The sequence below is a fragment of the Anguilla anguilla genome, chromosome 5, assembly GCF_013347855.1.
Source record: "Anguilla anguilla isolate fAngAng1 chromosome 5, fAngAng1.pri, whole genome shotgun sequence".
NCBI classification, from domain to species: domain Eukaryota; kingdom Metazoa; phylum Chordata; class Actinopteri; order Anguilliformes; family Anguillidae; genus Anguilla; species Anguilla anguilla.
In genome coordinates this window covers 4,350,418-4,408,491 of record NC_049205.1, presented here as the reverse complement: position 1 = coordinate 4,408,491, position 58,074 = coordinate 4,350,418, and the positions used below count along the sequence as shown (strand labels likewise).

At 42.3% G+C, this 58,074-nt stretch overlaps 4 protein-coding genes and 4 long non-coding RNA genes across 8 annotated transcripts; all 8 read left to right on the top strand.

The window, feature by feature from the left end:
* The first annotated feature begins 7,839 nt into the window (after nt 1–7,839).
* On the top strand, nt 7,840–11,460 carry LOC118227473. Its single transcript, XM_035417973.1, has 13 exons — nt 7,840–7,956; nt 8,279–8,400; nt 8,556–8,617; nt 8,790–8,890; nt 9,072–9,153; nt 9,273–9,427; nt 9,750–9,871; nt 10,027–10,088; nt 10,261–10,361; nt 10,543–10,624; nt 10,746–10,750; nt 11,223–11,344; nt 11,455–11,460. Exons 3-13 carry the CDS (start codon nt 8,556–8,558, stop codon nt 11,458–11,460), a joined length of 900 nt encoding a protein of 299 aa, XP_035273864.1. The 5' UTR covers nt 7,840–7,956; nt 8,279–8,400.
* LOC118227236 lies at nt 10,781–15,483 on the top strand. Its single transcript, XM_035417451.1, has 11 exons — nt 10,781–10,900; nt 11,223–11,344; nt 11,500–11,561; nt 11,734–11,834; nt 12,207–12,342; nt 12,464–12,621; nt 12,905–13,026; nt 13,436–13,497; nt 13,669–13,769; nt 14,242–14,393; nt 14,636–15,483. The coding sequence occupies exons 3-11, from the start codon at nt 11,500–11,502 to the stop codon at nt 14,756–14,758; spliced, it is 1,017 nt and encodes a 338-aa protein (XP_035273342.1). The 5' UTR covers nt 10,781–10,900; nt 11,223–11,344; the 3' UTR covers nt 14,759–15,483.
* Nucleotides 15,484–38,437: 22,954 nt separating this feature from the next.
* On the top strand, nt 38,438–39,020 carry LOC118227230. Its single transcript, XR_004765212.1, has 3 exons — nt 38,438–38,534; nt 38,690–38,751; nt 38,924–39,020. It is a non-coding gene; the product is annotated as an uncharacterized LOC118227230 (long non-coding RNA).
* A 3,838-nt stretch (nt 39,021–42,858) lies between these two features.
* Nucleotides 42,859–43,449, top strand: LOC118228420. Its single transcript, XR_004765485.1, has 3 exons — nt 42,859–42,974; nt 43,130–43,191; nt 43,363–43,449. It is a non-coding gene; the product is annotated as an uncharacterized LOC118228420 (long non-coding RNA).
* Nucleotides 43,450–43,675: 226 nt separating this feature from the next.
* Nucleotides 43,676–44,394, top strand: LOC118228421. The gene is made up of 3 exons (XR_004765486.1): nt 43,676–43,755; nt 43,871–44,025; nt 44,335–44,394. It is a non-coding gene; the product is annotated as an uncharacterized LOC118228421 (long non-coding RNA).
* A 1,441-nt stretch (nt 44,395–45,835) lies between these two features.
* Nucleotides 45,836–46,413, top strand: LOC118226968. The gene is made up of 3 exons (XR_004765131.1): nt 45,836–45,927; nt 46,083–46,144; nt 46,317–46,413. It is a non-coding gene; the product is annotated as an uncharacterized LOC118226968 (long non-coding RNA).
* A 67-nt stretch (nt 46,414–46,480) lies between these two features.
* On the top strand, nt 46,481–48,674 carry LOC118227471. The gene is made up of 8 exons (XM_035417969.1): nt 46,481–46,514; nt 46,632–46,710; nt 46,826–46,980; nt 47,292–47,413; nt 47,569–47,630; nt 47,802–47,902; nt 48,084–48,286; nt 48,621–48,674. The coding sequence occupies exons 1-8, from the start codon at nt 46,481–46,483 to the stop codon at nt 48,672–48,674; spliced, it is 810 nt and encodes a 269-aa protein (XP_035273860.1).
* A 99-nt stretch (nt 48,675–48,773) lies between these two features.
* On the top strand, nt 48,774–55,554 carry LOC118226861. The gene is made up of 10 exons (XM_035416828.1): nt 48,774–48,884; nt 49,040–49,101; nt 49,274–49,374; nt 52,691–52,826; nt 52,948–53,105; nt 53,395–53,516; nt 53,918–53,979; nt 54,151–54,251; nt 54,724–54,875; nt 55,106–55,554. The coding sequence occupies exons 2-10, from the start codon at nt 49,040–49,042 to the stop codon at nt 55,196–55,198; spliced, it is 987 nt and encodes a 328-aa protein (XP_035272719.1). The 5' UTR covers nt 48,774–48,884; the 3' UTR covers nt 55,199–55,554.
* Nucleotides 55,555–58,074: the final 2,520 nt, after the last annotated feature.

Genomic DNA, 58,074 nt, shown 5'->3' with positions numbered 1-58,074 from the left:
TCCAACAACAACTGCATTCCCTACCACAACAAGCCCACCAACAACAACTATGGCCCCAACTACAACAAGTGCTCCAACAACAACTGCAGCCCTTACCACAACAAACCCACCAACAACAACTATGGTCCCAACTACAACAAGTGCTCCAACAACAACTGCAGCCCGTACCACAACAAGCCCACCAACAACAACTATGGCCCCAACTACAACAAGTGCTCTAACAACAACTGCAGCCCCTACCACAACAAGCCCACCAACAACAACTATGGCCCCAACTACAACAAGTGCTCCAACAACAACAGCAGCCCCTACCACAACAAGCCCACCAACAACAACTATTGCCCCAACTACAACAGGTGCTCCAACAACTACTGAAGCCCCTACGACAACAGGCCCACCAACAACAACAACTATGGCCCCAACAACAACAAGTGCTCCAACAACAACTAAGTCCCCTACCACAAAAACCCACCAACAACAACTATGGCCCCAACTACAACAAGTGCTCCAACAACAACTGCAGCCCCTACCACAACAAACCAACCAACAACAACTATGGCCCCAACTACAACAAGTGCTCTAACAACAACTGCAGCCCCTACCACAACAAGCCCACCAACAACAACTATGGCCCCAACTACAACAAGTGCTCCAACAACAACTGCAGCCCCTACCACAACAAACCCACTAACAACAACTATGGCCCCAACTACAACAAGTGCTCCAACAACAACTGCAGCCCCTACCACAACAAGCCTACCAACAACAACTATGGCCTCAACTACAACAAGTGCTCCAACAACAACAGCAGCCCCTACCACAACAAGCCCACCAACAACAACTATTGCCCCAACTACAACAGGTGCTCCAACAACAACTGCAGCCCCTACCACAACAAGCCCTCCAACAACAACTATGGCCTCAACTACAACAAGTGCTCCAACAACAACAGCAGCCCCTACCACAACAAGCCCACCAACAACAACTATTGCCCCAACTACAACAGGTGCTCCAACAACAACTGCAGCCCCTACCACAACAAGCCCACCAACAACAACTATGGCCCCAACTACAACAAGTTCTCCAACAACAACTGCAGCCCCTACCACAACAAGCCCACTAACAACAACTATGGCCCCAACTACAACAAGTGCTCCAACAACAACTGCAGCCCCTACCACAACAAGCCCACCAAGAACAACTATGGCCCCAACTACAACAAGTGTTCCAACAACAACTGCAGCCGCTACCACAACAAGCCCACCAACAACAACTATGGCCCCAACTACAACAAGTGCTCCAACAACAACTGCATTCCCTACCACAACAAACCAACCAACAACAACTATAGCCCCAACAACAACAAGTGCTCCAACAACAACTGCAGCGCCTACCACAACAAGCCCACTAACAACAACAATGGCCCCAACTACAACAAGTGCTCCAACAACAACTGCAGCCCCTACCACAACAAACTTTGCAATCATAACTATTGCCCCAACTACAACAAATGCCCCGACAACAACTGCAGCCCCTACCACAACAAGCCCACCAACAACAACTATGGCCCCAACTACAACAAGTGCTCCAACAACAACTGCAGTCCCTACTACAACAAGCCCACCAACAACAACTATGGCCCCAACTACAACAAGTGCTCCAACAACAACTGCAGCCCCTACCACAACAAGCCCACCAACAACAAATATGGCCCCAACTACAACAAGTGCTCCAACAACAACTGCAGCGCCTACCACAACAAGCCCACTAACAACAACAATGGCCCCAACTACAACAAGTGCTCCAACAACAACTACAGCCCCTACTACAACAAGCCCACCAACAACAACTATGGCCCCAACTACAACAAGTGCTCCAGCAACAACTGCAGCCCCTACCACAACAAGCCCACTAACAACAACTATGACCCCAACTACAACAAGTGCTCCAACAACAACTGCAGCCCCAACCACAACAAGCCCACCAACAACAACAATGGCCCCAACTACAACAAGTGCTCCAACAACAAGTGCTCCAACAACAACTGCAGCGCCTACCACAACAAGCCCACTAACAACAACTATAGCCCCAACTACAACAAGTGCTCCAACAACAACTGCATTCCCTACCACAACAAACCAACTAACAACAACTATAGCCGCAACAACAACAAGTGCTCCAACAACAACTGCAGCCCCTACCACAACAAGCCCACCAACAACAACTATGGCCCCAACTACAAGTGCTCCAACAACAACTGAAGCCCCTACCACAACAAACTTTGCAATCACAACTATTGCCCCAACTACAACAAATGCTCTGACAACAACTGCAGCCCCTACCACAACAAGCCCACCAACAACAACTATGGCCCCAACTACAACAAATGCTCCAACAACACCTGCAGCCTCCATTACAAGTGCTTCAACAACATCTGAAGCCCTGTCTATAACAATGCATCCAACATCAATCAATGCCCTGAGTACAAGCGCTCCAACAACAACTGACTTACAACCTGCTACAAGTGTTCCAACAACTACTAATGCCCAGACCACAGTTGCTCCAACCTCACCCGAAGCTACTCTTGCAAGCACTTCATCAACAACTGAAGGTCCAAGTACTACACGTAATACTACAATAATTGTGGCCCCGATTGGTACAAGTGCTACAACAGCTACAAATGTGCCTGCCACCACAACAAGCAATCCATCAGCTACAACTGTATCTGCTTCAACAAACACTCTCAAAACAACTGAAGCTCGAAGTACGACAAGTGCTTCCACAATTACTGACACCCCTACAACAAACGCTGCAACAGCTACAAACACACCTCCCAGCACAGAAGGAAAGCCAACAAGTACAACAGAAGCTCCTATAATAAGTGCTCCAGCAACAAGTGTAGCTCCTACAACAAGCACTCAGGCATCTACAATAAATTCTCCTGCATCTTCAACAAAAGCAGCTACTGACATTCCAGTTGTAACAAATTCAACAACAGCTGCTGCCTCTGTCACTGCTGGAACAATTTTGCCAGCATCCTCTACAACTGTTCTTACAACAATTTCTCAACCAATTGTTCTACCCCCAATCTTTCCAACATTTTCTGGAACAGTGACCACGACAACAGCTACCTCTGTCACTGTTGGAACAAATACTTCAATATCTTCAACAACTTCATCTGTTGCTACAGCGACATCTCAACCAGCCACAGGAAGTGCTGCTCCAATGTCAGAAGCAGCAACATTCACTGGAACAGTGACCACCACAGCAGCTCCTAGTACAGTGTATGTTTCCATTATTATTTTTGATTTTAGAGTTGGGGTCCTCCCAGTGAAACAATTTCTCTGTCCAACCTGTAGTTTGAACGAATTCTAATCCTAATGTTATCTCCATGTGTTTCTGCAGTGTGGGTCCAGTGTTTATCTTTGTCCGACTTGTGTTCCACACCAACAACACCGTCCCCAGTGAGAGTGATGTTCTCACGCAGGGCAGTCCTTTCTTGAATGGTGATGAAATCCGGTTGAATGATACCGTGCGGGTGCAGAATCTCACATATGAGCGTACGTAACACATCCACACACCCCGTCTTTGCAAGTGTCCCTTGGCATCTTTCAGCCATCTTTAATCTCATGCCTTTTCATAGGACCTTTTTAAAAAGTGGAGCAAGAATATTATTCAATGCCATGTTATCTTTTTATAATTTTATATAATATGACTCAGTGAAAAACATATTTAATGATGTTGAGAATTCTCCATAAAGAGACAGCGTTACACATGATGGCAAATAATATTTGAACCTCAGTGACAAAAACTCAGATGCTTTGAAGAGTTTCAATGAATCTCCTTCCAATCATTTCTTTTTCAGGACTAACAGATAATTCCTTCGCTTTGAGACTGGCCTACAAGATCAATGACGTGACCTTTCCAGAGAATGTTACACTCAGGACGGAGACGCAAGCGCGCATTCAGGACTCGGTCAACAAGCTGGTAAGCCTAGCCTGTCCGCACGCAGCACAGTAAAGTAGCAACAAACAGACTTTAATCGTAGACCAGAACATTCTCTACAGAGACCCTGACAGTACTAAAATAGTGTCCAGCTGTAACATTTTCACTCACCTCTTTATTTCTGCTTCAACCTCCAGATGAACGGATTGCTGATCCAACCTAATGCAAGTCCTTTCACCTTCCCGCAAGCAAATTTCACGTAAGTTTCAAACCTGGGACTTCTGGCATGATTTTGTAGATCACAATATGAATTTAACATGTCTTATTGGAGAAAAGTTGCATGTTAATACTTGAGGTAAAATCTACAAAAGTTGCATTTGATTAGCACGGGGCAAACCTCCTAAATTTTGTCTTTTCACGTCTTCCTGCAGCCACCTGCCCAATGAGATTGGTGCGAATGAGGAGTATGTCTATCAGGAAGGTGACATCAACCAACCAAGCAACTTCCTGGCTGCGATACTGGCAGTTAGTGGTAAGTGTCCCCTGGCACCCATCATCTCATACTGAAAATCATGCTGTTCTTACATCATAAAACATGACTTTCTGTAGTTCAATTCATGATATTGTATTTGATAGAGTGACCTTCTCATTTTGTGAGAACTGACCACTCTTGCTTGGTTCATTTCAGTGTCTCATTGTTTCTGTACTTTAAGGTCCTACAACCACTACAGCTTCCCCTGTGATTGCCACAACGAATTCTCCAGCAGTGACCACCACAGCAGCTCCACGTACAGTGTATGTTTCCATCTTTATGTTTCGTTTTAGTGTTGGGGTCTTCCTTGTGAAATCATTTCTGTCAAATCTGTGGTTTGCTGGACTTCTAATCCTAATGTCATCTCCATGCGTTTCTGCAGTGTGGGTCCAGTGTTTATCTTTGTCCGACTTGTGTTCCACACCAACAACACCGTCCCCAGTGAGAGTGATGTTCTGGCAAAGGGCAGTCCTTTCTTGAATGGTGATGAAATCCGGCTGAATGATACCGTGAGGGTGCAGAATCTCACATATGAGCGTACGTCACACATCCACACACCCCGTCTTTGCAAGTGTTCCTCTGCATTTTTCAGCCATCTTTAATTCAGTACTTTCATTGGACCTTATTTAAAAAGTGCAGCAAGAATATTATTCAATGTTATATTATCTTTTTATCATTTTATAGAATGTGACTCTGTCAAAAGATTATTTATTGAAGTTGAGAATTCTTCATACAGAGACATCGTTACAGATGATGGTGTTACCTCAGTGATACAAACTGAATGCTTTGACGTGTTACAATAAAAAGTCAAACCCAAATTTGTTTTTGAAGAATATCCTTCCAATCATTTCTTTTTCAGGGTTATCAGATAATTCCTTCGCTTTGAGCCTGGCCTACAAGATCAATGACGTGACCTTTCCAGAGAATGTTACACTCAGGACGGAGACGCAAGCGCGCATTCAGGACTCGGTCAACAAGCTGGTAAGCCTAGCCTGTCCGCACGCAGCACAGTAAAGTAGCAACAAACAGACTTTAATCGTAGACCAGAACATTCTCTACAGAGACCCTGACAGTACTAAATTAGTGTCCAGCTGTAACATTTTCACTCACCTCTTTATTTCTGCTTCAACCTCCAGATGAACGGATTGCTGATCCAACCTAATGCAAGTCCTTTCACCTTCCCACAAGCAAATTTCACGTAAGTTTCTAACCTGGGACTTCTGGTATGATTTTGTAAATCACAATATGAATTTAACATGTCTTATTGGAGAAAAGTTGCATGTTAATACTTGAGGTAAAATCTACAAAAGTTGCATTTTATTAGCACGGGGCAAACCTCCTAAATTTTGTCTTTTCACGTCTTCCTGCAGCCACCTGCCCAATGAGATTGGTGCGAATGAGGAGTATGTCTATCAGGAAGGTGACATCAACCAACCAAGCAACTTCCTGGCTGCGATACTGGCAGTTAGTGGTAAGTGTCCCCTGGCACCCATCATCTCATACTGAAAATCATGCTGTTCTTACATCATAAAACATGACTTTCTGTAGTTCAATTCATGATATTGTATTTGATAGAGTGACCTTCTCATTTTGTGAGAACTGACCACTCTTGCTTGGTTCATTTCAGTGTCTCATTGTTTCTGTACTTTAAGGTCCTACAACCACTACAGCTTCCCCTGTGATTGCCACAACGAATTCTCCAGCAGTGACCACCACAGCAGCTCCACGTACAGTGTATGTTTCCATCTTTATGTTTCGTTTTAGTGTTGGGGTCTTCCTTGTGAAATCATTTCTGTCAAATCTGTGGTTTGCTGGACTTCTAATCCTAATGTCATCTCCATGCGTTTCTGCAGTGTGGGTCCAGTGTTTATCTTTGTCCGACTTGTGTTCCACACCAACAACACCGTCCCCAGTGAGAGTGATGTTCTGGCAAAGGGCAGTCCTTTCTTGAATGGTGATGAAATCCGGCTGAATGATACCGTGAGGGTGCAGAATCTCACATATGAGCGTACGTCACACATCCACACACCCCGTCTTTGCAAGTGTTCCTCTGCATTTTTCAGCCATCTTTAATTCAGTACTTTCATTGGACCTTATTTAAAAAGTGCAGCAAGAATATTATTCAATGTTATATTATCTTTTTATCATTTTATAGAATGTGACTCTGTCAAAAGATTATTTATTGAAGTTGAGAATTCTTCATACAGAGACATCGTTACAGATGATGGTGTTACCTCAGTGATACAAACTGAATGCTTTGACGTGTTACAATAAAAAGTCAAACCCAAATTTGTTTTTGAAGAATATCCTTCCAATCATTTCTTTTTCAGGGATATCAGATAATTCCTTCGCTTTGAGCCTGGCCTACAAGATCAATGACGTGACCTTTCCAGAGAATGTTACACTCAGGACGGAGACGCAAGCGCGCATTCAGGACTCGGTCAACAAGCTGGTAAGCCTAGCCTGTCCGCACGCAGCACAGTAAAGTAGCAACAAACAGACTTTAATCGTAGACCAGAACATTCTCTACAGAGACCCTGACAGTACTAAATTAGTGTCCAGCTGTAACATTTTCACTCACCTCTTTATTTCTGCTTCAACCTCCAGATGAACGGATTGCTGATCCAACCTAATGCAAGTCCTTTCACCTTCCCACAAGCAAATTTCACGTAAGTTTCTAACCTGGGACTTCTGGTATGATTTTGTAAATCACAATATGAATTTAACATGTCTTATTGGAGAAAAGTTGCATGTTAATACTTGAGGTAAAATCTACAAAAGTTGCATTTTATTAGCACGGGGCAAACCTCCTAAATTTTGTCTTTTCACGTCTTCCTGCAGCCACCTGCCCAATGAGATTGGTGCGAATGAGGAGTATGTCTATCAGGAAGGTGACATCAACCAACCAAGCAACTTCCTGGCTGCGATACTGGCAGTTAGTGGTAAGTGTCCCCTGGCACCCATCATCTCATACTGAAAATCATGCTGTTCTTACATCATAAAACATGACTTTCTGTAGTTCAATTCATGATATTGTATTTGATAGAGTGACCTTCTCATTTTGTGAGAACTGACCACTCTTGCTTGGTTCATTTCAGTGTCTCATTGTTTCTGTACTTTAAGGTCCTACAACCACTACAGCTTCCCCTGTGATTGCCACAACGAATTCTCCAGCAGTGACCACCACAGCAGCTCCACGTACAGTGTATGTTTCCATCTTTATGTTTCGTTTTAGTGTTGGGGTCTTCCTTGTGAAATCATTTCTGTCAAATCTGTGGTTTGCTGGACTTCTAATCCTAATGTCATCTCCATGCGTTTCTGCAGTGTGGGTCCAGTGTTTATCTTTGTCCGACTTGTGTTCCACACCAACAACACCGTCCCCAGTGAGAGTGATGTTCTGGCAAAGGGCAGTCCTTTCTTGAATGGTGATGAAATCCGGCTGAATGATACCGTGAGGGTGCAGAATCTCACATATGAGCGTACGTCACACATCCACACACCCCGTCTTTGCAAGTGTTCCTCTGCATTTTTCAGCCATCTTTAATTCAGTACTTTCATTGGACCTTATTTAAAAAGTGCAGCAAGAATATTATTCAATGTTATATTATCTTTTTATCATTTTATAGAATGTGACTCTGTCAAAAGATTATTTATTGAAGTTGAGAATTCTTCATACAGAGACATCGTTACAGATGATGGTGTTACCTCAGTGATACAAACTGAATGCTTTGACGTGTTACAATAAAAAGTCAAACCCAAATTTGTTTTTGAAGAATATCCTTCCAATCATTTCTTTTTCAGGGATATCAGATAATTCCTTCGCTTTGAGCCTGGCCTACAAGATCAATGACGTGACCTTTCCAGAGAATGTTACACTCAGGACGGAGACGCAAGCGCGCATTCAGGACTCGGTCAACAAGCTGGTAAGCCTAGCCTGTCCGCACGCAGCACAGTAAAGTAGCAACAAACAGACTTTAATCGTAGACCAGAACATTCTCTACAGAGACCCTGACAGTACTAAATTAGTGTCCAGCTGTAACATTTTCACTCACCTCTTTATTTCTGCTTCAACCTCCAGATGAACGGATTGCTGATCCAACCTAATGCAAGTCCTTTCACCTTCCCACAAGCAAATTTCACGTAAGTTTCTAACCTGGGACTTCTGGTATGATTTTGTAAATCACAATATGAATTTAACATGTCTTATTGGAGAAAAGTTGCATGTTAATACTTGAGGTAAAATCTACAAAAGTTGCATTTTATTAGCACGGGGCAAACCTCCTAAATTTTGTCTTTTCACGTCTTCCTGCAGCCACCTGCCCAATGAGATTGGTGCGAATGAGGAGTATGTCTATCAGGAAGGTGACATCAACCAACCAAGCAACTTCCTGGCTGCGATACTGGCAGTTAGTGGTAAGTGTCCCCTGGCACCCATCATCTCATACTGAAAATCATGCTGTTCTTACATCATAAAACATGACTTTCTGTAGTTCAATTCATGATATTGTATTTGATAGAGTGACCTTCTCATTTTGTGAGAACTGACCACTCTTGCTTGGTTCATTTCAGTGTCTCATTGTTTCTGTACTTTAAGGTCCTACAACCACTACAGCTTCCCCTGTGATTGCCACAACGAATTCTCCAGCAGTGACCACCACAGCAGCTCCACGTACAGTGTATGTTTCCATCTTTATGTTTCGTTTTAGTGTTGGGGTCTTCCTTGTGAAATCATTTCTGTCAAATCTGTGGTTTGCTGGACTTCTAATCCTAATGTCATCTCCATGCGTTTCTGCAGTGTGGGTCCAGTGTTTATCTTTGTCCGACTTGTGTTCCACACCAACAACACCGTCCCCAGTGAGAGTGATGTTCTGGCAAAGGGCAGTCCTTTCCTGAATGTTGATGAAATCCGGCTGAATGATACCGTGAGGGTGCAGAATCTCACATATGAGCGTACGTCACACATCCACACACCCCGTCTTTGCAAGTGTTCCTCTGCATTTTTCAGCCATCTTTAATTCAGTACTTTCATTGGACCTTATTTAAAAAGTGCAGCAAGAATATTATTCAATGTTATATTATCTTTTTATCATTTTATAGAATGTGACTCTGTCAAAAGATTATTTATTGAAGTTGAGAATTCTTCATACAGAGACATCGTTACAGATGATGGTGTTACCTCAGTGATACAAACTGAATGCTTTGACGTGTTACAATAAAAAGTCAAACCCAAATTTGTTTTTGAAGAATATCCTTCCAATCATTTCTTTTTCAGGGATATCAGATAATTCCTTCGCTTTGAGCCTGGCCTACAAGATCAATGACGTGACCTTTCCAGAGAATGTTACACTCAGGACGGAGACGCAAGCGCGCATTCAGGACTCGGTCAACAAGCTGGTAAGCCTAGCCTGTCCGCACGCAGCACAGTAAAGTAGCAACAAACAGACTTTAATCGTAGACCAGAACATTCTCTACAGAGACCCTGACAGTACTAAATTAGTGTCCAGCTGTAACATTTTCACTCACCTCTTTATTTCTGCTTCAACCTCCAGATGAACGGATTGCTGATCCAACCTAATGCAAGTCCTTTCACCTTCCCACAAGCAAATTTCACGTAAGTTTCAAACCTGGGACTTCTGGCATGATTTTGTAGATCACAATATGAATTTAACATGTCTTATTGGAGAAAAGTTGCATGTTAATACTTGAGGTAAAATCTACAAAAGTTGCATTTGATTAGCACGGGGCAAACCTCCTAAATTTTGTCTTTTCACGTCTTCCTGCAGCCACCTGCCCAATGAGATTGGTGCGAATGAGGAGTATGTCTATCAGGAAGGTGACATCAACCAACCAAGCAACTTCCTGGCTGCGATACTGGCAGTTAGTGGTAAGTGTCCCCTGGCACCCATCATCTCATACTGAAAATCATGCTGTTCTTACATCATAAAACATGACTTTCTGTAGTTCAACTCATGATATTGTATTTGATAGAGTGACCTTCTCATTTTGTGAGAACTGACCACTCTTGCTTGGTTCATTTCAGTGTCTCATTGTTTCTGTACTTTAAGGTCCTACAACCACTACAGCTTCCCCTGTGATTGCCACAACGAATTCTCCAGCAGTGACCACCACAGCAGCTCCACGTACAGTGTATGTTTCCATCTTTATGTTTCGTTTTAGTGTTGGGGTCTTCCTTGTGAAATCATTTCTTTGTCAAATCTGTGGTTTGCTGGACTTCTAATCCTAATGTCATCTCCATGTGTTTCTGCAGTGTGGGTCCAGTTTTTATCTATGTCCGACTTGTGTTCCACACCAACAACACCGTCCCCAGTGAGAGTGATGTTCTGGCAAAGGGCAGTCCTTTCTTGAATGGTGATGAAATCCGGCTGAATGATACCGTGAGGGTGCAGAATCTCACATATGAGCGTACGTAACACATCCACACACCCCGTCTTTGCAAGTGTTCCTCTGCATTTTTCAGCCATCTTTAATTCAGTACTTTCATTGGACCTTATTTAAAAAGTGCAGCAAGAATATTATTCAATGTTATATTATCTTTTTATCATTTTATAGAGTGTGACTCTGTCAAAAGATTATTTATTGAAGTTGAGAATTCTTCATACAGCGACATCGTTACAGATGATGGTGTTACCTCAGTGATACAAACTGAATGCTTTGACGTGTTACAATAAAAAGTCAAACCCAAATTTGTTTTTGAAGAATATCCTTCCAATCATTTCTTTTTCAGGGTTATCAGATAATTCCTTCGCTTTGAGCCTGGCCTACAAGATCAATGACGTGACCTTTCCAGAGAATGTTAATCTCAGGACGGAGACGCAAGCGCGCATTCAGGACTCGGTCAACAAGCTGGTAAGCCTAGCCTGTCCGCACGCAGCACAGTAAAGTAGCAACAAACAGACTTTAATCGTAGACCAGAACATTCTCTGCAGAGACCCTGACAGTACTAAACTGGTGTCCAGCTGTAACATTTTCACTCACCTCTTTATTTCTGCTTCAACCTCCAGATGAACGGATTGCTGATCCAACCTAATGCAAGTCCTTTCACCTTCCCACAAGCAAATTTCACGTAAGTTTCAAACCTGGGACTTCTGGCATGATTTTGTAGATCACAATATGAATTTAACATGTCTTATTGGAGAAAAGTTGCATGTTAATACTTGAGGTAAAATCTACAAAAGTTGCATTTGATTAGCACGGGGCAAACCTCCTAAATTTTGTCTTTTCACGTCTTCCTGCAGCCACCTGCCCAATGAGATTCGTGCGAATGAGGAGTATGTCTATCAGGAAGGTAACATCAACCAACCAAGCAACTTCCTGGCTGCGATACTGGCAGTTAGTGGTAAGTGTCCCCTGGCACCCATCATCTCATGCTGAAAATCAGGCTGTTCTTGGTACAATAAAACATGATTTGATTTACTTCAACTCATGATATTGTATTTCATATAGTGACCTTTTTGTTTTTTTGGCACTGACAACTCAGTAATTTACAGCTGCCAAGATTACTGTTTAGTTTCTGTTCAGATTATATGTGTTGTTAGGAAGATTATGAATTCCCTGAAGTGTGTGTTACATTGGAAAGAACAGCTGTGTGTTTTTTTTAATTTTTATAAATTCACCTGTTAGTGCTTGAACATCACTGAAAATCAACCTTTTTGCTGGATAAATTTCTTGTGTGAGTCATTTCAGCATCACATTGTTTCTGCACTTTCAGGTCCTGCCCCCACTACAGCTTCCCCTGTCATTCCTACGACACCTTCAGCTGTTGCTCCGACGACTTCTCGCCCAGCCACTCATATTGTTCCACCCATTCCAGTAGCACCAACGTCCATCACAGCAGCACCTACAGTGTATGCTTCCACTTTAATCTTTGGTTTCAGAGTTGGGGTAACATGAATCTCATAAGCTATCTGTTCAATTTATCCTCTCATGGAGCACTAATCCAAATTTTACTTCCCTCTGTTTCTACAGTCGTGGCATGGTTTTCATCTTTCTCCGATTTGTGTTCCACACCCTCAAACCCGTCCCCACTGAGAGTCAGGTTCTCTCCCAGGTCAGCGCTTTGCTGAAATTTCGTCAAACAAGGGCGCTGGATAATCCAGTGAGGATTCAGGATCTCACGTATGAAAGTAAGTCTCACTTCCACACATTTCTGCTACTGTCCATTGTCACCTTTACAAAATTTTTATTTATCAACTTTTCTAGGACTCTTTTTCATGTTATACAAAAATATTATTCAATAACACATTATCCTTTTATAAACTGTCACTCAGTCCATAACATCTTCAAAAATATTCAGAATTTTGCATGGAAATACTGAAATGACACTATTTCAAATCTATTGAGATGTGACAATGCATAACCAAAAAGAAATTTATAAAAAAAAATCTCCCTCCTGTCCTTTTCCCTCAGAAATATCAGATCATATCTTCGCTTTGAAACTGAACTATCAGATACTCAACGTGACCTTTCCAGAGAAATTTGATCTCAGGAACGAAACGCAAAAACTCATTCAGGACTCCGCAAACAAGTTGGTAAGCCTAGCCTGTCAGCATGCAGCACAGTAATGTGGGAACAAACAACTTTAATTGTAGATCAGAACATTCTTTATAGGGCCCAACATAACTGAAACTACTGTCCTACTGTAACTTGCGGTCTTCTGCCTTCCTACTCCTACTTGCACTATATCAGTTGCCATCCTCCTGTAGATGGATGGGTAACTACCATCATGAACCTACAGGTTGTAGGTTCTGCTATTCTTTGTTTAAACTTCATTCGTTCATGGTTTATCTGAGGTAATCAGGCTTGGATGACTCCTCATTGGATATATTATGTGTCTATAAACTTCTGTAAAAATTATTCTTATTTCTATGGCTGAAGGATGAAGCTGCACATAGCAGTGAGGATGATCTTTTAATTCATTGATTTTTGTTCAACCTCCAGCTGAACACATTGCTGAACAGCCCTAATGCAAATCCTTTCACCTTCCCAGAAGGAAATTATACGTAAGTCACAAACCTGGGGTTTCTGGTATGACTTTGTTCATTGCAATATTGACATATCTTCATTGAGAAAAGTTGCGAACTCACGCTTGTGGTAAATATAAAAATCTAAAAGTGCATTTGATAAGCACGGGGCAAACTTCTTAAATTCTGCCTTTTCACGTCTTCCTGCAGCAACGGGCTCAATGTGATTAATGCCAGTGTGGAGTATATCTTTCGGGAAGGTGACATCAACCTACCAAGCAACTTCCTGGCTGCGATACTGGCAATTAGTGGTAAGTTTCTCCTGGCACTCATCAACTCATGCTGAAAATCATGCTGTCCTTGCATCATGAAACATGATTTGCTGTAGTTTAATAAAATTGTATTTGATAGAGTGACCTTCTCATTGTGTCATCTCTGACCACTCACAGATGTACAGCTGCGCACATTACTTTTTACTCCCTGTTCAGATTATACGTGTTGTAAGCAAGATTTTGAATTCCATGAAGGGCGTGTTAGAGTGGAAAAGACAGCTGTGGTGTTTTCCTAGAAATTCACCTGTTACTGCTCCAACATCACTGAAAATCGTTCTGTCCAGACTACATATGTTGTTTGCAGGTTGATTATTTCACTGAGGTGCATGTCACGGTAAAAATTACTTGTGCGTTTCCAGGAAATCCACCTTCTGGAGCTGAAAAGCAGGCTTTTAGCTGGGTGCAATTCCTGCCCGCTAGTTTTAATCACTCATTGCGCCTGCACTTTCAGGTCTGGCCACCACCGCAGCCCCCACCACCACAAGCAGCCCTGTCCTCCTGCTGATCACAAGTACTGCAGGCAGGTTCCCTGGATGGGCCCTGGCCATCATCATCCCCTGCGGTATCGCCATCATCCTCCTCCCCTTCTGGATCCTCCTTTGTGTAAGTACTGCGGTGTGTGTGTGTGTGTGTGTGTGTCGGAACTGTTAGCATTGTCTATGACTTTCTTCTTCTGTCTCAGTGAGCCACTCCCCTGTATTTGAGGTAGTGCTCCCTCTCTTGCTCTGACTTTCACTTTGTGTTGCGGTGTGTGTTCTCTCTCTCTCTCTCTCTCTCTTTCTCTCTCTCTCTCTCTCACTCCCTGTATCTCTCTCTCTCTGACGTTCTCTGCCTCTGTGTTGCAGTGCCTGCTGTGTGGTTGCTGTGCGGCCATTAAGAGACGTTGGCGCAGGAGGCACGCCTACCACATACAGCAGTATGCGGTGCATCCAAGTATGATGCGCCCCAATATTACACATCCCATCTGAGAATCTTACCTGCCACGTCCCCTCTGAGAGGGTGGAGCTTGGATGTTCAGCTGGAATCTGAAAACCAAGTTTTATTATGATTGATGTCTTATTATAATGTTCTTACACATATGATACATAGCAACTGCATGGCTGGATGGTGTAAGATATTTATCTTTATTTATTAATATGGGTTAAATATGAGAATTATCCTAAATTCTCAGCTACGTTATACCCAGGTATTCAAATGTAAATCTGCATATATTTATCTTTCTATGAAGCATTATTTTTATTTAATTAAAGGTTAACTATGTATTGCATGTTGCAAAGTCAATGCAATATTGATGCAATTTGTTAGATTTAATCAATTATCATTTGACTTGTAATTTAAAGTTTACAAATGAAAATGATTTAAATCCTTATGTTTATTTTACTATATGCATCTCTCCAACTGTATTTAAAATGAAGATGTACTGAATATGTGCAGGAGTTACAAAACTATTCCAGGCTGTAATCGTACATACAGGAATAAATAATATTGTTTATTATTACAAGTATTTTAAATCAAAATGTTGATATTAGATCAATTAACTTATTGTATGTTTATTTGAATAAATAATTCACAGCCAGTAAACTGCACACATTTTTCAAAATAATAAAAAGATTATATTTTGTTATTCTGTTTATAATGGTATGTAGTAATCATCTGTATTGTGGGTTCTAAATAAAGATTAGTTTATTTTTTTACAACCTTGTTTACATGGTTTTTTATTTGACATTAGCATGGGAACATTCAACAGAACATCAGAATTTACATGCCAGGATGAGGGAAATCTCACAAGAAGACTTTTTCCACTATCACTAAGAAAAGGAATACAAACTAACATCTGTACTTTTCATCCATCCATCCATTATCCATACCCGCGTATCCTGGTCAGGGTCGCAGGAGGTGCTGGAGCCTGTCCCAGCATGCATTGGGTGAGAGGCAGGAATACACAGGGCTCAATAAGTCACACACACACACACACCCAGGGCAATTTTGACTTTCCAATTAACCAATTATGTCTCTGGGAGGAAACCAGACTACAGGGAGGAAACCCACACATACATGGGGGAGAACATGCAAACTCCACTCAGAAAGGTTCTGGCCGAGATTCAAATCAAGGACCTTCTTGCTGTGAGGCAACAGTGCTACCCACTGCACCACCGCCCTCCGTACCTTTCCGAGCACATTCTGACACCAAAGTATGAGACAAATAAGTTTAGCAGTGTTAATTGCTTAACAATTGTACCATCATCCTCTCCTGGTGTGAGCTTGGAATACTTTTATAAATATAAGACTAAAGGAGTTGTGTCAATCATACAAATCCATATCTATCTTCAAAATGTGGAAAGCTGATTACGGTTCCATTTTGGTTCAAGAAAAAATCTGGGACACTTGAAGCCTAATTCTCATACAGCCAGACACACAGAACTTATAATCAAATGCCTATAATCAGACATTTCATTTAAACACTTTCTCAGCGTGTTACTTTGCTTCATAAATCTCTAAAAGGACTTTTTTTTTACAAACATATAATGAATTAATAAATTTATAATAATAATAATAATAATAATAATAACAACAATAATAATAATAATAGTTATAATTATAACAATAATAATAATAATAGTTATAATAATAATAATAATATGTTTGTAAAAATCCTTTTAGAGTTTTATGAAGCAAAGCAACCCATTTACCTTTTAGAGAGTGTATAATTCTAAGGGAAGACACAGAGTCATAGACAGTACCCAAAACCATTGAGCAATGGGTGGGTCCATAATGGGTGGGTGATTGCACTAGCAAATATATATATATATATATATATGCAAATTGCTCTACAGCTGTGCAATATTAACTCATTATAGACGTGACTATAAAAACTAATGCGTGAGCAAGGGACCGAGCACTGTTGTCAGACTTTGCAAAAGTAATGATACACATCGAGAACATTCTTGCTCTTCAGGATGAGTCAATACCTTTTACCCAGAGCTCTGTCGCAGCTTGCCAATACAGATATTTTGTTTTTCAGGACACAGTACTGCCGATGGAACCAAACAATAGGTGTGTGCTTGCCTGCACCTTCGTCACCAGCCTTTTAATTCAGATAATTCTTTTTACTCTCTGCCATTTTTTTTTTTTACTTCTGCCATCATGTTTCTTTGTTTTTTACTACAATAATAATTACATAACTTAGCAGCATTTTACTGCCATCTCCAAGTGATTTAAATAGCAAAATGAGATTAGTGACCATATAAGCTGAATTGATGGGACTTCCCTGGGTGGGGTCCTAAAGTGCATTCATGTACGCGTGCTTTTAGGGATATTTGTGACCTAAAAATGCAACATGCGTATGTGGGATTTACGAAACTTTTTCATTCGTATGCATATTTTATGAACCATGCTTATGCACAGATGAGTAACTGGTCCTACGATGAAATTTAGGACGAAATTCATGTAAATTCTATGCATGATGCCCCTTAATTGGAGCTATGTGATTTTTTTCTAAACGACACTGAATGTCTCTGTGTACATATCTAATCTGCTCTTACCTTATAAGCCCACAAGGTCACTCCGATCCCAAGGCGCAGGCTACTTGGTAGTCCCAAGAATTTCCAAGAACCTAAAAGGTGGTAGGGCTTTCTCCTACAGGGCCCCACTACTGTGGAACCAGCTTCCCAAATTTATAAAGGAGTCAGACACAGTCTCAATATTTAAATCTAGATTAAAAACGCACCTCTATGCTCAGGCTTACAATCAGTTGTAGTCTGGAGACAGGGTGCGAGAAGCCTGTAGTCATAGAGCTTTGTAGGTGGCAATCCTTTCCTTACTGTCACCTGTCAATCAGCTGTGACCCGACTTTACATGGGCTGGCTCTTGATAGGCGGGTATGATTGTCTACCCCTCATGACTGCATGGGCTATCCATCCCTGTCCTAGTAGATATGCAGCCATATTCTACTCCTGGCGGGGTCCCCCCAATACATATCACTGCCACTTTACTCACTGTCTGCTATATTTCAAATTCCCTAATTGCCGTTTCCACCCTCTTCCCCACGCTGCCGGCGGGGCTCTTGCCCCAACCCTCGAGAGTGCTTCGAGAGTCGTCTGGTCTCCCCCACCTCTGCGGTCCAGCCCCTCCTTCATCATTGCCTCCACCCTGCCCACATCTGCCGCCACCTGCTGTTCCCCATCACCGCCACCCGGCCCCACCCATCATCTGAGCCACATCACATATCATATCTTGTGCATAAACTGGCTGACATGCTGGTCACCAGTCGGCACCCTGAGCCGACCAGAGGAGGATGGGTTTCCCCCTTGAGCCTGGTTCCTTCCAAGGTTTCTCCCCATCTGCGACAGGGAGTTTTTCCTTGCCACTGTTGCCTTAGGCTTGCTCCTGTGGGGGTTTAGGCTAGGGTTGTCTGTAAAGCGTATTGTGACAACTGTTGTAAAATACACTATACAAATAAAATTTGATTGATTTGATTGATTGGTCTCATTTATTACAACAGGTTCTACCATAGGATCCCCTTCATCGGTTTTTTAATGTTATAACAGATCTTTCTGCTTGTAGTTTCTTTATACACTGTGCTAAAGTCTTTGAATGTTTTTCTCCCTGATCAAAGAATGACTGCTGAAATCTTTCTGCAGTTGCCTCAGAGGCTGATAATTCTTCAGATTATGCTTTTAGAAGCAGTAGTTCTTGATAAACTTCAGAATAAGGTTTCTGAAAATGAAATTGAATACATTTTTGACTTCAACATTGTGAACTTTTAAGATTTTTTGCTTTTTGAGCTTGTGAAGTTAATAGTGTGACCCTTAATAAAGGATTTAAATGCCTCCCTTTTGGTACAGGAAGATGTTTTGTGAAGTGTTAGTTTTAAAAAATCACTCACCATTCACATTATTAGGTAAACCAGTCTAGTTTCAAGGAGGACCTTGTTTTGCCTCCAGGACAACATGAATTATTAATGGCATGGATTCAACAAGGTGCATCATTGCCTGCAACAATAGGTCTAACTGTAGTGACCCAGCCTGTTCAAACTGGTTTTACAGTGTGCGTAAAAGCACAGATTCCATTCATGTGAGAATAATCAGCTCCTTTGCTCGCACCAGCCATGTCAGGGTCTTCATCACCCTTATGAACTGTCTTTGGACCTCTAATGATGAAACACAACAAACACCCATGATAGCAAGCTATCATGGACACCTGCTTTGCTATGCAGTCTAACAAAAGAACAATTTTACCACAGAGAAATGTTAAAAATACATGCACACACACACATTATAGTTATAATTGTAATTATATATACAATTCAAATCAGTGGGAATCACAGGTCAAAAGTGATAGGCTCTGATATCCCGGATGAGGTGTAAAGTATGATTAAGTTGCATTTGGATGATATCTTGATTACTGATCACAGGCATTCTTATCCAGGGCGACTTACACAACCTTTTTTTTTTTTTTTTTTACAACTTTTACATTTCCATTTGCATCCATTTATACAGCTGGGCAATGCAGGTTAAGTACCTTGCTCAGGGGTGTAAAATGGCAGTGTCCTACCTGGTAATAGAACCAGTGACCTTTAGGTAACAAGACCAGCTCCTTACCCATTACACTACATTATACCATTATGGTACTACATTATACCATTATGCTACACTGCCGCTCGGTTTGAAGGGACCTCCTTTCAAGCGGAATTGTGTTCAAGTCCACACGGCATCATAGCAGATAACAACCTCTTTGGCATGCACATGCCTATTCTTGGTTTATTTTTGGCAATGTTCTTGCTCATTCTACACGTACGCAATTAACACACCCTGTCCTATGAGTCAGACGTAGTAGCTGTAGTCACATCACTTAGAAATGTACACCCCTTGAACCCACCCTAATATGTTGAGCGCACCTTTAAATAACCTCCCGTCAGATACCAACCGCCAGAACGCTAATTCATCGCACTTAAGTTCAGTTGTGCTTTCTACTTTGACGGAGTGACTGTACACTAGAAAGATTTTCGAAGCAAACTAGTGGATTCTACTTTCCAGACCAGAGAGATATGTACTTTGGAAAGAAGAGGGGGTGAGTTTGACTTTATGAACTGAAGAGAGGAGACAGATTATATTATCAATGAATGTTTATATTATTTTGAATATGATATCACTTAGACTACATAATCTATTGAGCTGATTTTAGAGAGTGCATAAAATATGAGAAACAACTTTTGCAGAAAAGGGATGAGATTATGGGGACGTTATTTTATCAGACCATACGGTGGAGTTTTGCAGGTAGAATCTACCCACATTGGTCTTGGAGGTATAATTACTGGCTGGTAATAGGAAACTATTATGAATGAGCAATTTATCAGAAACATTGAAAGATACATAAATAATGTTTGATCTGTTTATTACACAGTCAAAACAGATCAGTCATAATATCTCCTCCTTCATAATAAAAAGGCTCTACCCATCCGTGATGGTTTGGGGAAGATTGGGAGACATGTCACCATCAATATTTTCATATGAATTAATAATTTGACTCGCTTGACTAGCTTGTGAGACCTGAAATTTCACAACACTAGACTAGACGGTACAGTCTTCCCCAAAGTTTACATGAAACATAGACCTATAGCTATACCATTTGATTAGCCTATAGGGTTTCACAATTTAAAAAAAAGAAAAAAGAAATCTATAAAATTGAGATTTTGTTGACACCAAATGACTTATATGGTGAATTTGGTTACTGAAAATGTGAGGTGCTCTTTCAAAATAAATTATTTTAGAATTAAAATAAAATCTTTCAGCTTCAGTCATTTTGCACTTTAAATTGAAAGCTTTAAGCATTGTGTCATGAGAAATAAACTCGAAAGATCTGCACTGGATACTAATTACAACTATTTTATTTGCAATTGGTTATCCAAGGTGAAACATTCACGTTTCAGGTCCAGAAAAAATGATAACTTCTGAGCTAACTGAGCTTATTTCACACACACACACACAAAAAAAATGAAATAAGCAAATATACTTATACTAGCTCATATAGTCATAACAGTTTAGAATAAGAAAAAGACTATAGCATATAATATAAGCATTCCTTTAAGCACCAACTTCCTATCATTTTAATGTTATAGTTCTTATTTTAAAAAGTGTAGAATTCCCTTACAAAAAAATTCACTTGTGAAATTTGACATTTCACATGTGAATCAAACATTTTCACATGTGAATCAAAATATTCACATGAAGAAAGAAAATGTCATGTAAACTAGACATATTAATGTGTGACTGGCTTTTTTCAAATGTGAATGAAAATATCTGCGTCTGAAAAGAAAATATGTGACATGAAATCATGAATCTTCATGAGAATTCAACATTTTCACGTGAATAACTTTTGCAAATGTCAATAATAAAATCCTGAATGCACAATAATTGGACACCCATTATTGTCAGATTGTTTTTTAGTTTTTAGATTTTTTAAGTGGCAGTCCTTAACTGATGGCTGTATTTCTGTAACTTAATAATGCATTATAGACATCCGAGGAGTACAACCCTGTTATGTAGGCGACTAATCAACTATAAATGAAAACCCACATAAACTTTATACCTTTATTGCTTGACCAATATCACCATATACTTTTCACTGTAAATCAAATTGTGTAGAAATAAGTCATTCATGACATTAATTGGTAAGGACAGGGTGAATAGTGGTTTGAAGAAATCTGGAACATCTTGCATCACAGTATGACACAATCTATGGGATTATCTTGAACAGTATCGGAAATCATAAAAAGTCATTGTAGCAGGCACAAAATAAGCATGTGCTGTCATGAATAGGCTATACATGTATTAAGGTTTCAACAACTCACTGAAAGCAAACAAAAAGTGAATATATCTGCTTACAGAAGAAAGGAAAGCTATTTGCATAATCAGTGACATCTCTGTTTGCATGGCCATTGATTTATATCCTCTGTTAGGTTTCCCTCTAGATACCATGGAAGTAAAATGAAGAAAGCAATAAGCATCTTATTAACAGTGGGTAAGTCTGTAACCAAACTTTGGGTTCATGATTCATGTTTTTATTTTTGTTATTTGCCAATAAATTTGAAGCTAAACACAAAGAAGTGAAAAAAGACGTAGTTCCCATGGAAAAAAAACAATACATATTAATTTCAAGGAAAGCTAGAATTGTTTAATTAGTACGAGCAAATATCGTTAAAAGTCTGATATCGGTTGTCACTTGAATAATATTTGGCAGAATACTGTAATTACACATTCAAAAAAGGAAGATAGTTCAAAGCATCTTGAATAACAGCATAATTTTTCAAAATGTTAACACTTAAAAAGTCAAAAAGATTTCTTAAAAATAATGGGATTCTTCTCAGAAAAGTACACCAGTAACGAGTGAGAAAATTTAAAGATCCTAAATGTGAGACTTAAAATCCCTGCCGGAAAAAAATATTAATAAAATAGACCACAAGTGTTGTAATATTAATATGTGTGTGTGTATATATACCCAATGTAAAATGTCCGCAAATAAAAAAAATTTCTCCTATTCCTTTGATGACCAAAGTCTGTATTTGCTGGCAAATCAACGGAGCGACAGGAGCACCGAATGCTACAACAACAGCTACAGCCGCTACAACAACAAGCCCTGCAACAACAACTATAACCTCAACTACAGCACTTACCACCACAAAGCAACCAACAACCACCATAGTCCCGAGTACAACAACTGCTGCAACAACAACAGAATCACCTACCACAACAAGCTCTCCAACAACAACAAGTGCTCCAACAACAACAGAAGCCCCTACCACAACAAGCCCTCCAACAACAACTACGGCTCCAACAACAACAGAAACCCCTACCACAACAAGCCCTCCAAAAAGCACTATGACTCCAACTACAACTAATGCTCCAACAACAACTGAATCCCCTACCACAACAAGCCCTCCAACAACAACAAGTGGTCCAACAACAACAGAAGGCCCTACCACCACAAGCCCTCCAACAACAACAATTACCCTGACAACAACCAGTGCTCCAACAACAACAGAATCCCCAACCACAACAAGCTCTCCAACAACTACGGCTCCAACTACAAAAGGTTCTCCAACAACATCTGAAGCCCCTACCACCACAAGCGCTCCAACAACAACAATTGCCCTGACAACAACCAGTGCTAAAACAACAACAGAATCACCTACCACAACAAGCTCTCCAACAACAACAAGTGCTCCAACAACAACAGAAGCCCCTACCACAACAAGCCCTCCAACAACAACTACGGCTCCAACAACAACAGAAGCCCCTACCACAAGAAGCCCTCCAACAAGCACTATGACTCCAACTACAACTAATGCTCCAACAACAACTGAATCCTCTACATCCACAAGCAATCCAACAACAACAATTTCCCCGACTACAACAAGTGCTCCAAAAACAACAGAAGCACCTACTACCACAAGCCCTCCAACAACCACTATGGTTCCAACTACAACAAGTGCTCCAACAACAACTGATACCCCTACCACAACAAGCCCTGTGACAACAACCACAGCCCAAACAACAAGTGCTCCAACAACAACAGAAGCCCCAACCACCACAAGCCCTTTAACAACCACTATAGCTATGACTACAACAATTGCGCCAACAACAAATGAAGCCCCTACCACAACAAGCCCTCCAACAACAACTATGGATCCAACAACAACAAGTGCTCCAACAACAACAGAAGCCCCTACCACAACGAGCTCTCCAACAACTACGGCTCCAACTACAACAGGTTCTACAACAACTGAAGCCCCTACCACCACAAGCCGTCCAACAACAACAATTGCCACGACAACAACCAGTGCTCCAACAACAACAGAGTCGCCCACCACAACAAGCCCTCCAACAACAACAATGGCTCTGAATACAACAAGTACTCCAACAACAACTGATACCCCTACCACAACAAGCCCTGTGACAACAACTACAGCCCCAGCAACAAGTGCTCCAACAACAACAGATGCCCCAACCACCACAAGCCCTCCAACAACCACTGTGGCCCTGACTACAACAAGTGCGCAAACAACATCTGAAGCCCCTACCACAACAAGTCCTCCAACAACAACAAGAGCTCCAACAACAACAGAATCCCCTACCACAACAAGCTCTCCAACAACTACGGCTCCAACTACAACAGGTTCTCCAACAACATCTGAAGCCCCTACCACCACAAGCCGTCCAACAAGCACTATGACTCCAACTACAACTAATGCTCAAACAACAACTGAATCCCTTACATCCACAAGCTATCCAACAACAACAATTGCCCCTTCCACAACAAGCACTCCAACAACTACGGCTCCAACTACAACAGGTTCTCCAACAACAACAGAAGCACCAACCACCACAAGCCCTTTAACAACCACTATGGTTCCAACTACAACAAGTGCTCCAACAACAACTGATACCCCTACCACAACAAGCCCTGTGACAACAACCACAGCCCCAACAACAAGTGCTCCAACAACAACAGAAGCCCCAACCACCACAAGCCCTTTAACAACCACTATAGCTATGACTACAACAATTGCGCCAACAACAAATGAAGCCCCTACCACAACAAGCCCTCCAACAACAACTATGGATCCAACAACAACAAGTGCTCCAACAACAACAGAAGCCCCTACCACCACAAGCCCTCCAACAACAACAATTGCCCTGACAACAACCAGTGCTCCAACAACAACGGAATCCCCTACCACAACAAGCTCTCCAACAACTACGGCTCCAACTACAACAGGTTCTCCAACAACATCTGAAGCCCCTACCACAACAAGCCCTCCAACAACCACTATGGCCAAGACCACAACAATTGCGCCAACATCAACTGAAGCCCCTACCACAACAAGGCCTCCAAAAACAACTATGGATCCAACAACAACAAGTGCTCCAACAACAACTGAAGCCACTACCACTACAAGCCCTCCAACAACAACAGGTTCTCCTACAACATCTGAAGCCCCTACCACCACAAGCCCTCCAACAACAACAATTGCCCCGACTACAACAAGTGTTCCAACAACAACAGAATCACCTACCACAACAAGCTCTCCAACAACAACTACGGCTCCAACAACAACAAGTGCTTCAACAACAACAGAAGCCCCTACCACAACAAGCCCTCAAACAACAACTATGGCTCCAACAACAACAGAAGCCCCTACCACACAAAGCCCTCCAACAAGCACTATGACTCCAAGTACAACTAATGCTCCAACAACAACTAAAGCCCCTACAACCACAAGCCATCCAACAACAACAATTGCTACGACTACAACAAGTGCACCATCAACAACAGAAGCACCTACTACCACAAGCCCTCCAACAACAACTAATACCCCTACCACAACAAGCCCTGTGACAACAACTACAGCCCCAACAACAACAAGTGCTCCAACTACAACAGAAGCCCCAACCACCACAGGCCCTCCAACAACCACTATGGCTATGACTACAACAATTGCGCCAACAACAACTGAAGCCCCTACCACAACAAGCCCTCCAACAAAAACAATGGATCCAACAACAACAAGTGTTCCAACAACAGAAGCCCCAACCACCACAAGCCCTCCAACAACCACTATGGCCCTGACTACAACAAGCCCTCCAACAACTACAAGTGGTCAAACAACAACAGAAGCCCCAACCACCACAAGCCCTCCAACAACAACAATTGCCCTGACAACAACCAGTGCTCCAACGACAACTGATTCCCCTACCACAACGAGCTCTCCAACAACTACGGCTCCAACTACAACAGGTTCTACACCAACTGAAGCCCCTACCACCATAAGCCCTCCAACAACAACAATTGCCACGACAACAACCAGTGCTCCAACAACAACAGAGTCGCCCACCACAACAAGCCCTCCAACAACAACAATGGCTCTGAATACAACAAGTACTCAAACAACAACTGACACCCCTACCACAATAAGCCCTGTGACAACAACTACAGCCCCAACAACAACAGATGCCCCAACCACCACAAGCCCGCCAACAACCACTGTGGCCCTGACTACAACAAGTGCGCAAACAACATCTGAAGCCCCTACCACAACAAGTCTTCCAACAACAACAAGTGCTCCAACAACCACAGAATCCCCTACCACAACAAGCTCTCCAACAACTAAGGCTCCAACTACAACAGGTTCTCCAACAACATCTGAAGCCCCTACCACCACAAGCCGTCCAACAACAACAATTGCCACGACAACAAGCAGTGCTCCAACAACAACAGAATCACCCACCACAACAAGCCCTCCAACAACTACGGCTCCAACTACAACAAGTGCTCCAACTACAACAGAAGCCCCTACCACCACAAGCCCTCCAACAACAACAATTGCCACGACAACAAGCAGTGCTCCAACAACAACAGAATCACCCACCACAACAAGCCCTCCAACAACTACGGCTCCAACTACAACAAGTGCTCCAACTACAACAGAAGCCCCTACCACCACAAGCCCTCCAACAACAACAATTGCCACGGCAACAACCAGTGCTCCAACAACAACAGAATCGCCCACCACAACAAGCCCTCCAACAACATCTACAACTGCAACTACAGCAAGTGCTCCAACAACAACAAAAGCCCCTACCACCACAAGCCCTCCCACAACAACAAATGCATTGACAACAACCAGTGCTCCAACAACAACAGAATCACCTACCACAACAAGCCCTCCAACAACAACTATTGCTCCAACAACAACAGAAGCCCCTATCGTAAGCCCTCCAACAACAACAATGGCTCTGAATACAACAAGTACTCCAACAACAACTGACACCCCTACCACAACAAGCCCTGTGACAACAACTACAGCCCCAACAACAACAAGTGCTCCAACTACAACAGATGCCCCAACCACCACAAGCCCTCCAACAACCACTGTGGCCCTGACTACAACAAGTGCGCAAACAACATCAGAAGCCCCTACCACAACAGGTCCTCCAACAACAACAAGTGCTCAAACAACAACAGAAGCCCCTACCACCACAGGTCCTCCAACAACAACAATTGCGCTGACAACAACCAGTGCTCCAACAACAACAGAATCCCCTACCACAACAAGCTCTCCTACAAATACGGCTCCAACTACAACAGGTGTTCCGACAACAACTGAAGCCCCTACCACCACAAGCCCTCCAACTACAACAATTGCCCCAACAACAACAAGTGCTCCAACAACAACAGAAGCGCCTACTACAACAAGCCCTCCAACAACTACTATGGCTCCAGCTACAACAAGTGCTCCAACAACAACTGAAGCCACTACCACCACAAGCCCTCCAACAACAACAATTGCCCTCACTACTACAAGCGCTCCAACAATAACTGAAGGACCTACCACCACAAGCACTCCAACAAGCACTATGGCCCTGACTACAAGTGCTCCAACAACAACAGAAGCCCCTACCGTAAGCCCTCCAACAACAACAAGTACTCCAACAACAACAGAATCCCCTACCACAACAAGCTCTCCAACAACTACGGCTCCAACTACAACAGGTTCTCCAACAACATCTGAAGCCCCTACCACCACAAGCCGTTCAACAACAATAATTGCCACGACAACAAGCAGTGCTCCAACAACAACAGAATCACCCACCACAACAATCCCTCCAACAACTACGGCTCCAACTACAACAAGTGCTCCAACTACAACAGAAGCCCCTACCACCACAAGCCCTCCAACAACAACAATTGCCACGACAACAACCAGTGCTCCAACAACAACAGAATCGCCCACCACAACAAGCCCTCCAACAACATCTACAACTGCAACTACAGCAAGTGCTCCAACAACAACAAAGGCCCCTACCACCACAAGCCCTCCCACAACAACAAATGCATTGACAACAACCAGTGCTCCAACAACAACAGAATCACCTACCACAACAAGCCCTCCAACAACTAGTGCTCCAACAACAACAGAAGCCCCTACCGTAAGCCCTCCAACAACAACAATGGCTCTGAATACAACAAGTACTCCAACAACAACTGACACCCCTACCACAACAGGCCCTGTGACAACAACTACAGCCCCAACAACAATAAGAGCTCCAACAACAACAGAATCCCCTACCACAACAAGCTCTCCAACAACTACGGCTCCAACTACAACAGGTTCTCCAACAACATCTGAAGCCCCTACCACCACAAGCCGTCCAACAACAACAATTGCCACAACAACAAGCAGTGCTCCAACAACAACAGAATCACCCACCACAACAAGCCCTCCAACAACTACGGCTCCAACTACAACAAGTGCTCCAACTACAACAGAAGCCCCTACCACCACAAGCCCTCCAACAACAACAATTGCCACGACAGCAACCAGTGCTCCAACAACAACAGAATCGCCCACCACAACAAACCCTCCAACAACATCTACAACTGCAACTACAGCAAGTGCTCCAACAACAACAAAAGCCCCTACCACCACAAGCCCTCCCACAACAACAAATGCATTGACAACAACCAGTGCTCCAACAACAACAGAATCACCTACCACAACAAGCCGTCCAACAACAACTAGTGCTCCAACAACAACAAAAGCCCCTACCGTAAGCCCTTCAACACCAACAATGGCTCTGAATACAACAAGTACTCCATCAACAACTGACACCCTTACCACAACAAGCCCTGTGACAACAACTACAGCCCCAACAACAACAAGTGCTCCAACTACAACAGATGCCCCAACCACCACAAGCCCTCCAACAACCACTGTGGCCCTGACTACAACAAGTGCACAAACAACATCTGAAGCCCCTACCACAACAGGTCCTCCAACAACAACAAGTGCTCAAACAACAACAGAAGCTCCTACCACAACAGGTCCTCCAGCAACAACAATTGCCTTGACAACAACCAGTGCTCCAACAACAACAGAATCCGCTACCACAACAAGCCTTCCAACAACAACTAGTGCTCCAACAACAACAGGTTCTCCAACAACATCTGAAGCCCCTACCACCACAAGCCGTCCAACAACAACAATTGCCACAACAACAAGCAGTGCTCCAACAACAACAGAATCACCCACCACAACAAGCCCTCCAACAACTACGGCTCCAACTACAACAAGTGCTCCAACTACAACAGAAGCCCCTACCACCACAAGCCCTCCAACAACAACAATTGCCACGACAGCAACCAGTGCTCCAACAACAACAGAATCGCCCACCACAACAAACCCTCCAACAACATCTACAACTGCAACTACAGCAAGTGCTCCAACAACAACAAAAGCCCCTACCACCACAAGCCCTCCCACAACAACAAATGCATTGACAACAACCAGTGCTCCAACAACAACAGAATCACCTACCACAACAAGCCCTCCAACAACAACTAGTGCTCCAACAACAACAAAAGCCCCTACCGTAAGCCCTTCAACACCAACAATGGCTCTGAATACAACAAGTACTCCATCAACAACTGACACCCTTACCACAACAAGCCCTGTGACAACAACTACAGCCCCAACAACAACCAGTGCTCCAACAACAACAGAATCCCCTACCACAACAAGCCTTCCAACAACAACTAGTGCTCCAACAACAACAGGTTCTCCAACAACATCTGAAGCCCCTACCACCACAAGCCGTCCAACAACAACAATTGCCACAACAACAAGCAGTGCTCCAACAACAACAGAATCACCCACCACAACAAGCCCTCCAACAACTACGGCTCCAACTACAACAAGTGCTCCAACTACAACAGAAGCCCCTACCACCACAAGCCCTCCAACAACAACAATTGCCACAACAGCAACCAGTGCTCCAACAACAACAGAATCGCCCACCACAACAAACCCTCCAACAACATCTACAACTGCAACTACAGCAAGTGCTCCAACAACAACAAAAGCCCCTACCACCACAAGCCCTCCCACAACAACAAATGCATTGACAACAACCAGTGCTCCAACAACAACAGAATCACCTACCACAACAAGCCCTCCAACAACAACTAGTGCTCCAACAACAACAAAAGCCCCTACCGTAAGCCCTTCAACACCAACAATGGCTCTGAATACAACAAGTACTCCATCAACAACTGACACCCTTACCACAACAAGCCCTGTGACAACAACTACAGCCCCAACAACAACAAGTGCTCCAACTACAACAGATGCCCCAACCACCACAAGCCCTCCAACAACCACTGTGGCCCTGACTACAACAAGTGCACAAACAACATCTGAAGCCCCTACCACAACAGGTCCTCCAACAACAACAAGTGCTCAAACAACAACAGAAGCTCCTACCACAACAGGTCCTCCAGCAACAACAATTGCCTTGACAACAACCAGTGCTCCAACAACAACAGAATCCCCTACCACAACAAGCCTTCCAACAACAACTAGTGCTCCAACAACAACAGAAGCCCCTACCAGCACAGGTCCTCCAACAACAACAAGTGCCTTGACAACAACCAGTGCTCCAACAACAACAGAATCCCCTACCACAACAAGCTCTCCAACAAATACGGCTCCAACTACAACAGGTGCTCCAACAACAACTGAAGCCCCTACCACCACAAGCCCTCCAACTACAACAATTGCCCCAACAGCAACAAGTGCTCCAACAACAACAGAAGCGCCTACTACAACAAACCCTCCAACAACTACTATGGCTCCAACTACAACAAGTGCTCCAACTCCAACAGAAGCCCCTACCACCACAAGCCCTCCCACAACAACAAATGCATTGACAACAACCAGTGCTCCAACAACAACAGAATCACCTACCACAACAAGCCCTCCAACAACAACTAGTGCTCCAACAACAACAAAAGCCCCTACCGTAAGCCCTTCAACACCAACAATGGCTCTGAATACAACAAGTACTCCATCAACAACTGACACCCTTACCACAACAAGCCCTGTGACAACAACTACAGCCCCAACAACAACAAGTGCTCCAACTACAACAGATGCCCCAACCACCACAAGCCCTCCAACAACCACTGTGGCCCTGACTACAACAAGTGCACAAACAACATCTGAAGCCCCTACCACAACAGGTCCTCCAACAACAACAAGTGCTCAAACAACAACAGAAGCTCCTACCACAACAGGTCCTCCAGCAACAACAATTGCCTTGACAACAACCAGTGCTCCAACAACAACAGAATCCCCTACCACAACAAGCCTTCCAACAACAACTAGTGCTCCAACAACAACAGAAGCCCCTACCAGCACAGGTCCTCCAACAACAACAAGTGCCTTGACAACAACCAGTGCTCCAACAACAACAGAATCCCCTACCACAACAAGCTCTCCAACAAATACGGCTCCAACTACAACAGGTGCTCCAACAACAACAGAAGCCCCTACCACCACAAGCCCTCCAACTACAACAATTGCCCCAACAGCAACAAGTGCTCCAACAACAACAGAAGCGCCTACTACAACAAACCCTCCAACAACTACTATGGCTCCAACTACAAAAAGTGCTCCAACTCCAACAGAAGCCCCTACCACCACAAGCCCTCCAACAACAACAATTGCCACAACAACAACCAGTGCTCCAACAACAACAGAATCGCCCACCACAACAAGCCCTCCAACAACATCTACAACTGCAACTACAGCAAGTGCTCCAACAACAACAAAAGCCCCTACCACCACAAGCCCTCCCACAACCACAAATGCCTTGACAACAACCAGTGCTCCAACAACAACAGAATCACCTACCACAACAAGCCCTCCAACAACAACTAGTGCTCCAACAACAACAGAAGCCCCTACCGTAAGCCCTCCAACAACAACAATGGCTCTGAATACAACAAGTACAACAACAACTGACACCCCTACCACAACAAGCCCTGTGACAACAACTACAGCCCCAACAACAATAAGTGCTTCAACTACAATAGATGCCCCAACCACCACAAGCCCTCCAACATCCACTGTGGCCCTGACTACAACAAGTGCGCAAACAACATCTGAAGCCCCTACCACAACAAGTCCTCCAACAACAACAAGTGCTCAAACAACAACAGAAGCCCCTACCACCACAGGCCCTCCAACAACAACAATTGCCCTGACAACAACCAGTGCTCCAACAACAACAGAATCCCCTACCACAACAAGCTCTCCAACAAATACGGCTCCAACTACAACAGGTGCTCCAACAACAACTGAAGCCCCTACCACCACAAGCCCTCCAACTACAACAATTTCCCCAACAACAACAAGTGCTCCAACAACAACAGGAGCGCCTACTACAACAAGCCCTCCAACAACAACTATGGCTCCAACTACAACAAGTGCTCCAATAACAACTGAAGCCACTACCACCACAAGCCCTCCAACAACAACCATTGCCCTCACTACAACAAGTGCTCCAACAACAACTGAAGGACCTACCACCACAAGCACTCCAACAAGCACTATGGCCCTGACAACAAGTGTTCCAACAACAACTGAAGCCCCAACCACCACAAGCCCCCCAACAACAACAATTGCCCCAACTACAACAAGTGCTTCAACAACAACAGAAGAGCCTACCACCACAAGCCCCCCAACAACAACTATGGCTCCAACTACAACAAGTGGTCCAACAACAATTGAAGCCCCTACCACCACAAGCCCTCCAACAACCACAATGGCTCCAACTACAACAAGTGCTCAATCAACAACTGAAGCCCCTACCACAGCAAGCTCTGTGACAACAACAACAGCCCCGACTACAACAAGTGCTCCAACAACAACTGAAACCCCTACCACAACAAACCCTCCAACAACAACTATGGTTCCAACAACAACTGAGGCCCCCAGAACAACAACCAATCCAACAACAACTATGGCCCTTACCACCACAAGCCGTCCAACAACAACAATGGTTCCAACAACATCAGAAGCGCCGACCACAATAAACCCTCCAACAACAACAATTGCCCCGACTACAACAAGTGCTCCAACAACAACAGAAGAGCCGACCACAACAAGCCCTCCAACAACAACTACGGCTCCAACTACAAGTGCTCCAACAAAAACAGAAGCACCTGCCACCACAAGCCCTCTAACAACCACAATGGCTCCAACTACAACAAGTACTCCAACAACAACTGAAGCCCCTACCACAACAATCCCTGTGACAACAACAACTTTGGCCCCAACTACAACACGTGGTCCAACAACAACTGACACCCCTACCACAACAAGCCCTGTGACAAAAACTACAGCCCCAACAACAACAGAAGCCCCAACCACCACAAACCCTCCAACAACAACTATGGCCCTGACTACAACAAGTGCTCCAACAGCAACTGAAACCCCTAACACAACAAGCTCTTCAATTACAACTTTGGCTTCAAAAACAACTGAAGCCCCCACAACAACAATCACTCCAACAACAATTATGACCCTTACCACAACAAGCCGTCCAACAACAACTACGGTTCCAAAACCAACTGAAGCCCTTACCACCACAAGCCCTCCAACAATAACAATTGCCCCATCTACAACAAGTGCTCCAACAACAACAGAAGCACCTGTAAGAACAAGCCCTCCAACAACAACAATTGCGCCGACTACAACAAGTGCGCCAACAACAACAGAAGCGCCTACCCCAACAAGCACTCAAACAACAACTACGGCTCCAACTACAACAAGTGCTCCAACAACAACAGAAGTACTTACCACCACAAGCCCTCTTACAACCACAATGACTACAACTACAACAAGTGCTCCAACAACAACTGAAGCCCCTACCACAACAAGCACCGTTTCAACAACTACAGCCCCAGCAACAACAAGTGCTCCAAGTACAATAGAAGCCCCAACCACCTCAAGCCCTCCAACAACCACAATGACTACAACTACAACAAGTGCTCAAACAACCACTGAAGCCCCTACCACAACAAGACCACCAACAACAACTATTGCCCTGACCACGAGTACTTCACAAAAAACTGAAGCCCTAACAACCACAAATATTTTAACGACAACTGAAGCTCCTACCACTACCAGTGCTCCATTAACAACTAAAACTCCTAGTACAAGAACGACTCCAACAACAACTCAAGCCCTGACTACAAGTCCTCCAAAAACAACTGAATTTCATACAACACATGCTCTAACAACAAGTATAGCCCTCACTACAACAAATGCTCCAACAACACCTGCAGCCTCCATTACAAGTGCTTCAACAACATCTGAAGCCCTGTCTATAACAATGCATCCAACATCAATCAATGCCCTGAGTACAAGCGCTCCAACAACAACTGACTTCCAAACTGCTACAAGTGTTCCAACAACTACTAATGCCCAGACCGCAGTTGCTCCAACCTCACCCGAAGCTACTCCTGCAAGCGCTTCATCAACAACTGAAGGTCCAAGTACTACAAATAATCATACAATAATTGTGGCCCCGATTGGTACAAGTGCTACAACAACTACAAATGTGCCTGCCACCACAACAAGCAATCCATCAGCTACAACTGTGTCTGCTTCAACAAGCACTCTCAAAACAACTGAAGCTCGAAGTACGACAAGTGCTTCCACAATTACTGACACCCCTACAACAAACGCTGCAACAGCTACAAACACACCTCCCAGCACAGAAGGAAAGCCAACAAGTACAACAGAAGCTCCTATAATAAGTGCTCCAGCAACAAGTGTAGCTCCTACAACAAGCACTCAGGCATCTACAATAAATTCTCCTGCATCTTCAACAAAAGCAGCTACTGACATTCCAGTTGTAACAAATTCAACAACAGCTGCTGCCTCTGTCACTGCTGGAACAATTTTGCCAGCATTCTCAACAACTTCAGCTGTTCTTACAACAATTTCTCAACCAGCAACTAATATTGTTCTACCCCCAATCTTTCCAACATTTCCTGGAACAGTGACCACGACAACAGCTACCTCTGTCAACACTGGAACAAATACTTCAGTATCTTCAACAACTTCAGCTGTTGCTACAGCGACAACTCAACCAGCCACAGGAAGTGCTGCTCCAATGTCAGAAGCAGCAACATTCACTGGAACAGTGACCACCACAGCAGCTCCTAGTACAGTGTATGTTTCCATTATTATTTTTGATTTTAGAGTTGGGGTCCTCCCAGTGAAATAATTTCTCTGTCCAACCTGTAGTTTGAACGAATTCTAATCCTAATGTTATCTCCATGTGTTTCTGCAGTGTGGGTCCAGTGTTTATCTTTGTCCGACTTGTGTTCCACACCAACAACACCGTCCCCAGTGAGAGTGATGTTCTCGCAAAGGGCAGTCCTTTCGTGAATGGTGATGAAATCCAGCTGAATGATACCGTGAGGGTGCAGAATCTCACATATGAGCGTACGTCACACATCCACACACCCCGTCTTTGCAAGTGTCCCTTGGCATCTTTCAGCCATCTTTAATCTAATGCTTTCATAGGACCTTTTTAAAAAGTGGAGCAAGAATATTATTCAGTGTCATATCATCTTTTTATAATTTAAAATAATATGACTCCGTGAAAAACATATTTAATGATGTTGAGAATTCTCCATACAGAGACAGCGTTAGAGATGATGGTCCTTGCATGTAAAATGTGAACCTCAGTGACAAAAACTCAAATGCTTTGAAGAGTTTCAATGAATCTCCTTCCAATCATTTCTTTTTCAGGACTAACAGATAATTCCTTCGCTTTGAGACTGGCCTACAAGATCAATGACGTGAGCTTTCCAGAGAATGTAGAACTCAGGACGGAGACGCAAGCGCGCATTCAGGACTCGGTCAACAAGCTGGTAAGCCTAGCCTGTCCGCACGTAGCACAGTAAAATAGCAACAAACAGACTTTAATCGTAGACCAGAACATTCTCTACAGAGACCCTGACAGTACTAAACTGGTGTCCAGCTGTAACATTTTCACTCACCTCTTTATTTCTGCTTCAACCTCCAGATGAACGGATTGCTGATCCAACCTAATGCAAGGCCTTTCACCTTCCCACAAGCAAATTTCACGTAAGTTTCAAACCTGGGACTTTTGGCATGATTTTGTAGATCACAATATGAATTTAACATGTCTTATTGGAGAAAAGTTGCATGTTAACACTTGAGGTAAAATCTACAAAAGTTTCATTTGATTAGCACGGGGAAAACCTCCTAAATTTTTCTTTTCACGTCTTCCTGCAGCCACCTGCCCAATGAGATTCGTGTGAATGTGGAGTATGTCTATCAGGAAGGTGACATCAACCAACCAAGCAACTTTCTGGCTGCGATACTGGCAGTTAGTGGTAAGTGTCCCCTGGCACCCATCATCTCATACTAAAAATCATGCTGTTCTTACATCATAAAACATGACTTTCTGTAGTTCAACTCATGATATTGTATTTGATAGAGTGACCTTCTCATTTTGTCAGAACTGACCACTCTTGCTTGGTTCATTTCAGTGTCTCATTGTCTCTGTACTTTAAGGTCCTACAACCACTACAGCTTCCCCGGTGATTGCCACAACAAATTCTCCAGCAGTGACCACCACAGCAGCTCCACGTACAGTGTATGTTTCCATCTTTATGTTTCGTTTTAGTGTTGGGGTCTTCCTTGTGAAATCATTTCTCTGTCAAATCTGTGGTTTGCTGGACTCCAATCCTAATGTCATCTCCATGTGTTTCTGCAGTGTGGGTCCAGTTTTTATCTTTGTCCGACTTGTGTTCCACACCAACAACACCGTCCCCAGTGAGAGTGATGTTCTGGCAAAGGGCAGTCCTTTCTTGAATGGTGATGAAATCCGGCTGAATGATACCGTGAGGGTGCAGAATCTCACATATGAACGTACGTAACACATCCACACACCCCGTCTTTGCAAGTGTTCCTCTGCATTTTTCAGCCATCTTTAATTCAGTACTTTCATTGGACCTTATTTAAAAAATGCAGCAAGAATATTATTCAATGTTATATTATCTTTTTATCATTTTATAGAGTGTGACTCTGTCAAAAGATTATTTGTTGAAGTTGAGAATTCTTCATACAGAGACATCGTTACAGATGATGGTGTTACCTCAGTGATACAAACTGAATGCTTTGACGTGTTACAATAAAAAGTCAAACCCAAATTTGTTTTTGAAGAATATCCTTCCAATCATTTCTTTTTCAGGACTAACAGATAATTCCTTCGCTTTGAGACTGGCCTACAAGATCAATGACGTGAGCTTTCCAGAGAATGTAGAACTCAGGACGGAGACGCAAGCACGCATTCAGGACTCGGTCAACAAGCTGGTAAGCCTAGCCTGTCTGCACATAGCACAGTAAAATAGCAACAAACAGACTTTAATCGTAGACCAGAACATTCTCTACAGAGACCCTGACAGTACTAAACTGGTGTCCAGCTGTAACATTTTCACTCACCTCTTTATTTCTGCTTCAACCTCCAGATGAACGGATTGCTGATCCAACCTAATGCAAGTCCTTTCACCTTCCCACAAGCAAATTTCACGTAAGCTTCAAACCTGGGACTTCTGGCATGATTTTGTAGATCACAATATGAATTTAACATGTCTTATTGGAGAAAAGTTGCATGTTAATACTTGAGATAAAATCTACAAAAGTTGCATTTGATTAGCACGGGGCAAACCTCCTAAATTTTGTCTTTTCACGTCTTCCTGCAGCCACCTGCCCAATGAGATTCGTGCGAATGAGGAGTATGTCTATCAGGAAGGTGACATCAACCAACCAAGCAACTTCCTGGCTGCGATACTGGCAGTTAGTGGTAAGTGTCCCCTGGCACCCATCATCTCATACTAAAAATCATGCTGTTTTTGCATCATAAAACATGATTTGCGTGTTACAGTGGAAAAGACAGCTGTGTGTTTCCATAGAAAATCACCTGTTGCAGCTCCAACATCACTGAAAATTTTTTTTTTTTTGCTGGAAAAAGTTCCTGCTTGATTAATTTCAGAGACTTATTGTTTCTGTACTTTTAGGTCTTGCCACCACTACAGCTTCCCCTGTCATTTCTACAAGTTCTCCAGCATTGCCCACCACAGCAGCTCCACGTACAGTGTATGTTTTCATTTTCATATTTGGTTTTAGAGTTGGGGTCCTCCTTGCGACATCATTTCTCTGTCAAATCTGTGGTTTGCGGGATTTCTAATATAATCTCCATGTGTTTCTGCAGTGTGGGTCCAGTGTTTATCTTTGTCCGACTTGTGTTCCGCACCAACAACACCATCCCCAGTGAGAGCGATGTTCTCGCAAAGGGCAGTCCTTTCTTGAATGGTGATGAAATCCAGCTGAATGATACCGTGAGGGTGCAGAATCTCACATATGAGCGTACGTCACACATCCACACACCCCGTCTTTGCAAGTGTCCCTTGGCATCTTTCAGCCATCTTTAATCTAATGCTTTCATAGGACGTTTTTAAAAAGTGGAGCAAGAATATTATTCAGTGTCATATCATCTTTTTATAATTTAAAATAATATGACTCCGTGAAAAACATATTTAATGATGTTGAGAATTCTCCATACAGAGACAGCGTTAGAGATGATGGTCCTTGCATGTAAAATGTGAACCTCAGTGACAAAAACTCAAATGCTTTGAAGAGTTTCAATGAATCTCCTTCCAATCATTTCTTTTTCAGGACTAACAGATAATTCCTTCGCTTTGAGACTGGCCTACAAGATCAATGACGTGAGCTTTCCAGAGAATGTAGAACTCAGGACGGAGACGCAAGCACGCATTCAGGACTCGGTCAACAAGCTGGTAAGCCTAGCCTGTCTGCACATAGCACAGTAAAATAGCAACAAACAGACTTTAATCGTAGACCAGAACATTCTCTACAGAGACCCTGACAGTACTAAACTGGTGTCCAGCTGTAACATTTTCACTCACCTCTTTATTTCTGCTTCAACCTCCAGATGAACGGATTGCTGATCCAACCTAATGCAAGTCCTTTCACCTTCCCACAAGCAAATTTCACGTAAGCTTCAAACCTGGGACTTCTGGCATGATTTTGTAGATCACAATATGAATTTAACATGTCTTATTGGAGAAAAGTTGCATGTTAATACTTGAGATAAAATCTACAAAAGTTGCATTTGATTAGCACGGGGCAAACCTCCTAAATTTTGTCTTTTCACGTCTTCCTGCAGCCACCTGCCCAATGAGATTCGTGCGAATGAGGAGTATGTCTATCAGGAAGGTGACATCAACCAACCAAGCAACTTCCTGGCTGCGATACTGGCAGTTAGTGGTAAGTGTCCCCTGGCACCCATCATCTCATACTAAAAATCATGCTGTTGTTGCATCATAAAACATGATTTGCGTGTTACAGTGGAAAAGACAGCTGTGTGTTTCCATAGAAAATCACCTGTTGCAGCTCCAACATCACTGAAAATTTTTTTTTTTTTGCTGGAAAAAGTTCCTGCTTGATTAATTTCAGAGACTTATTGTTTCTGTACTTTTAGGTCTTGCCACCACTACAGCTTCCCCTGTCATTTCTACAAGTTCTCCAGCATTGCCCACCACAGCAGCTCCACGTACAGTGTATGTTTTCATTTTCATATTTGGTTTTAGAGTTGGGGTCCTCCTTGCGACATCATTTCTCTGTCATATCTGTGGTTTGCGGGATTTCTAATATAATCTCCATGTGTTTCTGCAGTGTGGGTCCAGTGTTTATCTTTGTCCGACTTGTGTTCCGCACCAACAACACCATCCCCAGTGAGAGCGATGTTCTCGCAAAGGGCAGTCCTTTCTTGAATGGTGATGAAATCCAGCTGAATGATACCGTGAGGGTGCAGAATCTCACATATGAGCGTACGTCACACATCCACACACCCCGTCTTTGCAAGTGTCCCTTGGCATCTTTCAGCCATCTTTAATCTAATGCTTTCATAGGACGTTTTTAAAAAGTGGAGCAAGAATATTATTCAGTGTCATATCATCTTTTTTAATTTAAAATAAAATATGACTCCGTGAAAAACATATTTAATGATGTTGAGAATTCTCCATACAGAGACAGCGTTAGAGATGATGGTCCTTGCATGTAAAATGTGAACCTCAGTGACAAAAACTCAAATGCTTTGAAGAGTTTCAATGAATCTCCTTCCAATCATTTCTTTTTCAGGACTAACAGATAATTCCTTCGCTTTGAGACTGGCCTACAAGATCAATGACGTGAGCTTTCCAGAGAATGTAGAACTCAGGACGGAGACGCAAGCGCGCATTCAGGACTCGGTCAACAAGCTGGTAAGCCTAGCCTGTCCGCACGTAGCACAGTAAAATAGCAACAAACAGACTTTAATCGTAGACCAGAACATTCTCTACAGAGACCCTGACAGTACTAAACTGGTGTCCAGCTGTAACATTTTCACTCAACTCTTTATTTCTGCTTCAACCTCCAGATGAACGGATTGCTGATCCAACCTAATGCAAGGCCTTTCACCTTCCCACAAGCAAATTTCACGTAAGTTTCAAACCTGGGACTTTTGGCATGATTTTGTAGATCACAATATGAATTTAACATGTCTTATTGGAGAAAAGTTGCATGTTAATACTTGAGGTAAAATCTACAAAAGTTGCATTTGATTAGCACGGGGCAAACCTCCTAAATTTTTCTTTTCACGTCTTCCTGCAGCCACCTGCCCAATGAGATTCGTGCGAATGTGGAGTATGTCTATCAGGAAGGTGACATCAACCAACCAAGCAACTTTCTGGCTGCGATACTGGCAGTTAGTGGTAAGTGTCCCCTGGCACCCATCATCTCATACTAAAAATCATGCTGTTCTTACATCATAAAACATGACTTTCTGTAGTTCAACTCATGATATTGTATTTGATAGAGTGACCTTCTCATTTTGTCAGAACTGACCACTCTTGCTTGGTTCATTTCAGTGTCTCATTGTCTCTGTACTTTAAGGTCCTACAACCACTACAGCTTCCCCGGTGATTGCCACAACAAATTCTCCAGCAGTGACCACCACAGCAGCTCCACGTACAGTGTATGTTTCCATCTTTATGTTTCGTTTTAGTGTTGGGGTCTTCCTTGTGAAATCATTTCTCTGTCAAATCTGTGGTTTGCTGGACTCCAATCCTAATGTCATCTCCATGTGTTTCTGCAGTGTGGGTCCAGTTTTTATCTTTGTCCGACTTGTGTTCCACACCAACAACACCGTCCCCAGTGAGAGTGATGTTCTGGCAAAGGGCAGTCCTTTCTTGAATGGTGATGAAATCCGGCTGAATGATACCGTGAGGGTGCAGAATCTCACATATGAACGTACGTAACACATCCACACACCCCGTCTTTGCAAGTGTTCCTCTGCATTTTTCAGCCATCTTTAATTCAGTACTTTCATTGGACCTTATTTAAAAAGTGCAGCAAGAATATTATTCAATGTTATATTATCTTTTTATCATTTTATAGAGTGTGACTCTGTCAAAAGATTATTTGTTGAAGTTGAGAATTCTTCATACAGAGACATCGTTACAGATGATGGTGTTACCTCAGTGATACAAACTGAATGCTTTGACGTGTTACAATAAAAAGTCAAACCCAAATTTGTTTTTGAAGAATATCCTTCCAATCATTTCTTTTTCAGGACTAACAGATAATTCCTTCGCTTTGAGACTGGCCTACAAGATCAATGACGTGAGCTTTCCAGAGAATGTAGAACTCAGGACGGAGACGCAAGCGCGCATTGAGGACTCGGTCAACAAGCTGGTAAGCCTAGCCTGTCTGCACATAGCACAGTAAAATAGCAACAAACAGACTTTAATCGTAGACCAGAACATTCTCTACAGATACCCTGACAGTACTAAACTGGTGTCCAGCTGTAACATTTTCACTCACCTCTTTATTTCTGCTTCAACCTCCAGATGAACGGATTGCTGATCCAACCTAATGCAAGTCCTTTCACCTTCCCACAAGCAAATTTCACGTAAGCTTCAAACCTGGGACTTCTGGCATGATTTAATAGATCACAATATGAATTTAACATGTCTTATTGGAGAAAAGTTGCATGTTAATACTTGAGATAAAATCTACAAAAGTTGCATTTGATTAGCACGGGGCAAACCTCCTAAATTTTGTCTTTTCACGTCTTCCTGCAGCCACCTGCCCAATGAGATTCGTGCGAATGAGGAGTATGTCTATCAGGAAGGTGACATCAACCAACCAAGCAACTTCCTGGCTGCGATACTGGCAGTTAGTGGTAAGTGTCCCCTGGCACCCATCATCTCATACTAAAAATCATGCTGTTTTTGCATCATAAAACATGATTTGCGTGTTACAGTGGAAAAGACAGCTGTGTGTTTCCATAGAAAATCACCTGTTGCAGCTCCAACATCACTGAAAATTTTTTTTTTTTTGCTGGAAAAAGTTCTTGCTTGATTAATTTCAGAGACTTATTGTTTCTGTACTTTTAGGTCTTGCCACCACTACAGCTTCCCCTGTCATTTCTACAAGTTCTCCAGCATTGCCCACCACAGCAGCTCCACGTACAGTGTATGTTTTCATTTTCATATTTGGTTTTAGAGTTGGGGTCCTCCTTGCGACATCATTTCTCTGTCAAATCTGTGGTTTGCGGGATTTCTAATATAATCTCCATGTGTTTCTGCAGTGTGGGTCCAGTGTTTATCTTTGTCCGACTTGTGTTCCGCACCAACAACACCATCCCCAGTGAGAGCGATGTTCTCGCAAAGGGCAGTCCTTTCTTGAATGGTGATGAAATCCAGCTGAATGATACCGTGAGGGTGCAGAATCTCACATATGAGCGTACGTCACACATCCACACACCCCGTCTTTGCAAGTGTCCCTTGGCATCTTTCAGCCATCTTTAATCTAATGCTTTCATAGGACGTTTTTAAAAAGTGGAGCAAGAATATTATTCAGTGTCATATCATCTTTTTATAATTTAAAATAATATGACTCCGTGAAAAACATATTTAATGATGTTGAGAATTCTCCATACAGAGACAGCGTTAGAGATGATGGTCCTTGCATGTAAAATGTGAACCTCAGTGACAAAAACTCAAATGCTTTGAAGAGTTTCAATGAATCTCCTTCCAATCATTTCTTTTTCAGGACTAACAGATAATTCCTTCGCTTTGAGACTGGCCTACAAGATCAATGACGTGAGCTTTCCAGAGAATGTAGAACTCAGGACGGAGACGCAAGCGCGCATTCAGGACTCGGTCAACAAGCTGGTAAGCCTAGCCTGTCCGCACGTAGCACAGTAAAATAGCAACAAACAGACTTTAATCGTAGACCAGAACATTCTCTACAGAGACCCTGACAGTACTAAACTGGTGTCCAGCTGTAACATTTTCACTCACCTCTTTATTTCTGCTTCAACCTCCAGATGAACGGATTGCTGATCCAACCTAATGCAAGGCCTTTCACCTTCCCACAAGCAAATTTCACGTAAGTTTCAAACCTGGGAATTTTGGCATGATTTTGTAGATCACAATATGAATTTAACATGTCTTATTGGAGAAAAGTTGCATGTTAATACTTGAGGTAAAATCTACAAAAGTTGCATTTGATTAGCACGGGGCAAACCTCCTAAATTTTTCTTTTCACGTCTTCCTGCAGCCACCTGCCCAATGAGATTCGTGCGAATGTGGAGTATGTCTATCAGGAAGGTGACATCAACCAACCAAGCAACTTCCTGGCTGCGATACTGGCAGTTAGTGGTAAGTGTCCCCTGGCACCCATCAACTCATGCTGAAAATCATGCTGTTTTTGCATCATAAAACATGATTTGCGTGTTACAGTGGAAAAGACAGCTGTGTGTTTCCATAGAAAATCACCTGTTGCAGCTCCAACATCACTGAAATTTTTTTTTTTTTGCTGGAAAAAGTTCCTGCTTGATTAATTTCAGAGACTTATTGTTTCTGTACTTTTAGGTCTTGCCACCACTACAGCTTCCCCTGTCATTTCTACAAGTTCTCCAGCATTGCCCACCACAGCAGCTCCACGTACAGTGTATGTTTTCATTTTCATATTTGGTTTTAGAGTTGGGGTCCTCCTTGCGACATCATTTCTCTGTCAAATCTGTGGTTTGCGGGATTTCTAATATAATCTCCATGTGTTTCTGCAGTGTGGGTCCAGTGTTTATCTTTGTCCGACTTGTGTTCCGCACCAACAACACCATCCCCAGTGAGAGCGATGTTCTCGCAAAGGGCAGTCCTTTCTTGAATGGTGATGAAATCCAGCTGAATGATACCGTGAGGGTGCAGAATCTCACATATGAGCGTACGTCACACATCCACACACCCCGTCTTTGCAAGTGTCCCTTGGCATCTTTCAGCCATCTTTAATCTAATGCTTTCATAGGACGTTTTTAAAAAGTGGAGCAAGAATATTATTCAGTGTCATATCATCTTTTTATAATTTAAAATAATATGACTCCGTGAAAAACATATTTAATGATGTTGAGAATTCTCCATACAGAGACAGCGTTAGAGATGATGGTCCTTGCATGTAAAATGTGAACCTCAGTGACAAAAACTCAAATGCTTTGAAGAGTTTCAATGAATCTCCTTCCAATCATTTCTTTTTCAGGACTAACAGATAATTCCTTCGCTTTGAGACTGGCCTACAAGATCAATGACGTGAGCTTTCCAGAGAATGTACAACTCAGGACGGAGACGCAAGCGCGCATTCAGGACTCGGTCAACAAGCTGGTAAGCCTAGCCTGTCCGCACGTAGCACAGTAAAATAGCAACAAACAGACTTTAATCGTAGACCAGAACATTCTCTACAGAGACCCTGACAGTACTAAACTGGTGTCCAGCTGTAACATTTTCACTCACCTCTTTATTTCTGCTTCAACCTCCAGATGAACGGATTGCTGATCCAACCTAATGCAAGGCCTTTCACCTTCCCACAAGCAAATTTCACGTAAGTTTCAAACCTGGGACTTTTGGCATGATTTTGTAGATCACAATATGAATTTAACATGTCTTATTGGAGAAAAGTTGCATGTTAATACTTGAGGTAAAATCTACAAAAGTTGCATTTGATTAGCACGGGGCAAACCTCCTAAATTTTTCTTTTCACGTCTTCCTGCAGCCACCTGCCCAATGAGATTCGTGCGAATGTGGAGTATGTCTATCAGGAAGGTGACATCAACCAACCAAGCAACTTTCTGGCTGCGATACTGGCAGTTAGTGGTAAGTGTCCCCTGGCACCCATCATCTCATACTAAAAATCATGCTGTTCTTACATCATAAAACATGACTTTCTGTAGTTCAACTCATGATATTGTATTTGATAGAGTGACCTTCTCATTTTGTCAGAACTGACCACTCTTGCTTGGTTCATTTCAGTGTCTCATTGTCTCTGTACTTTAAGGTCCTACAACCACTACAGCTTCCCCGGTGATTGCCACAACAAATTCTCCAGCAGTGACCACCACAGCAGCTCCACGTACAGTGTATGTTTCCATCTTTATGTTTCGTTTTAGTGTTGGGGTCTTCCTTGTGAAATCATTTCTCTGTCAAATCTGTGGTTTGCTGGACTCCAATCCTAATGTCATCTCCATGTGTTTCTGCAGTGTGGGTCCAGTTTTTATCTTTGTCCGACTTGTGTTCCACACCAACAACACCGTCCCCAGTGAGAGTGATGTTCTGGCAAAGGGCAGTCCTTTCTTGAATGGTGATGAAATCCGGCTGAATGATACCGTGAGGGTGCAGAATCTCACATATGAACGTACGTAACACATCCACACACCCCGTCTTTGCAAGTGTTCCTCTGCATTTTTCAGCCATCTTTAATTCAGTACTTTCATTGGACCTTATTTAAAAAATGCAGCAAGAATATTATTCAATGTTATATTATCTTTTTATCATTTTATAGAGTGTGACTCTGTCAAAAGATTATTTGTTGAAGTTGAGAATTCTTCATACAGAGACATCGTTACAGATGATGGTGTTACCTCAGTGATACAAACTGAATGCTTTGACGTGTTACAATAAAAAGTCAAACCCAAATTTGTTTTTGAAGAATATCCTTCCAATCATTTCTTTTTCAGGACTAACAGATAATTCCTTCGCTTTGAGACTGGCCTACAAGATCAATGACGTGAGCTTTCCAGAGAATGTAGAACTCAGGACGGAGACGCAAGCACGCATTCAGGACTCGGTCAACAAGCTGGTAAGCCTAGCCTGTCTGCACATAGCACAGTAAAATAGCAACAAACAGACTTTAATCGTAGACCAGAACATTCTCTACAGAGACCCTGACAGTACTAAACTGGTGTCCAGCTGTAACATTTTCACTCACCTCTTTATTTCTGCTTCAACCTCCAGATGAACGGATTGCTGATCCAACCTAATGCAAGTCCTTTCACCTTCCCACAAGCAAATTTCACGTAAGCTTCAAACCTGGGACTTCTGGCATGATTTTGTAGATCACAATATGAATTTAACATGTCTTATTGGAGAAAAGTTGCATGTTAATACTTGAGATAAAATCTACAAAAGTTGCATTTGATTAGCACGGGGCAAACCTCCTAAATTTTGTCTTTTCACGTCTTCCTGCAGCCACCTGCCCAATGAGATTCGTGCGAATGAGGAGTATGTCTATCAGGAAGGTGACATCAACCAACCAAGCAACTTCCTGGCTGCGATACTGGCAGTTAGTGGTAAGTGTCCCCTGGCACCCATCATCTCATACTAAAAATCATGCTGTTGTTGCATCATAAAACATGATTTGCGTGTTACAGTGGAAAAGACAGCTGTGTGTTTCCATAGAAAATCACCTGTTGCAGCTCCAACATCACTGAAAATTTTTTTTTTTTTGCTGGAAAAAGTTCCTGCTTGATTAATTTCAGAGACTTATTGTTTCTGTACTTTTAGGTCTTGCCACCACTACAGCTTCCCCTGTCATTTCTACAAGTTCTCCAGCATTGCCCACCACAGCAGCTCCACGTACAGTGTATGTTTTCATTTTCATATTTGGTTTTAGAGTTGGGGTCCTCCTTGCGACATCATTTCTCTGTCATATCTGTGGTTTGCGGGATTTCTAATATATTCTCCATGTGTTTCTGCAGTGTGGGTCCAGTGTTTATCTTTGTCCGACTTGTGTTCCGCACCAACAACACCATCCCCAGTGAGAGCGATGTTCTCGCAAAGGGCAGTCCTTTCTTGAATGGTGATGAAATCCGGCTGAATGATACCGTGAGGGTGCAGAATCTCACATATGAGCGTACGTAACACGTCTACACACCCCATCTTTTCCACTGTCCCTTGGCATCTTTCAGCCATCTTTAATCTCATGCCTTTTCATAGGACCTTTTTAAAAAGTGGAGCAAGAATATTATTCAGTGTCATATCATCTTTTTATAATTTAAAATAATATGACTCCGTGAAAAACATATTTAATGATGTTGAGAATTCTCCATACAGAGACAGCGTTAGAGATGATGGTCCTTGCATGTAAAATGTGAACCTCAGTGACAAAAACTCAAATGCTTTGAAGAGTTTCAATGAATCTCCTTCCAATCATTTCTTTTTCAGGACTAACAGATAATTCCTTCGCTTTGAGACTGGCCTACAAGATCAATGACGTGAGCTTTCCAGAGAATGTAGAACTCAGGACGGAGACGCAAGCGCGCATTCAGGACTCGGTCAACAAGCTGGTAAGCCTAGCCTGTCCGCACGTAGCACAGTAAAATAGCAACAAACAGACTTTAATCGTAGACCAGAACATTCTCTACAGAGACCCTGACTGTACTAAACTGGTGTCCAGCTGTAACATTTTCACTCACCTCTTTATTTCTGCTTCAACCTCCAGATGAACGGATTGCTGATCCAACCTAATGCAAGTCCTTTCACCTTCCCACAAGCAAATTTCACGTAAGTTTCAAACCTGGGACTTTTGGCATGATTTTGTAGATCACAATATGAATTTAACATGTCTTATTGGAGAAAAGTTGCATGTTAATACTTGAGGTAAAATCTACAAAAGTTGCATTTGATTAGCACGGGGCAAACCTCCTAAATTTTTCTTTTCACGTCTTCCTGCAGCCACCTGCCCAATGAGATTCGTGCGAATGTGGAGTATGTCTATCAGGAAGGTGACATCAACCAACCAAGCAACTTCCTGGCTGCGATACTGGCAGTTAGTGGTAAGTGTCCCCTGGCACCCATCATCTCATACTAAAAATCATGCTGTTCTTACATCATAAAACATGACTTTCTGTAGTTCAACTCATGATATTGTATTTGATAGAGTGACCTTCTCATTTTGTCAGAACTGACCACTCTTGCTTGGTTCATTTCAGTGTCTCATTGTCTCTGTACTTTAAGGTCCTACAACCACTACAGCTTCCCCGGTGATTGCCACAACAAATTCTCCAGCAGTGACCACCACAGCAGCTCCACGTACAGTGTATGTTTCCATCTTTATGTTTCGTTTTAGTGTTGGGGTCTTCCTTGTGAAATCATTTCTCTGTCAAATCTGTGGTTTGCTGGACTCCAATCCTAATGTCATCTCCATGTGTTTCTGCAGTGTGGGTCCAGTTTTTATCTTTGTCCGACTTGTGTTCCACACCAACAACACCGTCCCCAGTGAGAGTGATGTTCTGGCAAAGGGCAGTCCTTTCTTGAATGGTGATGAAATCCGGCTGAATGATACCGTGAGGGTGCAGAATCTCACATATGAACGTACGTAACACATCCACACACCCCGTCTTTGCAAGTGTTCCTCTGCATTTTTCAGCCATCTTTAATTCAGTACTTTCATTGGACCTTATTTAAAAAGTGCAGCAAGAATATTAATCAATGTTATATTATCTTTTTATCATTTTATAGAGTGTGACTCTGTCAAAAGATTATTTGTTGAAGTTGAGAATTCTTCATACAGAGACATCGTTACAGATGATGGTGTTACCTCAGTGATACAAACTGAATGCTTTGACGTGTTTCAATAAAAAGTCAAACCCAAATTTGTTTTTGAAGAATATCCTTCCAATCATTTCTTTTTCAGGACTAACAGATAATTCCTTCGCTTTGAGACTGGCCTACAAGATCAATGACGTGAGCTTTCCAGAGAATGTAGAACTCAGGACGGAGACGCAAGCGCGCATTCAGGACTCGGTCAACAAGCTGGTAAGCCTAGCCTGTCCGCACGTAGCACAGTAAAATAGCAACAAACAGACTTTAATCGTAGACCAGAACATTCTCTACAGAGACCCTGACAGTACTAAACTGGTGTCCAGCTGTAACATTTTCACTCACCTCTTTATTTCTGCTTCAACCTCCAGATGAACGGATTGCTGATCCAACCTAATGCAAGTCCTTTCACCTTCCCACAAGCAAATTTCACGTAAGCTTCAAACCTGGGACTTCTGGCATGATTTTGTAGATCACAATATGAATTTAACATGTCTTATTGGAGAAAAGTTGCATGTTAATACTTGAGATAAAATCTACAAAAGTTGCATTTGATTAGCACGGGGCAAACCTCCTAAATTTTGTCTTTTCACGTCTTCCTGCAGCCACCTGCCCAATGAGATTCATGCGAATGTGGAGTATGTCTATCATGAAGGAGACATCAACCAACCAAGCAACTTCCTGGCTGCGATACTGGCAGTTAGTGGTAAGTGTCCCCTGGCACCCATCATCTCATACTAAAAATCATGCTGTTCTTACATCATAAAACATGACTTTCTGTAGTTCAACTCATGATATTGTATTTGATAGAGTGACCTTCTCATTTTGTCAGAACTGACCACTCTTGCTTGGTTCATTTCAGTGTCTCATTGTCTCTGTACTTTAAGGTCCTACAACCACTACAGCTTCCCCGGTGATTGCCACAACAAATTCTCCAGCAGTGACCACCACAGCAGCTCCACGTACAGTGTATGTTTCCATCTTTATGTTTCGTTTTAGTGTTGGGGTCTTCCTTGTGAAATCATTTCTCTGTCAAATCTGTGGTTTGCTGGACTCCAATCCTAATGTCATCTCCATGTGTTTCTGCAGTGTGGGTCCAGTTTTTATCTTTGTCCGACTTGTGTTCCACACCAACAACACCGTCCCCAGTGAGAGTGATGTTCTGGCAAAGGGCAGTCCTTTCTTGAATGGTGATGAAATCCGGCTGAATGATACCGTGAGGGTGCAGAATCTCACATATGAGCGTACGTAACACATCCACACACCCCGTCTTTGCAAGTGTTCCTCTGCATTTTTCAGCCATCTTTAATTCAGTACTTTCATTGGACCTTATTTAAAAAGTGCAACAAGAATATTATTCAATGTTATATTATCTTTTTATCATTTTATAGAGTGTGACTCTGTCAAAATATTATTTATTGAAGTTGAGAATTCTTCATACAGAGACATCGTTACAGATGATGGTGTTACCTCAGTGATACAAACTGAATGCTTTGACGTGTTACAATAAAAAGTCAAACCCAAATTTGTTTTTGAAGAATATCCTTCCAATCATTTCTTTTTCAGGGTTATCAGATAATTCCTTCGCTTTGAGCCTGGCCTACAAGATCAATGACGTGACCTTTCCAGAGAATGTAGAACTCAGGACGGAGACGCAAGCGCGCATTCAGGACTCGGTCAACAAGCTGGTAAGCCTAGCCTGTCCGCACGTAGCACAGTAAAATAGCAACAAACAGACTTTAATCGTAGACCAGAACATTCTCTACAGAGACCCTGACATTACTAAACTGGTGTCCAGCTGTAACATTTTCACTCACCTCTTTATTTCTGCTTCAACCTCCAGATGAACGGATTGCTGATCCAACCTAATGCAAGTCCTTTCACCTTCCCACAAGCAAATTTCACGTAAGCTTCAAACCTGGGACTTCTGGCATGATTTTGTAGATCACAATATGAATTTAACATGTCTTATTGGAGAAAAGTTGCATGTTAATACTTGAGATAAAATCTACAAAAGTTGCATTTGATTAGCACGGGGCAAACCTCCTAAATTTTGTCTTTTCACGTCTTCCTGCAGCCACCTGCCCAATGAGATTCATGCGAATGTGGAGTATGTCTATCATGAAGGAGACATCAACCAACCAAGCAACTTCCTGGCTGCGATACTGGCAGTTAGTGGTAAGTGTACCCTGGCACCCATCATCTCATACTAAAAATCATGCTGTTCTTACATCATAAAACATGACTTTCTGTAGTTCAACTCATGATATTGTATTTGATAGAGTGACCTTCTCATTTTGTCAGAACTGACCACTCTTGCTTGGTTCATTTCAGTGTCTCATTGTCTCTGTACTTTAAGGTCCTACAACCACTACAGCTTCCCCGGTGATTGCCACAACAAATTCTCCAGCAGTGACCACCACAGCAGCTCCACGTACAGTGTATGTTTCCATCTTTATGTTTCGTTTTAGTGTTGGGGTCTTCCTTGTGAAATCATTTCTCTGTCAAATCTGTGGTTTGCTGGACTCCAATCCTAATGTCATCTCCATGTGTTTCTGCAGTGTGGGTCCAGTTTTTATCTTTGTCCGACTTGTGTTCCACACCAACAACACCGTCCCCAGTGAGAGTGATGTTCTGGCAAAGGGCAGTCCTTTCTTGAATGGTGATGAAATCCGGCTGAATGATACCGTGAGGGTGCAGAATCTCACATATGAGCGTACGTAACACATCCACACACCCCGTCTTTGCAAGTGTTCCTCTGCATTTTTCAGCCATCTTTAATTCAGTACTTTCATTGGACCTTATTTAAAAAGTGCAACAAGAATATTATTCAATGTTATATTATCTTTTTATCATTTTATAGAGTGTGACTCTGTCAAAAGATTATTTATTGAAGTTGAGAATTCTTCATACAGAGACATCGTTACAGATGATGGTGTTACCTCAGTGATACAAACTGAATGCTTTGACGTGTTACAATAAAAAGTCAAACCCAAATTTGTTTTTGAAGAATATCCTTCCAATCATTTCTTTTTCAGGGTTATCAGATAATTCCTTCGCTTTGAGCCTGGCCTACAAGATCAATGACGTGACCTTTCCAGAGAATGTTAAACTCAGGACGGAGACGCAAGCGCACATTCAGGACTCGGTCAACAAGCTGGTAAGCCTAGCCTGTCCGCACGTAGCACAGTAAAATAGCAACAAACAGACTTTAATCGTAGACCAGAACATTCTCTACAGAGACCCTGACAGTACTAAATTAGTATCCAGCTGTAACATTTTCACTCACCTCTTTATTTCTGCTTCAACCTCCAGATGAACGGATTGCTGATCCAACCTAATGCAAGTCCTTTCACCTTCCCACAAGCAAATTTCACGTAAGTTTCTAACCTGGGACTTCTGGCATGATTTTGTAGATCACAATATGAATTTAACATGTCTTATTTGAGAAAAGTTGCATGTTAATACTTGAGATAAAATCTACAAAAGTTGCATTTGATTAGCACGGGGCAAACCTCCTAAATTTTGTCTTTTCACGTCTTCCTGCAGCCACCTCCCCAATGAGATTCATGCGAATGAGGAGTATGTCTATCAGGAAGGTGACATCAACCAACCAAGCAACTTCCTGGCTGCGATACTGGCAGTTAGTGGTAAGTTTCCCCTGGCACTCATCAACTCATGCTGAAAATCAGGCTGTTCTTGGTACAATAAAACATGATTTGATTTACTTCAACTCATGATATTGTATTTCATATCGTGACCTTTTTGTTTTTTTGGCACTGACAACTCAGTGATTTACAGCTGCCAAGATTACTGTTTAGTTTCTGTTCAGATTATATGTGTTGTTAGGAAGATTATGAATTCCCTGAAGTGTGTGTTACAATGGAAAGAACAGCTGTGTGTTTTTTTTAATTTTTTTAAATTCACCTGTTAGTGCTTGAACATCACTGAAAATCAACCTTTTTGCTGGATAAATTTCTTGTGTGAGTCATTTCAGCATCACTTTGTTTCTGCACTTTCAGGTCCTGCCCCCACTACAGCTTCCCCTGTCATTCCTACGACACCTTCAGCTGTTGCTCCGACGACTTCTCGCCCAGCCACTCATATTGTTCCACCCATTCCAGTAGCACCAACGTCCATCACAGCAGCGCCTACAGTGTATGCTTCCACTTTAATCTTTGGTTTCAGAGTTGGGGTAACACAAATCTCATAAGCTATCTGTTCAATTTATCCTCTCATGGAGCACTAATCCAAATTTTACTTCCCTCTGTTTCTACAGTCGTGGCATGGTTTTCATCTTTCTCCGATTTGTGTTCCACACCCTCAAACCCGTCCCCACTGAGAGTCAGGTTCTCTCCCAGGTCAGCGCTTTGCTGAAATTTCGTCAAACAAGGGCGCTGGATAATCCAGTGAGGATTCAGGATCTCACGTATGAAAGTAAGTCTCACTTCCACACATTTCTGCTACTGTCCATTGTCACCTTTACAAAATTTTTATTTATCAACTTTTCTAGGACTCTTTTTCATGTTATACACAAATATTATTCAATAACACATTATCCTTTTATAAACTGTCACTCAGTCCATAACATCTTCAAAAATATTCAGAATTTTGCATGGAAATACTGAAATGACACTATTTCAAATCTATTTCTAATCTACGTGACAATGCATAACCAAAAAGAAATTTATTAAAAAAAAATCTCCCTCCTGTCCTTTTCCCTCAGAAATATCAGATCATATCTTCGCTTTGAAACTGAACTATCAGATAAGCAACGTGACCTTTCCAGAGAAATATGATCTCAGGAACGAAACGCAAAAACTCATTCAGGACTCCGCAAACAAGTTGGTAAGCCTAGCCTGTCAGCATGCAGCACAGTAATGTGGGAACAAACAACTTTAATTGTAGATCAGAACATTCTTTATAGGGCCCAACATAACTGAAACTACTGTAACTTGCGGTCTTCTGCCTTCCTACTCCTACTTGCACTATATCAGTTGCCATCCTCCTGTAGATGGATGGGTAACTGCCATCATGAACCTACAGGCTGTAGGTTCTGCTATTCTTTGTTTAAACTTCATTCGTTCATGGTTTATCTGAGGTAATCAGGCTTGGATGACTCCTCATTGGATATATTATGTGTCTATAAACTTCTGTAAAAATTATTCTTATTTCTATGGCTGAAGGATGAAGCTGCACCTAGCAGTGAGGATGATCTTTTAATTCATTGATTTTTGTTCAACCTCCAGCTGAACACATTGCTGAACAGCCCTAATGCAAATCCTTTCACCTTCCCAGAAGGAAATTATACGTAAGTCACAAACCTGGGGTTTCTGGTATGACTTTGTTCATTGCAATATTGACATATCTTCATTGAGAAAAGTTGCGAACTCACGCTTGTGGTAAATCTAAAAATCTAAAAGTGCATTTGATAAGCACGGGGCAAACTTCTTAAATTCTGCCTTTTCACGTCTTCCTGCAGCAACGGGCTCAATGTGATTAATGCCAGTGTGGAGTATATCTTTCGGGAAGGTGACATCAACCTACCAAGCAACTTCCTGGCTGCGATACTGGCAATTAGTGGTAAGTTTCTCCTGGCACTCATCAACTCATGCTGAAAATCATGCTGTCCTTGCATCATGAAACATGATTTGCTGTAGTTTAATAAAATTGTATTTGATAGAGTGACCTTCTCATTGTGTCATCTCTGACCACTCACAGATGTACAGCTGCGCACATTACTTTTTACTCCCTGTTCAGATTATACGTGTTGTAAGCAAGATTTTGAATTCCATGAAGGGCGTGTTAGAGTGGAAAAGACAGCTGTGGTGTTTTCCTAGAAATTCACCTGTTACAGCTCCAACATCACTGAAAACCGTTCTGTCCAGACTACATATGTTGTTTGCAGGTTTGTTATTTCACTGAGGTGCATGTCACGGTAAAAATTACTTGTGCGTTTCCTGGAAATCCACCTTCTGGAGCTGAAAAGCAGGCTTTTAGCTGGGTGCAATTCCTGCCCGCTAGTTTTAATCACCCATTGCGCCTGCACTTTCAGGTCTGGCCACCACCGCAGCTCCCACCACCACAAGCAGCCCTGTCCTCCTGCTGATCACAAGTACTGCAGGCAGGTTCCCTGGATGGGCCCTGGCCATCATCATCCCCTGCGGTATCGCCATCATCCTCCTCCCCTTCTGGATCCTCCTTTGTGTAAGTACTGCGGTGTGTGTGTGTGTGTGTGTGTGTGTGTGTGTGTGTGTGTCGGAACTGTTAGCATTGTCTATGACTTTCTTCTTCTGTCTCAGTGAGCCACTCCCCTGTATTTGAGGTAGTGCTCCCTCTCTTGCTCTGACTTTCACTTTGTGTTACGGTGTGTGCTCTCTCTCTCTCTCTCTCTCTCTCTCTCTCTCTCTCTGACTTTCTCTGCCTCTGTGTTGCAGTGCCTGCTGTGTGGTTGCTGTGCGGCCATTAAGAGACGTTGGCGCAGGAGGCAGGCCTACCACATACAGCAGTATGTCACACATCCCATGTGAGAGGGTGGAGCTTGGACGTTCAGCTGGAATCTGAAAACCAAGTTTTATTATGATTGATGTCTTATTATAATGTTCTTACACATATGATACATAGCAACTGCATGGCTGGATGGTGTAAGATATTTATCTTTATTTATTAATATGGGTTAAATATGAGAATTATCCTAAATTCTCAGCTATGTTATACCCAGGTATTCAAATGTAAATCTGCATGTATTTATCTTTCTATGAAGCATTATTTTTATTTAATTAAAGGTTAACTATGTATTGCATATTGCAAAGTCAATGCAATATTGATGCAATTTGTTAGGTTTAATCAATTATCATTTGACATGTAATTTAAAGTTTACAAATGAAAATGATTTAAATCCTTATGTTTATTTTACTATATAAATCTCTCCAACTGTATTTAAAATGAAAATGTACTGAATATGTGCAGGAGTTACAAAACTATTCCAGGCTGTAATTGTACATACTGGAATAAATAATATTGTTTATTATTACAAGTATTTTAAAACAAACTGTTGATATTAGATCAATTTTTAACTTATTGTATGTTTATTTTTCAAAATAATAAAAAGATTATATTTTGTTATTCTGTTTATAATGGTATGTAGTAATCATCTGTACTGTGGGTTCTAAATAAAGATTAGTTAATTTTTTTACAACCTTGTTTACATGGTTTTTTATTTGACATTAGCATGGGAACATTCAACAGAACATCAGAATTTACATGCCAGGTCCAGGATGAGGGGAATCTCACAAGAAGACTTTTTCCACTATCACTAAGAAAAGGAATACAAACTAACATCTTTACTTTTCATCCATCCATCCATTATCCATACCTGCTTATCCTGGTCAGGGTCGCGGGAGGTGCTGGAGCCTGTCCCAGCATGCATTGGGTGAGAGGCAGGAATACACAGGGCTCAATAAGTCACACACACACACACACCCAGGGCAATTTTGACTTTCCAATTAACCAATTATGTCTCTGGGAGGAAACCAGACTACAGGGAGGAAACCCACACATACATGGGGGAGAACATGCAAACCCCACTCAGAAAGGTTCTGGCCGAGATTCAAATCAAGGACCTTCTTGCTGTGAGGCAACAGTGCTACCCACTGCACCACCGCCCTCCGTACCTTTCTGAGCACATTCTGACACCAAAGTATGAGACAAATAAGTTTAGCAGTGTTAATTGCTTAACAATTGTACCATCATCCTCTCCTGGTGTGAGCTTGGAATACTTTTATAAATATAAGACTAAAGGAGTGTCATGCACTCCAAAAGCCATACAAAGTTCTTACAAATCCATATCCATCTTCAAAATGTGGAAAGCTGATTACGGTTCCATTTTGGTTCAAGAAAAAATCTGGGACACTTGAGGCCTAATCCTCATACAGCCAGACACAGAACTTATAATCAAATGCCTATAATCAGACATTTCATTTAAACACTTTCTCAGCGTGTTACTTTGCTTCATAAATCTCTAAAAGGACTTTTTTTTTTACAAACATATAATTAATTAATTCATTAATAATAATAACAACAACAACAATAATAACAATAACAATAACAATAATAATAATAATAATAGTAATAATAATGACAATAATAATAATAATATGTTTGTAAAAATCCTTTTAGAGTTTTATGAAGCAAAGCAACCCATTTACCTGTTAGAGAGTGTGTAATTCACAGAGTCATAGACAGTACCCAAAACCATTGAGCAATGGGTGGGTCCATAAACCTTCTTCCATGAGAGGGCTGTGACTTGTTTTGTCAGCAGCAGACAAATATTCATTAACTTTTGCTCCCTACGTCCCAAATTGTGCCCAGGCAAGTAAGGACCTAACATACAAAACTTGGGCTTAATTTGCTTCTGTGGGATCCCTAGCACTGCAGTTAACTGTTCTTAACTGAACGTTCTAATGCTGATGCAATTGAACACTTAAAAAACATTCCAAAAAAACTACTCTTAACCTTGGGAATAGGCCAGGGAAGAGTGGTGACGGAACATTTTGGAAGAGGCAGAGTAGATTGGGGAAATTCAAGATATTAATTTTAGTTGAGAAATATAAAAAGTATAGGTGCATATTTTCAGTGTGCAAACAATCTGTATGCCCGGCTTTGTAACGTGTTTAACCACATGAAAAAGAGAAACTTGAATGGGTGCATTACTCCTCTCCTCGATACTAAAGGGCATTATTGAGGATTTAGAATTTTTGACTTTCCTGATATTACCAGATCTCTCCATCAAATCCAGTTGGGCTGGGGCAGATCTGCTCAAGTCTCTCAAAAACAGGATGACGTCAGCCACATAAAGGGTTATGCAGTGTTCTAGCTGTCCTATGCTGAGACCTGCGATCTCTGTATGTGAATTGTGATCTTATCACAATTGCCAACGGCTCGATAGCTAACATAAATAAAAATAGTGACAGAGGACACCCCTCTCTGCACCCTCAGTTGATTCTGATTGGCCACAATGAAGTACAATTTCTCCCTGCCTCAGCATATGGATCCTTTTATAAAAGTCTAACCCATTTACAGAAATTTGCCCCACCCAAATCTCTCCATGACTTCAAACAGATAGGGCCATTCAACCCTGTCAAAGGCATTCTTTGGTGTCTTATAATAGGAAAGTTGTGTCTGGTGTTCTCTTCTGGGTGTGGAGAATATTTAACACCCTCCTCACATTGTGAAAGCCGATGTAAGACTATTATTATGGATGACATCATCGGTGATTGGCACTCAGGGATGAACCTATTTTGCTCTCTCTATTCAATGTATGGGACTAAATGTTCGAGTCTCTTAGTTAAGATTTTACAAAGCACTTTTGAAATAAGAATTCAAGAGACGTATGGGTCTGAGGCTT

Bases quoted from the DNA above. Each gene is read 5' to 3' on its own strand.
- LOC118227473 (XM_035417973.1), top strand. From the start codon at position 8,556: ATGAACGGATTGCTGATCCAACCTAATGCAAGTCCTTTCACCTTCCCA. The intron at 9,872-10,026 runs GTAAGCCTAGCC...TTCAACCTCCAG, and splicing joins AGGACTCGGTCAACAAGCTG to ATGAACGGATTGCTGATCCA. The intron at 10,362-10,542 runs GTAAGTGTCCCC...CTGTACTTTAAG, and splicing joins TGCGATACTGGCAGTTAGTG to GTCCTACAACCACTACAGCT.
- LOC118227236 (XM_035417451.1), top strand. From the start codon at position 11,500: ATGAACGGATTGCTGATCCAACCTAATGCAAGTCCTTTCACCTTCCCA. The intron at 11,835-12,206 runs GTAAGTGTCCCC...CTGCACTTTCAG, and splicing joins TGCGATACTGGCAGTTAGTG to GTCCTGCCCCCACTACAGCT. The intron at 13,770-14,241 runs GTAAGTTTCTCC...CTGCACTTTCAG, and splicing joins TGCGATACTGGCAATTAGTG to GTCTGGCCACCACCGCAGCC.
- LOC118227471 (XM_035417969.1), top strand. From the start codon at position 46,481: ATGATTTGCGTGTTACAGTGGAAAAGACAGCTGT. The intron at 46,515-46,631 runs GTGTTTCCATAG...CTGTACTTTTAG, and splicing joins ACAGTGGAAAAGACAGCTGT to GTCTTGCCACCACTACAGCT. The intron at 48,287-48,620 runs GTGGGTCCAGTT...TATTTGTTGAAG, and splicing joins TCTCCATGTGTTTCTGCAGT to TTGAGAATTCTTCATACAGA.
- LOC118226861 (XM_035416828.1), top strand. From the start codon at position 49,040: ATGAACGGATTGCTGATCCAACCTAATGCAAGTCCTTTCACCTTCCCA. The intron at 49,102-49,273 runs GTAAGCTTCAAA...GTCTTCCTGCAG, and splicing joins TTCCCACAAGCAAATTTCAC to CCACCTGCCCAATGAGATTC. The intron at 49,375-52,690 runs GTAAGTGTCCCC...CTGCACTTTCAG, and splicing joins TGCGATACTGGCAGTTAGTG to GTCCTGCCCCCACTACAGCT.